Source organism: Perissodus microlepis, chromosome 14 (assembly GCF_051167445.1).
Source record: "Perissodus microlepis isolate ML-2025 ecotype Zambia chromosome 14, ASM5116744v1, whole genome shotgun sequence".
NCBI classification, from domain to species: Eukaryota; Metazoa; Chordata; class Actinopteri; order Cichliformes; family Cichlidae; genus Perissodus; species Perissodus microlepis.
In genome coordinates this window covers 734233-805255 of record NC_140474.1, presented here as the reverse complement: position 1 = coordinate 805255, position 71023 = coordinate 734233, and the positions used below count along the sequence as shown (strand labels likewise).

The 71023-nt window shown below is 44.1% G+C and overlaps 6 protein-coding genes across 6 annotated transcripts; all 6 read right to left on the bottom strand.

Annotated features, from left to right (window-relative positions):
• Positions 1-5289: 5289 nt before the first annotated feature.
• Positions 5290-6216, bottom strand: LOC146372772 (olfactory receptor 11A1-like). The gene has a single exon (XM_084951363.1). It carries the CDS (start codon positions 6214-6216, stop codon positions 5290-5292), a length of 927 nt encoding a protein of 308 aa, XP_084807489.1.
• A 9461-nt stretch (positions 6217-15677) lies between these two features.
• LOC146372771 (olfactory receptor 11A1-like) lies at positions 15678-16619 on the bottom strand. The gene has a single exon (XM_084951307.1). It carries the CDS (start codon positions 16617-16619, stop codon positions 15678-15680), a length of 942 nt encoding a protein of 313 aa, XP_084807433.1.
• An 8702-nt stretch (positions 16620-25321) lies between these two features.
• On the bottom strand, positions 25322-26233 carry LOC146372770 (olfactory receptor 11A1-like). Its single transcript, XM_084951550.1, has 2 exons — positions 25582-26233; positions 25322-25479 (listed from the first exon to the last, which is right to left on the bottom strand). The coding sequence occupies exons 1-2, from the start codon at positions 26231-26233 to the stop codon at positions 25322-25324; spliced, it is 810 nt and encodes a 269-aa protein (XP_084807676.1).
• Positions 26234-36433: 10200 nt separating this feature from the next.
• Positions 36434-37399, bottom strand: LOC146372769 (olfactory receptor 10A3-like). The gene is made up of 2 exons (XM_084951549.1): positions 36739-37399; positions 36434-36636 (listed from the first exon to the last, which is right to left on the bottom strand). Exons 1-2 carry the CDS (start codon positions 37397-37399, stop codon positions 36434-36436), a joined length of 864 nt encoding a protein of 287 aa, XP_084807675.1.
• An 8785-nt stretch (positions 37400-46184) lies between these two features.
• Positions 46185-62870, bottom strand: abcg1 (ATP-binding cassette, sub-family G (WHITE), member 1). Its single transcript, XM_084951206.1, has 15 exons — positions 62772-62870; positions 57402-57648; positions 54493-54610; positions 54110-54242; positions 53983-54033; positions 53763-53908; positions 53137-53260; positions 52524-52638; positions 52305-52450; positions 52073-52174; positions 49454-49622; positions 48678-48778; positions 47691-47849; positions 47484-47602; positions 46185-47394 (listed from the first exon to the last, which is right to left on the bottom strand). The coding sequence occupies exons 1-15, from the start codon at positions 62832-62834 to the stop codon at positions 47166-47168; spliced, it is 2022 nt and encodes a 673-aa protein (XP_084807332.1). The 5' UTR covers positions 62835-62870; the 3' UTR covers positions 46185-47165.
• Positions 62871-64290: 1420 nt separating this feature from the next.
• spcs2 (signal peptidase complex subunit 2) lies at positions 64291-68535 on the bottom strand. Its single transcript, XM_084951400.1, has 5 exons — positions 68413-68535; positions 67357-67440; positions 65828-65987; positions 65410-65545; positions 64291-65308 (listed from the first exon to the last, which is right to left on the bottom strand). Exons 1-5 carry the CDS (start codon positions 68458-68460, stop codon positions 65122-65124), a joined length of 615 nt encoding a protein of 204 aa, XP_084807526.1. The 5' UTR covers positions 68461-68535; the 3' UTR covers positions 64291-65121.
• Between the last annotated feature and the right edge of the window lie 2488 nt (positions 68536-71023).

Here is a 71023-nt window from a genome sequence, read left to right as displayed (position 1 = left end):
TTTGTCTCTGTTGGCTTCCTGTTAAATCCAGAATTGAATTCAAAATCCTGCTCCTCACAGGATTTAAATAATCATGCCCCATCTTATGTTAATGACCTTAAAGACACTTCCGGCGCCGCTCCGAGCTGGCAGCCAGTATCAGCAGCTCCGACCTGAACAAATCCTTTTTTTCTCTTTAATATATGTTTCTTTGTTGTTTTTGTGTTTACTGTATTTGTTTTTCTATTGTGGACTGCTGTCCCCCACAATGGAGCTCAGAATTCTATGGACAATGGTGTTCGTTATTACATTTTTTACGGCGTCTTTGTCCGGAGAGCGCTTGGAGGTCCGACCTCCCTTTGTTTACAGCAGGGATCATCTGTTAGCCCTCGGAGCCTCCGCTGCCCTGCCTACCGCCGAGCAAGCTAACATCCCAGGCGAGGTGAGGAGGAAGAGACGTGGTACTCGGGCCGGGATCGGGCGTCGCAGTAAAGTCAGGAGGTACCGGCCACCGATTCCATCTATTATTATGGGGAATGTGAGATCTCTCCCCAATAAAGTAGACGAATTGGCGGCTCTTACCCGACATCAGAGGAGCTACAGGGAGTGCAGCCTGATGTGCTTCACAGAGTCGTGGCTAACTGCGCTAACTCCGGACTCACACGTAAACATGGATGGTTTTCATCTGATCCGGGCCGACAGAACAACGGAGAGTGGTAAGAAGAGAGGAGGGGGTCTGGCTGTGTTTGTGAACGATAGATGGTGTAACTCTGGGCATTTATCTATCAAAGAGACGCTATGCTGTAAGGACATTGGGCTGCTAGCGGTTAGCATGAGACCGTACTATCTACCGCGAGAGTTTACACACTTATGATATTATGATAGCTGTGTATGTCCCGCCTTCTGCTAGCGCTGCAGCAGCCTGTGAGGTCCTGCACACTGTAACCAGCAGACTCCAAACACAGCACCCTCAGGCCCTTTTCCTGATCTCTGGGGACTTTAATCACATCTCCCTGTCCTCCACTCTCCCCACCTTCACCCAGTATGTCACCTGCTACACCAGAGACAATAAAACATTGGACTTATTGTATGCCAACACCAAGGAGGCATACAGCTCATCACCTCTCCCTCCCCTGGGGGGCTCTGATCACAATCTGGTTCATCTCCAGCCTGTGTATAAACCTCTAGTACACAGAGAACCAGTAGTGAAACGCACAGTAAGGAAATGGTCGGCAGAGACTGAAGAGGCCCTGAGGGACTGTTTCTGTTTTACTGTGTGGGACAACCTCTGCAGCCCCCTGGAGAAGAGAGTCTTTAGATCTTGAGACAAACAGGAGCTGAGAGCTGTCCAGAAGAAGCTGAAATGGAAGATAAGGCAAGGAAAGGAAAACTACAGGAGGAAGATGGAAGAGCAGCTGCAACAGGACAACATCAGAGGGGTTTGGAACAGCCTGAAGACAATCTCAGGACAAAAACCAACTCCCCAGGCTGCAGGAGACTTGGGGTGGGTGAATGACCTAAATAAATATTTTAAAAGGTTTGATCAAACACCCACCCCTCCCACAGCATCGTCCCCCCTGCTGCAATCTCCTTCATCTTCAGGGACTGCCTGTCCTTCATCTCAGGACTTCACACCTCTCAGCTTCACACCTCCCAGCTCCCAGCCATCACACCCACCCCCAGCTTCTGTGGACTCCAACATACACCCCCTTCCCCCAAAATCCACTCTTTCTATCTCAGCACTTCAAGTGAGGAACGAGCTTCGCAAGATCAAGGTGCGGAAGGCTGCAGGTCCAGATGGCGTCAGCTCCAGGCTCCTGAGATGCTGCGCAGATGAACTGTGTGGCATCCTAGGTTATCTGTTCAAGCTGAGCCTGTCACTGGGGAAAGTACCACAGCTGTGGAAGCCCTCCTGTGTGGTACCGGTACCAAAGACCTCCCATCCCAAGGACCTCAGCAGCTACAGGCCGGTAGCCCTGACATCGCATCTGACGAAGACCCTCGAGAGGTTGGTTCTAAACCATCTGCGCCCCCTGGTGAGGTCTTTATTGGATCCGCTACAGTTTGCTTACCAGCAGGAGGACGCCATCATCTACCTCCTGCACCGAGCTCTGACTCACCTGGAGAAGCCTGGAAGCACTGTGAGGATCATGTTCTTTGATTTCTCCAGTGCTTTCAACACCATCCAGCCACGACTTCTGAGAGACAAGCTGGAGCTATCGGGAGTGGACCACCACATGTCCCAGTGGATACTGGACTACCTCACAGGCCGCCCACAGTATGTGAGGTCACAGGGCTGTGTCGCTGGTCTGCAGTACGGGGGCCCCACAGGGAACTGTGCTGGCACCATTCCTCTTCACCCTCTACACTGCAGACTTCTCCATCAACTCCCCACGCTGCCACCTACAGAAGTTCTCTGGCGACTCTGCCATAGTCGGCCTCATCACAGGTGAGGACGACTCAGAGAACAGACAGTGGACTCTGGACTTTGCTGACTGGTGTCAGCAGAACCACCTGCTGATCAACGCCGGGAAAACCAAGGAGTTGGTGGTGGACTTCCGGAGACGCAGACCCACCACACTGACACCGGTGAACATCCAGGGAGTGGACATTGAGATAGTGGACTCTTATAGGTACCTGGGTGTTCACCTGAATAATAAACTGGACTGGAGCCACAACACTGAGGCTCTTTACAGGAAGGGTCAGAGCAGACTCTACCTGCTGAGGCGGCTGAGGTCATTTGGAGTCCAGGGAGCGCTTTTAAAGACCTTTTATGACTCTGTGGTGGCATCTGTCATTTTTTACAGTGTTGTATGTTGGAGCAGCAGTTTATCGGCAGCTGAGAGGAAGAGGCTGGATAAACTCATCAGGAAGGCCAGCTCTGTTCTGGGATGCACCCTGGACCCAGTGCAGGTGGTGGGAGACAGAAGGACTCTGGCCAAAATAACATCTCTGATGGACAGAGTCTCCCACCCCATGCATGTAGATGTTGCTGAACTGCAGAGCTGCTTCAGTGACAGACCGCTGCATCCTAGATGCATGAAGGAGCGTTTCCGCAGGTCCTTCCTCCCTGCAGCTGTCAGACTGTACAATCAGAACTGCTCCCAACAAACATAGATGTTCACATCTGCGCTGTAACTGTTAACTGTAAGTTAATTAACCGATTCGCACTACAACCTGGTTTGCCTCTTATCTGTAGTTATTTTTATTTAATTTAATAACTGTACAGTACTCTCTGTTTATAGTAACCATTGTCCTTAATGTAAATATGTAAGAAAAATTGCGTATGTGATGGTGGGCTCCACCATCACCTCCGTCATAAAGAAGGCCCAGCAGAGGATGTACTTCCTGAGGCAGCTGAAGAAATTCAACCTGCCAACACAGACAATGATGCAGTTCTACACTGCAATCACCATCCTCACCTCCTCCATCACCGTGTGGTACACTGGAGCCACTATCAGGGACACCTTCAGCACACTGGGGCGTGCAGCTCGGATCTCAGCTGACCCTTCTCACCCTGGACACAGTCTGTTTGACCTGCTCCCCTCAGGCAGGAGGCTCAGGTCCATTCTGACCAAAACCTCTCGCCATAAGAACAGTTTCTTCCCCCTCTGCTGTTGGACTCATTAACAATAATATAACAATATGACTGTTCCCACCACAAACACACGATTCTATACTCTGCATCTGTTCCATTTTTGCACTGATCATCACCAGCATTTATGTATATATCAATCTGCTCCGCACTTTTAATTAAATGTTTATGTTTATTTAAGTGTTTGTTTTACAGTATGCTTCGCACTAAATACTGAAGCAATTTCCTAATGTCGTAAATCTGGATCAGGTGACCCTGGATCCTCCCTTAGTTATGCTGCCGGTAAGAAACCAATATTCTATAAAAAAGGTGTACAAGGTGCTTTAACTTCTTTTTGTTATTTAGTCTCTTCAAACTGCATTTTATGATTAATTGAAAATGATCTGCATTTGGAATCATTTTCAATGTATATTTAGTGGAAAAACTGTATAATGTGAGCGTCACTCCTTTTAATCTACCACTTATCAAGCATGTTAGTAGCTGTCACGAAATCGATCAATGTAGAGCAGTGTCACAAACCACGGAGGCCCCAGAAAAGTGCAATCAAACGGTGAGTTTATTAACAGCCCGGAGAAAACATCAACATATGTCTTCTGACCAAAATACATGTTGTGGATACTTATAAAGCAGTGGGGTACACGCCCCCCCCATGGCGTCAATGACAGATTAAAATAGGTTCCAGAAATTAGTCACAGTTAATCGTACATCTTGTACATCTTTAATAGCTATAAGCAGACATAGAACTTCTCTTTTCTATAACACCTTCCATACAAGGTAATAAACTTCAAGCCCTCAGGGTCTCTGGGGCTAATTATTGGCTCTGGTCATCTGTTGCCAAGTAGAGTAAAATATAGTGAGACTCCAAATGAGTTAAGGCCTCAGGCCTGACACATTCCTAGATTATATGTGTTGTAAGCATGCATTGCAGTTATCCTTCTATGTTCTAGTTTCCCTCAGCATGTATCACCTGGACAGTCACGCCAGTGAAGCTTAAGACCCTTAATGAACCGAACATCAACTCGAAATAAGCACAAATATGCAATGTGTATAAAATACTTCCAACCGTACTTGTAATAAAAGTTAACATAATGGAAGGATCCTCAAATGGACATCTTCAATCAACAACTTTAATGCAATATCAATACTGTAAGAAATATTATTAAATGGAATAATGCTGTAAAGAATGTTATTAATGCAGTTATAATGATGCAGATTATATGGCAGCAATAAAAGAATTTCTGTATCTCCACAATACAAAGCCCTGTACTGCCCTATATTGCATCTTAATTTGTTTTTATATAATTGCGTGAAATGAGTCTTGAGTTGAATGTTTTTTAATAGGCAAAAAATACTTAAATAAGTAAATGGCGAATTACATTTTTGTCTTCTTTTTTTTTCTGCTGATCCGAAAATTGATCCGATCAGTGACGAAAAAAACGTGATCCAATCCAAACCATGAGACTTTTGATCCTTTGCACCACTAAACATCACTCACTGTAACAGTTCAAAATGAAACAGATTACCAGAGTTACTTTACCACATATAAAAACTCTTATTTGTAGCGCACCTGCAGAATTTTGCCTGTTTTTGTTTTGTTTCATTTTTTAACTATGAAGACATCAAAGGTTTTACTGTGTTCAGTTCATGAAATCTGTTCATACATCAAGATTTGCTGCAGTTAGTTTTACTATTAGCACGGATATAATAACAGGGTGTTACATGTCAGCACAGAGTAGTTTTTTGCAGGTGAGAGAGATTTTGGACAGGGTCAGTCCATACATTAAAGGGTTGAATACAGGTTGACATGTTAGAAAGTATAATGATAAAAATATTCTCAGCATGCTGGGTACACTGTTCATGTTAAACCTGCTCTGCAGAATTTCAAAAAAGCAGCCGAAGGAAAAGTTGAGCAGAGAAGCGAGGTGAGGCGTGCAGGTGCTGACGGCTTTCTGTCGGGTCTGTTTGGATCCAGAAAAACAGATTTTAAGGATCCTCATGTAGGTGTAGAGAATCAGAGATACAGGGCATAGGATCGTGAGAGGAGTGGAAATGAGTCCATAGATGTTATTGACTGTGGTGTCAGAACAGGCCAGTTTAACAATGGAGTAGTTGCCACAGTACACTTTGTTAATGATGTTCCCACACAGCTGCAGAGGAGCACTCAGAGAAATCAAAAGACTGATTACAAGAAATGAGGAAAACCACGTTAGAGCAATGAGCATGGATACCTTGCATGGACTCATACGTGTGTGATATTGAAGAGGAAAACATATTGCAAGATATCTGTCATAAGACATGACGGCTAAGTTAGCAAGCTCTGCAGTTCCATATGTGTGTACACAGAAGATCTGCAGGAAGCACAGAGGAGCAGAAACAGTGTGAACATCAGAGAGGATCTGAACCAGGAGGGACGGAAACAGCCCTGTACTACCATACAGCTCATTCACAAACAGGCTGCACAGAAACATGTACATAGGTTCATGTAAGCTTCTGTTCACACAGATAACCACAATCAGCAGGAGGTTAGATCCAAATATAAAGACATACAGAGACATGACAATAGTGAAATATAAGTATTTGAATGGCCCAGTGTCGAAGTAGGCACTGAAAGTGAAATATGAAACCTGTGAAAGGTTTGTCATGATCAACAGTTTGCTTCTCGGAACTATGAAAGTTAAACAAGGATCACAGTGTTATTTAATAGAACTGCCAAACAAAAGTAGTTTTCAGTCTACTTACAGCATGTTACAGAAGTGAACTAGCATAAAACTGACTGACATGCAGACGTTCCTTCATTTAAACTCTTCAACCGGGTGATGTAACAGTCTGAGCTCATTGCCAACGGACACTAATTGTGTCTCACAGCTACTCTCAGCGTGAAAACAACTTTTGCTGAAATACAAAAAACTGTAATTCTTAAAGGGTTTTATATGTGGAGCTGTTATATTTCTATAACTTTTGATTGCCTGATATGTTTCAGTGTGAATGCCAAAATTATATAGTTTAACATTCAGGACTGCCCATCCGCCATCTAGTCTGGATCTTTGTAATATATCCCACTTTATACGTGAATGCCTGTTGTTCCATATGAATGACTTGAGCAGAGCACTTTTTTTCCAGTAGTCGACTGGGGGGGCTAAAGGAAACATTGAACTTATAAAATTAATTCTTGGTAATACATTCATTTTAACTACAGCGATCCGAGCTGGCACTGACGCATGCGTCCATCTATTAACATCCTTTTCTATCTTTTTTAAAATATCACAGCAGTTGTTCTTAACAATAGAGGCTACAGACATCACTATCTAAATACCTCAATAATTAACCTGTCCTACAATGTTTATATCTGGTGGGGTATTGAGAGCGTTCCTGTCTAATTTGAGTAACATAAGAGCAGATTTCCCGAGGTTAATCTTAAAACCTGATAGCTTACCGAAAGTATCTATTAAGTTCAATAGTGTGGGTAAGGTCGACTGGATAGCCGACATGTCGTCCGACAGGCATCATCGGCATACAATGAAATATGGTGTTTTGTACACCCTATAGAAACAGGGATAAAGGTGTTGTTTTGCCGTACTGACTGTGCTAAGGGTTCTATAAAAAGGTTAAAGGAGTGGGGAGAGTTGACATCTGTTAGGTTTATATTGCTGGATTGTCATTTATGCTTAGAAATATTTACTCATATATGCTTAGAGTTATATAATCAATTGCATATTGATAGGATGTCTGATCCTTAGCAGTCTGCAAAGACTCTGTGTGCCTCCCAGAGCACTCACATACACACACATCTTAAGGTCACGAGAGAGGTCGTACCTTCTCTTACTGCAGGCATGTCCAAAGTCCGGCCCGCGGGCCAATCACGGCCCACAGCTTCAGTCTAATTATGTGTAATTTATGGCTCACTTTCTAAGTCTGAATAAATAAATCCTGGCTTTAAAGGTGTAATTCCTTTTTTCACCACATGGTGGCTGCACATTTTTTCTGCTACTTGCGCCTGTGCGGCGAGCCCGCCCTTCTCTGCTCATTTCTGCCATGGCGACTGTACAAAAAAAGAGAAAGGTTGATGGTGAGGGCCGCCGCTTTCAGGAGCGGTGGGAATTGCAGTATTTTTTTACTTTAATTCGAGGCAATTGTGTTTGCCTGATTTGTAAAGAGATTGTTGCCTTGTTTAAGGATTTTAACATTAGGAGACACTACGAGACTAAACATGCTGCAACATATAACAAGCTAACAGGGAGTGAGCGCGCTGAAAAAGTGAAGCAGCTCCAAGCTGCTCTGGCTTCACAACAGCGATTTTTCACGCGGGCCTGTGAGACACATGAAAATATCACGACAGCCAGCTACGAAGTGGCTATGTTAATAGCTAAACATGGCAAACCTTTCACTGAAGGTACGTTTGTCAAAGACTGTGTCATGAAAATGGTGGAGAACATTTGCCCCGAGAGGAAGCAAGAATTTCTGAATGCTTGCTTGGCACGCAACACTGTGGCACAAAGAGTTGAGGATATATCGTCAGACATTCACAGACAGCTGCGGGACAGAGGAGTGGATTTTGATGATTTCTCATTAGTCTGCGATGAAAGCACCGATGCATCTGACACCGCGCAACTGCTGATTTATTTACGAGGAGTCGACGACAAGATGAACGTGACAGAGGAGCTGCTGGATCTCAAAAGCCTTAAGGGTCAAACCAGAGGAATGGATTTATTCATTTCTGTTTGTGAAGCTGTTGATGATATGAAGCTACCATGGAGTTAAAGTTTCTGGGATCATTACTGATGGTGCACCTGCCGTGGCTGGTGAGCGAAGCAGATTGTCCACACTGATCTGCAATAAAGTCAGCGAAGAAGCAGGTAACTTCACTGTATCATTCATCAGCAGGCTCTCTGTGCCAAACATCTCAAATTTGATGATGTTATGAAACCAGTAGCAAAGACAGTCAACTGTATTCGCTCTAAAGCTCTGTACCACCGACAGTTTCAGCAGTTTCTGCACGACATCCAGGCTGAATATGGTAACTTAATTTATTACAATGATGTGAGGTGGCTCACATCAAGGCCTTTGGAACCAAACTGCAACTTTTCCAAAGACACTTGTCCCTAACAGAGCCCTGTACCGCACACTTCCCAGCTTTGAAAGAGGTTATTGACAGTTTCCCAGAGGACATTAATGTCCAAATGAAGAGGTACGCAACAGCTATCGCGTCTCTTTCTGGAGAATTTAACAAACGCTTTCAGGACTTTGCAGCTATTGAAAAAGACATGCTGCTTTTCTCCTCTCCCTTCTCCGTGGACCCTGATGATGCTCCTCCGCAGCTTCAGCTCATTGAGCTGCAGTGTGACGATGAGCGGAAAACACCGGCAGTGTTCTCTTGTTGACTTTTATCGGCAGCTAGACAAAGACAGGTTTCCTGAAGTGCGATCTCTTGCTGAGAAAATGCTGAGCTTATTTGGTTCCACATATTTGTGTGAGCAAACATTCTCTGTCATGAACTTAAACAAGAACCGATTGAGATGAAGGATGAGTGACTCCCACTTGCGTGATATTTTACGCATCTCAACCACTGCCCTCAATCCAGACCTAATTGCTTTACTAAAATCTAGATCTCAGTATCACCCCTGTCATTAGTCCAGGGATGCCCAAATTCTGTGCTGGAGAGCTGCTATGCATGTTTTAGTTCTTTCTGGTTTAGCACAGTTGAATCAAATGAAGAGCAGGCCTCCAGGAGTGACATCCCTGCATCACTCATGTGTTCCTGAACAGTAAAAAGCATAAAGCATGCTAATGCAATACACAAAAGGAAACGTACTTTGTTAAACTCTTAAGATTTGGTTTTAACTGTTGATGTTATGCTCTTAATTCATAGTTGAGTGTGTTGTGTACATATTGTGTAAATTTACAAATGTGGTTATTTCTTGCGGCAGGTGAACTTCCAGTTGTGCAATCTTCCAGTAGATGTGAAAAACTTTGGCTTCCTGAAAGGTCTTGCAAAAGTCAAAAAAAAGAAACTTTATTGATAGCAGAACACTTTGCATTACTTATAACTCCTGTTTAAATGTTCATTAGGCAAAGATATTGCAAACTCATGGAAATTTAGGGTATTCTATACAGTTTGTTCAATGTTGTCTGACTCTCCAGATATAAATGAAAGGCCGAATGGTGTCTTTAGAGTTGTAAATGCTTGCCTGAGTGTCTTTTATTTAGGTACATTTCTATTTTAAAAATAAAGGTAATTGTGACTTAAACTTCACTGTATCATTCATCAGTAGGCTCTCTGTGCCAAACATCTCAAATTTGATGAAACCAGTAGCAAAGACAATCAACTGTATTCGCTCTAAAGCTCTGTACCACCGACAGTTTCAGCAGTTTCTGCATGACATCCAGGCTGAATATGGTGACGTAATTTATTACAATGATGTGAGGTGGCTAAGTCGGGGGTCTGCACTACAGCGAACTCTGCAGGAACTGGAAACCCTTCTACCCTCATAGACTATTAAAATTGTTCTTCATTATATTTTCATGTAACTTTGTTATGAAAAAAAAGTCAAAAGGAACCATTGGCCCCCAGGCATCTTCACTTTATAAAATTTGGCCCTCTTTGCAAAAAGTTTGGACACCCCTGTCTTACTGATTTATGGTATTGGAGGACACCTACTCTGTGTCTGGTGAAGTATAAGAGCCCTTTGTTTAGGTGGATGGATGGACTCCTGGCACCAGCTTTGGGGAGTCCAGCGTCATATCTTGACACACACACACACAAACACACACGCATCCCTACACGACATACAGACAAGGTACTCTCTCTTCACAGGTATGCCTATGTAAGACGTCATATGTTAATGAACTTATGCATAGTCATGAAACTGCAACAAAGAGCAGTGCTACGAGGGAGCAGACGAGAGCAACTGGGGTCAAGCGAAGGAACGGCACTCGTCAGCCCTCCCTCGTGCACGAGTAACACAAAGAACTTTGGTGACTTGCGTCCTGCTTTTGCTGTTGTAGTAGAATTGTCTCGTTCCAGCGGTGGGACAGAACCATCAACATCCCTGTCTTGTCCCGTGAAATATACTAAATGTAGATGAGGGAATTCCACCAATACAGACATTGGCTGAAGGCTCGGTGTATAAAATTTTTATCATCTTAATAAATTTTGGGCCAAAGTTACATTTTCTAATACTTTCTACAAAAACCTCCACTCCACTTGGTCAAATGCATTCTGGACGTCCATAAAGAAAAGACCAATCAGAGATCGGGACCTACTAGATTCATCAGTAATATGGCCTTAGTCGGAAATAGGTCGATAGTTATTGCACTCCAGGGGATCCTTGCCTTACCAGGCTTTGGCAAGACTGTTATTAAGGCTGTACGAAAGGTTGTTTAGTCCCACACGTGGGAAATTTGTTTTGTTACAGCAGACAGTGGACAGTGCAAAGTTAGATCGCAAAAATAAGTAAAACACTGGAATAGGATAAGAATAAGATACTGTACACAATACATTAGAATAAAATAAAATACTATATACAACTGAGTATAATACAACATTGTCAGAAAAAGAATATTGCACTTAGTGTTATTGCTACTGCACATGTGGAGTCTGACAGTAGCTGGAAGGAGACCTGCGTCCCACATGCCAGGTGGGTGCCGCAGCCACTGAAGGAGCTGCTCAGTGCTGTCAGAGTCTCCTGCATGGGCTGGGAGATGTTGTCCAACAGGGATGACAGCTTAGCCACCATTCTCCTGTCACTCACCACCTCCACTGGGTCCAGAGGGCATCCTAGGACAGAGCTGGCCCTTCTGATCAGCCTGTTCAGTCTCTTCCTGTCCACAGCAGAGATGCTGCCACACCAGTAGACCACACCTTAAAAGATGGCTGAGGCCACCACAGAGTCATAGAAGCTCTTCAGGAGTGGGCCCTTCACTCCAAAAGACCTAAGCCTCCTCTCCAGGTACAGCCTGCTCTGCCCTTTGCCAGCAATATGGACTAAGCTATCACAACAGTTAAACACAGAGATTGATGGACACCACAGCTGAATGAGGTTGTATCTTTTCTCCAACTCAATAAAACATGTAGACTGGTTGGGCAAACTCCCACACACCCTGAAATATCCTTTACAGAACAAAGAGCTTGTCCATTGTTCCATGAACAGGATGAAAACTCCATTGCTTGTCTTTCTTCCCAGTACCCTGCCATCAAAATTCCCAGGAGACTGAGGAGACTGAGGAGTGTGATGCCACTGTAATTAGAGTGCAGAGTGTGAAGATGGTGCCGGTGCGGTCGGCTGCCGTCACGACTGCTCCGACCACCTTTTCTTTGTTTTTGTTTTTTAAGTTAGTTTTCAGCGTTTTTAAATCAGCAAAATCATCACCATGGGGTACATTAGGTATGACAGAGACACTCTTGTTTCTATTGGTATACAATGTACTCACAATTCAAAGTTTTTAACTCCGGATCCGAGCTGGCCGAGTGAGATCTTGAGGAAGAACAAAGGACGCGACGCGAAGCGGCAGCCTCGAGGGAAACGAGCCGGCGTCAGGAACAGGCTGAGAGCTCGTGCACACCGCACACCTCTGCCTAGCATCCTGCTCGCCAACGTCCAGTCACTGGAGAACAAGCTTGATGACCTCAGGGCCAGGAAAAAGTTCCAGAGAGACATTCGGGACTGCAATCTCCTCTGCTTCACCGAGACATGGCTGAACCCAGCGGTGCCGGACCACGCCATCCAGCCGGCCGAGTTCTTCTCGGTTCACCGCATGGGCAGGACACGGGACTCGGGGAAGTCAAGGGGAGGCGGCGTGTGTTTAATGGTGAACAACAATTGGTGCAACAGCGCGAGTGTTGTTCCTCTCACATGCTCCTGCACACCAAATCTGGAACTACTGTCCATTATGTGTCGTCCTTTTTATCTACCTCGAGAGTTTACATCGGTCATTATAAGTGCCGTTTATATTCCACCACAAGCGGACACGGTCACCGCCTTATGCGAGCTGCATGAGGCACTCACACAGCACCAGACACAGCACCAGACACAACACCGGGACGCCACGCTTATTGTTACGGGGGACTTTAATAATTTAGTCTATTTAGAGTTAATTTTACTCTAAAATTTTATCACTATAGAAAGAGTTGATTTAACACCAATTCCGAATGGGACCAAATAGACTCGGGACCAGTTTTAAATTTATCTCTTTAAGTTAAATTTTAACACTCTGAATTTTACTGTGTATGATTATTGTTTTTTTTTCTGTATGTATTATTGTAGGGTCTACCTTTCAATATAAAGCGCCTTGAGGTGACTGTTGTTGTGATACAAATTAAATCAAGTGAAGCCAATTACATGAAGACCCGCAGTTAAATAAAAGCATTCCTGCTGCTCTTTCTCAGGCCTGACGAAGGATCATGTAAACTGTTAAGTTGTCTTCCTCTTCTAGAACTCATCCACACAGAGTTCACCACAAAGGTTGAAACATGCAGTTTAATAATAATAATAATGATGATAATGGATTGCATTTATATAGCACTTTTCAAGGCACCCAAAGCGCTTTACAATGCCACTATTCATTCACTCTCACATTCACACACTGGTGGAGGCAGCTACAGTTGTAGCCACAGCTGCCCTGGGGCAGACTGACAGAAGCGAGGCTGCCATATCGTGCCATCGGCCCCTCTGGCCAACACCAGTTTAGACAGAGATACCTTTCTTTTTCTTTTTCTTTTTTTTGCTTCTCAGATGCACTTTAAGTGCAAACTCTCAGCTTTATTTCAGTGAGTTAAAAATGTTAGAAACTGAAGCATTTTTTTTTTTCATTTCAGGGGATCTAAAGTAACTGGACAAATTACATAAGTAAAAATAAAATGTTCACTTCTAATACTCATTTGAAAACCCTTTGATGGCAATGACACCCTGAAGTCTTGAACTTATGGACATCACCAGAAGCTGTTTTTTAGGCCTTTTAAATGCTTTGTTGGATAGGTACAAATAAGAAAACCCGGGCTGGCCACTCTCAGCCATATGGCATATGGTCGCCTGCTCATCCCACTGAGCCAAACCGGCCCCCAGGTTTCCTACTCTTTAATGCTCTGCCATTCCTTTGCTGTTTGTTTGTGGGCCTCTCTTTCCAAGGTTTAGTCTTCAACAAATGAAACGCTCAGTTGGGTTAAGATCAGTTGACTGACTTGGCCATTCCAGAATATTCCACTTCTTTGCTTTGATAAACTCCTGGGTTGCTTTGGCCATATGTTTTCGGTCATTGTTCATCTGTATTATGAAACACCGCCCAATGAGTCTAACTGCATTTAACTGGATTTGAGATTCTCCATACCTTATTCTTGCCATCATTTTGATAGAGGTTGATTTTGCCTTTCGATTCTTGAGGCTTATGAGTGGCTTGGATATTGATACAGCTATCTCCTGGAGAGCGTTGTTCACTTGGTTGGGTGCTGTGATGGGGTTTCTCTTCACCATGGTAATGTTTCTGCAAACATACACCACTGGTGTCTTCTGTGGATGTCCTGGTCTGGTTTTGCATTGCTGAGTTCACCAGTGCTTTCTTTCTTTTTCAGGATGTATCAAACTGTAGATTTTATCACTTCTACTATTGTAGAAGTGAAAAAAAAGATGTTTTCTTGTTTCACCTGCATGGAGAGCTCCTTTTGACCCCATGTTGTCTGTTCACAGCAAAATCTTTCAAATTCAAGCACCACAGCACAAATTAACTCCAGGTCTTTTATCTGCTTAATTGATAAGGACAAGAACTGCCTGTTCATGAAATTGTCCAATTGTCCAATAACATAAGGTGGCACATGTTAAGGAGCTGAAACTCTTAAACCTTTCATCCAGTTTTAATGTGGATACCCTCAAATGAAAGCTCAGAGTCTACAGATAATGTCCATGTTTATTATATTCAGTAATATGATGGACATGGATATTACTGAATTGGAATATGTTTCAATAAACAGGTAAATAAACAAAAGTTCTAATGTTCTCCGGATATATATGGACCTAACTGTATCTTTGGCAAAGGGAGGTGTGTTGTTCCAGTGACTTTTCCTGCCTTTCCAACCTGATCAACCTGAAACAAACCAGTAATGTAAAATCACTAGTGGTGCAATGGATGATCCGTAATCCGAACCGATCTCACTCCACGGTTCAGCACGCACGTGATCCGAAGATTCGAAAAAGAAGGAAAAAGTATGTGTATGGTGCACGTGGTCAGTCTGTCAAGCGATAGCTATGGCCAGCGCTAGCGGTCCAAGTGGAGGAGCAGAGGAGTTTGCGGTATTTAAGCAGCCCTTTGTTGCCAAATCCGACTGGGCTAAAGCTATTACAAAAGCTATTGGGGTGTTTAGCTGCAGACGGGAGGCCGTATTCTGTTTTGCAAAAGAAGGGGTTTAAACTAGTCAACGTGTTAGTTGACGCATTGACGCCGTGCAGCCCCACGCACGGGGCGATCCGCCCCACGCACGGGGCAATCCGCGGTAACTAGTTAACGGAGATTTGCCATGTTAATGCAGTTATGGCATTAATGTCATTTTAACAAGATTTACGCTGACAGCACTAGTTTAAACTATGATGAAAGTGCTTGAGCCACGCTATGGCATCCCGTCGCGCGTCCACTCATTATATTACAGCGGAGTGGTAGATACAAAGCCCTGTACTGCCCTATATTGCATCTTAATTTGTTTTTATATAATTGCGTGAAATGAGTCTTGAGTTGAATGTTTTTTAATAGGCAAAAAATACTTAAATAAGTAAATGGCGAATTACATTTTTGTCTTCTTTTTTTTCTGCTGATCCGAAAATTGATCCGATCAGTGACGAAAAAAACGTGATCCAATCCAAACCATGAGACTTTTGATCCTTTGCACCACTAAACATCACTCACTGTAACAGTTCAAAATGAAACAGATTACCAGAGTTACTTTTCCACATATAAAAACTCTTATTTGTAGCGCACCTGCAGAATTTTGCCTGTTTTTGTTTTGTTTCATTTTTTAACTATGAAGACATCAAAGGTTTTACTGTGTTCAGTTCATGAAATCTGTTCATACATCAAGATTTGCTGCAGTTAGTTTTACTATTAGCACAGATATAATAACAGGGTGTTACATGTCAGCACAGAGTAGTTTTTTGCAGGTGAGAGAGATTTTGGACAGGGTCAGTCCATACATTAAAGGGTTGAATACAGGTTGACATGTTAGAAAGTATATTGATAAAAATATTCTCAGCATGCTGGGTACACTGTTCATGTTAAACCTGCTCTGCAGAATTTCAAAAAAGCAGCCGAAGGAAAAGTTGAGCAGAGAAGCGAGGTGAGGCGTGCAGGTGCTGACGGCTTTCTGTCGGGTCTGTTTGGATCCAGAAAAACAGATTTTAAGGATCCTCGTGTAGGTGTAGAGAATCAGAGATACAGGGCATAGGATAATGAGAGGAGTGGAAATGAGTCCATAGATGTTATTAACTGTGGTGTCAGAACAGGCCAGTTTAACAATTGAGTAGTTGTCACAGTACACTTTGTTAATGATGTTCCCACACAGCTGCAGAGGAGCACTCAGAGAAATCAAAAGACTGATTACAAGAAATGAGGAAAACCACGTTAGAGCAATGAGCATGGATACCTTGCATGGACTCATACGTGTGTGATATTGAAGAGGAAAACATATTGCAAGATATCTGTCATAAGACATGACGGCTAAGTTAGCAAGCTCTGCAGTTCCATATGTGTGTACACAGAAGATCTGCAGGAAGCACAGAGGAGCAGAAACAGTGTGAACATCAGAGAGGATCTGAACCAGGAGGGACGGAAACAGCCCTGTACTACCATACAGCTCATTCACAAACAGGCTGCACAGAAACATGTACATAGGTTCATGTAAGCTTCTGTTCACACAGATAACCACAATCAGCAGGACATTGGCAGTAATGATTAAAAAATATAAAGACATAACGATCACAAAAAATAAATATTTCAAATGCCCGCTGTCAAAATAGGCACTGAACACGAAGAATGAACTCTGAGATGAGTTTACCGTCATCCTCCTCTCCATTCAAAAAACAAAGGTAATACTGTTTGCAGGATCCATATTATTTATCATCACATCACATAACCACAGGTTTTCAAAACAGTAAAACTCCAACAAAGCAACAGACATGAAACAGTTCGGGAAGAATTTCACTGATGATAATCAATAATGGTAAATGTCCAGCGCTTACCATTAAACAGAGTGCTTAGGCAACGTGGGTTATGACATTGTACTCAGACCCCTGAATCACTCCCCACTGAGCTAAAGTTCTGCTTCTGCTTCTTCACAAACTCTGTTCTGAAAACACGCCCACTGCGGCACACTGACCTCATCACTGAAAGAATGCCCCAAGGGTCAGAAAAAAAATCCTTCATGAAAACACAGGTGGAAAAATTATCAGGTCGCCCAATCAAGAAAAAGTATACACCTGATTTTCCAAATTTTGTTCACTGATTTAACAGTTTTAACATCACTTTTAAGCTATGAGTGCTCAATTCACCTCCTCAGAGACTGCATATGATCACAAGAACTACAATTCAATAAATAATTAAAAGTAGATCAAACACATGTGAGACTAGGAAAAGTCAAACAATCAGCTGTACTCAGTTATGAAGGAACAAAAATGAATTCACACAGGTCACTGAAGATGTTTACATCATGACATTTGAATATTTATTGTATAGACTTTTTTCGAAATGGCGCTGTGAAAGAAAACTTGCCTTTACATTTGGTCTCAACACGCCATTTAACTAGTCACCTGACCTCTCCGCTGATGCTGTTTCACTATAACTTCAGTGTTTTTAATGAAGTTGTGCAAAACACTCAGAAGACATTAGAGCATCTCAAAGGAATCATTTTTACCATTTGTGATATCAGGATCATCTTCTAGCATTGGATGGTGGTGGAAAAGCTGGTGCTTTGCAAAGGCAGGAAAGATGGCAGAAAAACTGTCATCCTGGTGCCGGAAGGGTTTGCTGCTCCATCTTGTGGAGGAGGGGACAAAAAGAAGAAACTGGTGTGAGGAATCATTACTGCTATGTTTGCAAATGACTGATATGGATACGAAGACTGGCAACATGGTGCCGGGAATGTTTTATCTTGTGAAAGATGGATAGATGCAGGGAAACTGGCATCTCAGTAGGGAAAGCTTGCTGCTACATTTGTGAAAGAGGGATAGAAGGAAGAGAAACTGGCATCCCGGTGCCAGAAAATTTTGCTTCTACAAATTGCAAAGGAGAGATAGTAGAAAAATAAAGTGGCAACCCGGTGACAATAAGTTTTTGTATTTTTTGGGAAAATGGTTGATGGCAGAAGCTGCCAATCCAGTGCTAAAAGAGTAAACTGCTGTACTTTGCAAAGGAAGATCAGGGAAGAAAGAACCTGGTATCGCAGTGAAAAAAGTTTTGTTTTGCATTTGCAAATGAGGAATAGAGAAAGAGAGCCTGACATTCCTTTTGACATTCTTTATGACATCCTAGTGCCAAAAGGTGCTTAGCATATGTGGGCTAGATGTGGAGAAACTGGCAACCCAGTGGTAGAAAAACTTGCTTCTGCATTTTGGAAATGAGAAACTGGCATTCTGGTGTCAGGAAGTCTGCATATTGCAAACATGACATCCTAAAGGCAGAAGAGTTCCCTGCTGCTTTTTGTAATGATAGATGCAGAAAAGCTTGTTGCTGCATTTTCAAATAAGGGATAGAGAAAGAATCTGGCATCCCTGCGCCAGAAGGGTTCACTATGAAGGACCAATGTGGAAAAACATGCATACCAGTGGCACGAAATTTGCTGCTGCATATGCAAAGGAGGGATAGAGAAAGAACCGGGCATCACAGTGCCAGAAGGGTTCACATCTGCTTTTTCCAACGATAGGTGTAGAGAGACTGGTAACTCGGTGCCAAAAGCATGCTGCTGCATTTGTAGAAGATGAGCTTGTTTTTTCTCCAATCTATGCAGAGAAACTGGCATGACGGATAGAGAAGGAGGGATAGAAAACATCGAAACTGGCATCCCGTGGCTAGCAGAGATAAACTGGAATGGAGGAGCAGCAGAGGATGGAACTAGCGACTGATGTCCAAGCTGCACATTAAATGGTGTTAGGAGGCAGGTGCACAGAACTGAGTTTGTCCCTGCTACCTGGCACTGACGAGTGGGTGGAGCTAAAAAGTACGCAGTAGCTTTTGCAATTGGAGCTGTAATTTGCTTCTGCATGAAGAAGACTTTGGATTAACATTTGGTTAAGTAGGTTAAGAAGCAGTTGAAACCGGGCTACTCTGGAGACCTTACGTAAGCATGGGTACAGCGTCCTGTGTTGACATCTGTTGGCTTTTTTGGCTAACTGGCCCGGCCAGTGGGCCTTTTTCCGAGCAATGTGAGTGGTGCTGTGAGCTTTGCTGGTGGTTGATCTTGCTGAATTTCGTGGAGGTTGTGAGCAGCTGGAGTTACTTCATAAATGGATTTAGCAGAGAGGAGATGACTAGATGGATCAACGAAGCAGACTGGATTGTTGTGTGGCGAGAAAACTGCTCGAAAGTTTCCCTCGATGGTCTGCAGCATTCAGCACTCCCTGAAGTACCGCCATGACATTCATTGTGTTTGAGCTTTTTGGACTGCCTGGAGGGGATGCGATGAAGCAGAGCTGAGCAAAGCAAATGGAAGGGTGAGTAAAGTAATGTTACTCTTGTGAGATAAGCTGTGTTAAAAACCTTCTCAAAAGGTGTACGGAGGAGAACGAACAGCTTCCTAGGGGGATCATATAGATAAGAACCGGAAGGCACTTGTTTGGAGGCATGGTCTCACTCCTGAAATTCAGATACTTTATCTCCAATTCTGGTTCTTTGGATTCTGATTTATATTCATTATATTATTCCTGCCTCTCTTGTGTTCCCGATTTGTAATTAACTTGATTGTGACCTTCATTATTCCTGGAATTCTTAGTCTTCTCTGTTTCTTTTGGATTGTGGGCTTTGTTTGCCTCTGTTTTTAGATTTATTTTTAGGACCTAAACAACCTTAACAAAGGCTCACCTTTAATCATGAACTTGATTAATGAAAACATTCTTGGCAAATGCTTTCGCTTTCGTCCGTCTTGCGCCGGTCCAAGAATTTCACCTTTTTTTGTTCTCATAAGTTTGCCTGAGAAGCCTTTATTTGAGCCATCACTCCTCCTGTTAAACCCCCCAAAATACGACTATCCAGAGTTGGGACCAGGAAGCAGAGTTGCAGTCTTACACGCCTCTCTGCAGCTTCTCTCCTCCTGCTACCCCCCAAAAACCCATCTCCATAGAGACTGTGTCAGCTCCCAAAAAGACAAAAAAACAAACTAAAAACCAGCAGCAAACAACTTAAACATAAACAATCAAAAAGAAAAAACAATACAGTATCCACATCTGAACCAAAGAGTAAAACAATGAAATGTGGATTATTAAATATTAGGTCTCTCTCCTCCAAGTCTCTGTTAGTACATGACTTAATAATTGATCAACAAATTGATTTACTCTGCCTTACAGAAACCTGGTTGCAGCAGGATGATTATGTTAGTTTAAATGAATCAACACCCCCGAGTCATTCTAACTACCAGAAACCTCGAAGCACAGGCCGAGGGGGCGGTGTGGCAGCAATTTTTCACACCAGCCTATTAATCAACCAAAGACCCAGACAGACTTTTAATTCATTTGAAAGCCTGATGCTTCGCCTCGTCCACCCCAGCTGTAAAACTCAGAAACCAGTCTTACTTGTTATCATCTATCGTCCACCTGGGCCTTACACAGAGTTTCTGTCTGATTTCTCAGACTTTTTATCTGATTTAGTTCTCAGCTCAGATAAAATAATTATTGTGGGTGATTTTAACATCCATGTAAATGCTAAAAATGACAGCCTCAACATGGCATTTAATCTGTTATTAGACTCAATTGGCTTCTCTCAAAATGTAAAAGAACCCACCCACCACTTTAATCACACTCTAGATCTTGTGTTAACATATGGCATAGAAACTGAACATTTAACAGTGTTTCCTGAAAACCCTCTCCTGTCTGATCATTTCCTGATAACATTTACATTTACAATAATTGATTACACAGCAGTGGAGAGTAGACTTTATCAAAGTAGATGTCTTTCTGAAAGCGCTGTAACTAAGTTTAAGAATAAAATCCACCCACTGTTATCATCTTCAATGCCCTGTACCAACATAGAGCAGAGCAGCTATCTGAACGCTACTCCAACAGAGGTCGATTATCTTGTTAATAATTTTACCTCTTCACTACGTACGACTCTAGATACTGTAGCTCCGGTGACAACTAAGGCCTGAAATCAGAAGTACCTGACTCCGTGGTATAATTCTCAAACACGTAGCCTAAAGCAGATGACTCGTAATCTGGAGAGGAAATGGCGTGTCACAAATTTAGAGGATCATCATTTAGCCTGGAGAAATAGTTTGTTGCTTTATAAGAAAGCCCTCCGCAAAGCCAGAACATCTTACTATTCATCGCTGATTGAAGACAATAAGAACAACCCCAGGTTTCTCTTCAGCACTGTAGCCAGGCTGACAAACAGTCAGAGCTCTGTTGAGCCAACCATCCCTTTAACGTTAACTAGTAATGACTTCATGAACTTCTTCACAAATAAAATTTTAATCATTAGAGAAAAAATTACCAATAATCATCCCACAGATGTAATATTATCTACAGCTACTCTTAGTACCATTGATGTTAAGTTAGACTCTTTTTCTCCAATTGATCTTTCTGAGTTAACTTCAATAATTACTTCCTCCAAACCATCAACATGTCTTTTAGACCCCATTCCTATAAAACTGCTCAAAGAAGTCCTGCCATTAATTAATGCTTCGATCTTAAATATGATCAACCTATCTCTAATAATCAGCTATGTACCACAGGCCTTCAAGCTGGCTGTAGTTAAACCTTTACTCAAAAAGCATCTCTAGAGCCAGCAGTCTTAGCTAATTATAGGCCAATCTCCAACCTTCCTTTCATATCAAACATCCTTGAAAGAGTAGTTGTCAAACAGCTAACAGATCATCTGCAGAGGAATGGCTTATTTGAAGAGTTTCAGTCAGGTTTCAGAGCTCATCACAGCACAGAAACAGCTTTAGTGAAGGTTACAAATGATCTTCTTATGGCCTCTGACAGTGGACTCATCCCTGTGCTTGTCCTGCTAGACCTCAGTGCAGCGTTCGATACTGTCGACCATAATATCCTATTAGAGCGATTAGAACATGCTGTAGGTATTACAGGTACTGTGCTGCAGTGGTTTGTATCATATCTATCTAATAGACTCCAGTTTGTACATGTAAATGGAGAGTCCTCTTCACACACTGAGGTTAATTATGGAGTTCCACAGGGTTCAGTGCTAGGACCAATTCTGTTTACATTATACATGCTTTCCTTAGAGGACGCTGGACAGACCTGGCACAACCAAACGTACAGTGAGGGTGTGCTGGGAACATCTAGCAGAGGCCCCCGTCCGCGAAATCTTCAACGCACACCTTCAGCAGAGCTTCAACAGCATTCCCAGGGAGACTGGGGACATTGAGTCCGAATGGACCATGTTCAGCACCTCCATTGCCCAAGCCGCTGCACAGAGCTGCAGCCACAAGGTAGTTGGTGCCTGTCGTGGTGATAATCCCCAAACCAAATGGTGGACACCTGAGGTGAGGAGAGCCACCAAGCTGAAGAAGGAGTCCTACCGGACTTGGTTAGCCTGTTGGACTCTGGAGGCAGCTGATAGGTACCGACAGGCCAAGCGGAATGCGGTGTGGGCTGTGGCGAAAGCAAAAACTCAGTTGTGGGAGGACTTCAGAGAGGCCATGGAAAAAGACTTTCAGACTGTCTTAAAGAGATTCTGGCAGACCGTCAGGCGACTCAGGAGGGAAAAGAGGTATTCTACCTGCACTGTGTATAGTGCGGGTGGAGTGCTGCTGACTTGGACTGAGAAAATTGTCGGGCGGTGGAAGGAATACTTCGAGGACCTCCTCAATCCCACTGGCACGTTTTCCATGGTAGAAGCAGAGTCTGGGGATGAGGGGATGACCAGCCAATCTCTGGGGGCGAGGCCACTGAGGCAGTTAAACAACTCTTTGGTGGTAGAGCCCCTGGGGTGGATGAGGTCTGACCCGAGTTCCTAAAGGCTCTGGACATTGTAGGGGTGTCTTGGTTGACATGTCTCTGCAATGTTGCGTGGAGATCAGGGGCATTACCCCTGGACTGGTCCCCATCTTTAAGAAAGGGGACCGGAGGGTGTGTTCCAACTACAGGGGAATCACACTCCTCAGTCTATGCCAGGGTGCTGAAGAGGAGAGTTCCTTTAGTCCAACCTCGGATACAGGAGGAACAATGCCGTTTTCGTCCTGGTCATGGAACACTGGACCAGCTCTTTATCCTCTCAAGGATACTCGAGGGTGCATGGGAGTTTGCCCAAACAGAACAACATGTGTTTTGTGGACTTGGAGAAGGCATTCGACCGTGTCCCTCGGGGGGTCCTGTGGGTGGTGCTCTGGGAGTATGGGGTGTCTGCCCATTGCTACAGGCCATTCAGTCCTTATACAACCGTTGCAAGAGCTTGGTCCGCATAGCCGGCAATTATTCAGACTCGTTCCTGGTGGTGATGGGCTCCGCCAGGGCTGCCCTTTGTCACCGATTCTGTTCATAATTTTTATGGACAGAATTTCTAGGCGCAGCCAAGAGGTGGAGGGCTTTCTCAGGATCTCATCTCTGCTTTTCACAGATGATGAGGTTCTGTTGGCTTCATCAGGTGATGGCCTGCAGCTTGCCTTGGGACGGTTCACAGCCGCGTGTGAAGCGGTGGGAATGAGAATCAGCATCTCCAAATCTGAGGCCATGGTCCTCAGCCGGAAAAGGGTGGAGTGCCCACTCCGGGTCCGGGACGAGACCCTGCCCCAAGTGGAGGAGTTTAAGTATCTCGGGGTCTTGTTCACGAGTGATGGGAGAAGGGAGCGGGAGATCGACAGACAGATTGGTGCAGCAGCTGCAGTGATGCAGATGCTGTACTGGTCTGTTGTGGTGAAGAGACAGCTGAGTGTGTCTGAGTGGAGATCTGGGCTTCTCTGCTTGGGCTGCTGCCCCCACGACCCGGCCCCGGATAAGCGGAAGAAAATGGATGGATGGATGGATGGATGCTTCCCTTAGGCAGTATCATCAGAAGCCATAGTATACATTTTCACTGCTATGCAGATGAACCCAGCCAAAGTGCTTGCTCATAGGGGGTCATATGATTTTTGGGTTTTTCTCTGTATGTATTATTGTACAATCTACCTTACAATATTGGCGATCATGGCTTAAGAGTTGGCAGTTTGTCTTGTAATCGGAAGGTTGCTGGTTTGAACCCTGGTTCTGCAAGTCGCGGTCATTGTGTCCTTGGGCAAGACACTTCACCCGTTGCCTACTGGTGGTGGTCAGAGTGCCCGGTGGCGCCAGTGTCCGGCAGCCTCGCCTCTGTCAGTGCGCCCCAGGGCAGCTGTGGCTACATTATAGCTTGCCATCACCAGTGTGTGAATGTGTGGATGACTGAATGTAGTGTAAAGCGCTATACAAATACAGGCCATTTACCTTTTACCAATATAAACCACCTTGAGGCAGCGGTGTTTGTGATTTGGCGATGTATTAATAAAATTGAATTGAATTGAATGAACTAACCTCAGCTAACGCCAGCTAACATTGTTAGCTCGGTGCTGAATATCCTTCATTAATAGTAATAAACATCACACAGCAATAGTACATAATGAAGTTTCCCATTTTTATTATGAAGTGTTGTCGGATTTTCCAAGTAAGAAATGCGTTCCTGCCCGTGCACTGCTGGCTCTGGGTCCATTGTGTAACTGACGCCACCAACATTAACAGGACGCTGACATTAGAGCCTCTTATTGCATGTTTTGTTTGGGTGTCCAGCAATCAGAATCAGAGAAACTTTATTAATCCCAGATGGAAATTGAGTTCAAAAATCTTTTTCTAAAAACGAGCCATGGGTCGTACTCCAACCCCGAACAGCCGCTGCCAGTCATGTGATTTATGACTACAAGCTCATCCAACTGAGCTACACCTGCACCTGACAGTGTTTAATCACCAAAATTGGAGAAGGCATAGAGAGGGGATAGCCTAACAAATGAAACCAGAAATGACCACTTCAACAAAGTCCCAGCTCGTGGGAAGGACAAAAAAGGAAGCCACATGTGATATTTTAGCAAAGTGTTTAATTAAGATAACCACAGCAAAGTAATCTTTTTCAAACAGTGTTTATTTCTGTTGTTCTGATTTATCCATTTTTGTTTTACCATAATTCAGTGACAGTAACTACAACAGAAAGGATTTCTCTCTGGCTTACGTTTTTACCTAATGCTTGTCTTTTTGTGAGGTTTATATCAGTTCACTTCATAAAAACAACTCTTTAACATCAAGATAAAAAAAACTTTATTAACATGAAACTGATATGACAGTGGCGTGGTTATGTATTATACTGAACATCTTAGACATATGAAAAATCACAGCTACACGGATGGCTTAAATTTTAGAGGAAGGAGACTTGATCATATTGTTTTTAGATGCTGGGCATTTGTATACATGATCAGAAGTACAGAGTGATTCAAAACACACTGGATGTACTTGTCGTGTGAAGTCTGCTCAGAAGTTTTTCAAACATCCAAAAGAAAAGTTTAGGACTTCAAACTTGAATTTAAACATCCTGCATGTGTAAGAATCACAGCTACATTTTATAGCACAGCACATGTCTTATTTTAGACATTTGTGTCCCATACATGATCGGATTCAAAAGCGGTTGAATGATGAGGAAATACAGAGACAGAAAGATTCGCAGAGCACTGGGTACACTGGTCGTATCAAACCTGCTCTGGAGTATTTCAAATAAACACCCAAAAGAAAAGTTTAGGAGGGAGGCCAGGTGAGGCGCACAGGTACTGACGGCTTTACGTCTCATCTGTCTGGACCCAGAAAAACATACTTTGAGTATTTTCATGTAGGAGTAGAAGATTGGAAGCAGAGGAACTAAAACAGTGATGACAATACCAAAAAGCCCAAAAAGATTATTCAGGTTGGTGTCTGAACATGCCAACTTTACAACTAGGTAGTTATGGCAATACAGCCCATTTATGATTTTCCCACACCACGTCAGACGGAGGTTTAAACACAACGTGATCGTGAATTTCACAAAAGAGTACAACCATATGACAACAATGAAGATAACTACTTTGTTATCCGTCATATGTGATTTGTAGTGCAGGGGATAACAGACAGCGAGATATCTGTCATAAGACATGACGGCTAAATTACAAAACTCTACGTGTCCATATGTGTAGAGACAGAAGATCTGCAGGAAGCACAGAGGAGCAGAAACAGTGTGAACATCAGAGAGGATCTGAACCAGGAGGGACGGAAACAGCCCTGTACTACCATACAGCTCATTCACAAACAGGCTGCACAGAAACATGTACATAGGTTCATGTAAGCTTCTGTTCACACAGATAACCACAATCAGAGACATGTTCACAAAAACTATACTCAAGTATAACAGCGCAATTAACACAAATAACAAGTATTTCAAACTTCCTACATATATATATGTGCTGAGGATAAAGTAAGGCACAGTTGAGTTCACCATTGTTCTTGCTTTAAGTGAAAAAGCAAATGTTTGAAAACTAGAAACAGGTTTGCTTCTCATGTCTCATCACACACTCATTCTTCTGACAAATGCTGCTTTGCTGGGTTTAAAATGTTCAGGTTAAAGTGAAACACGAGCAGAAATAATCCAACATTTACTCTCATGCCTGCCTCCAGTACTCTGAACTTGTTTCCGCAGCCAATTTCTGCACTGAGGCTTCAGCAACATCTGCTGCTTTATATTTCCCATAATAGTTCCCATAAGAGCATCATTAACGCATGTCAGGCCAAGCCATCAGTACAGCACAGACTTTACTGTAATAGATGTCTGTTACTATTCTGATATTAAAATATGATGTGAAGGTAAACTAGAAAACTGCAATAATCCTGTGTGGAGTTTTAAAAATACAGTGTTTGAACCAAAAGATGAATTTTGATATTTAAATGATAAAATAAAAGGACAGTGTGTGCCCATTTGTTTCTACATTAAATTTTTCTGTCAGAAAAAAAACAGACATACAAGTATATGATTTCTTCAAGGATTAAAAAAATGCATCGTTATTAAAAGTATTACCGTACAGTGTAAGAAGTGCAAACCATTAGAGAAAAAAGCTACTCTTAGTACCATTGATGTTAAGTTAGACTCTTTTTCTCCAATTGATCTTTCTGAGTTAACTTCAATAATTACTTCCTCCAAACCATCAACGTGTCTTTTAGACCCCATCCCTACAAAACTGCTCAAAGAAGTCCTGCCATTAATTAATGCTTCAATCTTAAATATGATCAACTATCTCTAATAATCAGCTATGTACCACAGGCCTTCAAGCTGGCTGCAGTTAAACCTTTACTCAAAAAGCATCTCTAGACCCAGCAGTCTTAGCTAATTACAGGCCAATCTCCAACCTTCCTTTCATATCAAACATCCTTGAAAGAGTAGTTGTCAAACAGCTAACAGATCATCTGCAGAGGAATGGTTTATTTGAAGAGTTTCAGTCAGGTTTCAGAGCTCATCACAGCACAGAAACAGCTTTAGTGAAGGTTACAAATGATCTTCTTATGGCCTCTGACAGTGGACTCATCTCTGTGCTTGTCCTGCTAGACCTCAGTGCAGCGTTCAATACTGTCGACCATAATATCCTATTAGAGCGATTAGAACATGCTGTAGGTATTACAGGTACTGTGCTGCAGTGGTTTGTATCATATCTATCTAATAGACTCCAGTTTGTGCATGTAAATGGAGAGTCCTCTTCACACACTGAGGTTAATTATGGAGTTCCACAGGGTTCAGTGCTAGGACCAATTCTGTTTACATTATACATGCTTCCCTTAGGCAGCATCATTAGAAGACATAGCATACATTTACACTGCTATGCAGATGACACCCAGCTCTATCTGTCCATGAAGCCAGATAACACACACCAATGAGTTAAACTGCAGGAATGTCTTAAAGACATAAAGACACAAAATCATACGATGTGTACATGTATGTAGGTAGGTAGGTAGATAGCTAGATAGATAACTTCAGTGCCAGAACAAGCTAACTGTACAGTAGGGTAGTTGTCACAGTACAAACGGTTTATGATGCTCCCACAGAGTCAGATGGAGGCTTAAACATATAGTAATGACACATCTGACAGATGAGTACAACCATATCATAACAATAAATAATGTTATATGTGATATAAATGTTTATTGCAGGAATATTATTTTTCAGTACCCAGATTTTTGTTTTTGTCTATATTTTGTTGGTGTTTGAGCAGATTTGAGCATAATCTGTTTTATAAGTTAAACTACAAGGTTGATACTTCTGTTGTCGCTACCACAATACATAATCTAAGTAAACTGATCCTGCAATGAGTGATCTAAAGTATGTTTCCCTGAATGTTAAAGGGATAAACAATGTTATTAAACATAAGAAAATTTTGACCTGGTTTAAGAAGGAGAAAACTAACATTGCTCTCCTGCAAGAAACTCACCTCTCAGATGTGGAACACCTAAAACTAAAGAGAGAATGGGTGGGGCAGGTGTACTTTTCTTCTTTTTCATCAAGTAAGAGAGGGGTTGCAATTTTAATTCATAAAAATACCCCATTTGTTCTTACAAAGTGTATTAAAGATGATCAGGGTAGATTTGTTATTAGGACGTTTATATGGGGAATCTGTTCTGATAGGCTGTATTTATGCTCTGAATGTATATCTGGAAAATTTTTACTCAGAACTTATAAAAGAAATATCTGTCAATTTGACAACACTTACTGTTCTGGCAGGAGATTTTAATTGTAGCATAGACCCAGAAATGGATCAAAATCCACCACCCAACAATTCAGTATCCAAAAAGCAAGAAGCTATCAAGGGACTGTGTTCTGACTTGCAGCTGATAGACGTTTGGAGAACTCTTCATCCAGATGAAAAAGATTATTCTTTTTATTCTAATCCACACAAGAGTTTTTCCTGTATTGATTATTTCCTTGTCTCGAGGGAGGTCCTCAACAGAGTTAGTATTTGTGATATTGGCACGCGTATACTCTCTGATCATGCAGATGTTCATTTAAAGATTTCACCTCCTGAAGCTCACCCAACTCTACGTAGTTGGCAATCAAATCCATCACTTTTAAATAATTCTATGTTTCGGAGTTATATAAAAGAACAAGTGGATCTTTTTTTATGGACAAATGATAATGAAAACACAAATCCTTCTGTCCTTTGGGAGACAATGAAGGCATACTTACGTGGTGCTATAATTTCATACAGTATAGCGAAAAAGAAAGAATCTTTAAAACATCAAATGGACCTGGAAAAAAAATGAGCAGATCTAGAACACTCCCTCAAAATACATTTTTCACCTGACGTACTGAAAAAAATAGAAGCCACTAGATCAGCTCTGAATCAATTTGTGACTGAAAAAGCAGAGGCCAGTATATTCTATGCTAAGCATAGGCTGTTTGAGCTGGCAGATAAACCTGGACGGTTATTGGCACGTTTGGCTGCTGGGAAACTAGAATCTCATGCTGTAACATCACTAAAAGATGAAAGAGGTCAGAATCAATATGAAAATAATAAACTGGTTAAATTAATGGAAAATTTCTATAAACAATTATATATATATCTGAAAATACACAAACAGGCTGCACACAAACATGTACATAGGTTCATGTAAGCTTCTGTTCACACAGATAACCACAATCAGAGACGTGTTGGTAGCAATGACTGTGATGTAGAACGTCACTGTTATCATAAAATACAAATATTTCAGAGCTCCTACCTTCATATAGGCTTCAAGAATGAAATACGTGAAAACTGATAAACTAGAATTCAACATCATTTCATAAAAGAGACAATAATTATTAAAAATATTATTTTTAAAGTGTCATTATTTCCTAAACTTCACGCTGGTTTTGGACTCTCAGGTAAAAGTAGAGACAAGCAGCAGGAAGGAACATTAAACGTCCAGCTGCGTACTTGTTACCCGCTGTGGTGTAAGTCTTCAGCAAACGATTTTATAAATGTGACCTGCTGAGGGGACTGATAAGGAATGGGAAGGAGAGCTACAGGCAGAAGATGGAGAACCAGCTTCAACAAAAAACGTTGGCGAAGTCTGGAGAGGCCTCAGAACCATCTCGGGCCACAAACATCAGAACTCTCTGCCTGGGAGGGATGTGAGGTGGGCAAATGAACTGAATCATTTCAGTTCATCCACCTCCTACATCGTTCCCTCGCTCACTTGGAGACCGCTGGGAGCACTGTGAGAATCATGTTCTTTGATTTCTCCAGTGCCTTTAACACCATTCTGCCCACGGTCCTGAAGGACAAGCTGGAGAACTCTGGAGTGGACCATCACCTCACTACCTGGATCCTGGACTAATTCACCGACCGACCACAGTATGTGAGGACTCAGGGCTGTGTGTTGGACAGGGTCGTCTGCAGTACGGGGGCCCCACAGGGAATGGTCCTGGCTCCGTTCCTCTTCATCATCTACACTGCAGACTTCTCCCACAACTCCACCCAGTGCTTCCTGCAGAAGTTCTCTGATGACTCTGCAATAGTCGGCCTCATCACTGATGGAGATGACAGGGAGTACAGAGGACTGACCCAAGACTTTGTGGACTGGTGCCAGCAGAACTTCCTCCAGATCAACACCAGTAAAACCAAGGAGCTGGTGGTAGACTTCCGGAGGCACAAGCATCCTCCACTGCAACCACTGAACATCCAAGGTATGGACATTGAGGCTGTGGACAGCTACAGGAAGCTTGGTGTTTATCTGAACAATAAACTGGACTGGACTCATAATTCAGACGCCCTCTACAGGAAAGGGCAGAGCAGGCTGTACCTGCTGCAGAGACTCAGGTCTTTCGGAGTGAAGGGCCCACTCCTGAAGAGCTTCTATGACTCTGTGGTGGCCTCAGCCATCTTTTACGGTGTGGTCTGCTGGGGCGGCAGCATCTCTGCCGGGGACAGGAAGAGACTGAACAGGCTGATCCACAGGCCCAGCTCTGTTCTAGGATGCCCTCTGGACCCAGTGGAGGTGGTGAGTGACAGGAGAACGGTGGCTAAGCTGTCGTCCCTGTTGGACAACATCTCCCAGCCCATGCAGGAGACTCTGACAGCACTGAGCAGCTCCTTCAGTGGCTGCAGCACCCACAGTGTGGGACGGAGAGATTTCACAGGTCTTTCCTCCCCACTTCTGTCAGACTCCACAACAAAGACTTCAACTGATCAAACACATCCACACATGTGCAATAACACTAAGTGCAATACTCTTTCTGGCATCGTTGTATTATACACAAGTGTATATAGCATTTGTCTTCGATTTCATTCTATTGTGTACAGTATCTTATGGATATATTATTCCAGTGTTTTTTCTCTAATTTTTCTATGCAACTTTGCACTGTCCACTGCTGTAACAAAAGAAATTTCCCACTCATGAGACTAATAAAGGTTATCTTATCTTATCTAGCTACACCCACCTGTCCTCAAGGAAAATGCAAGTTATGAGTAATTTACTGCAACAGAAGTTTTCCGACATGTATACAAAAAAAAAAAAAAGAAATATACGCAAAGGTGCACACAAACAACACTTTATGATTAATAAGTCATGTATTTGGTTTTTGCAGCTTTGATACCTTGTTGTATCTGATAATTTAACAAAAAGATGTTAAATTTTTTTCTGCGTCCATGAAATAAGGCCAAACTGGAGCCATCATATTTAGCACTTTTTAAAAATAAAGACTGAACTGCTTATTTGCTCATGAACCTTTTTTGTTCTCCGCTCTGTTAAAAATCAGCTAAATCGAGAAGCAATCATACGGCTGCCATCAGACAAAGTTGATTAATTTCCCCTGATTTGATGACATAATCATCATCGCATAACTAAGTGATGCTTTTCTTCACACTTCACTGTCACACCTGATTTTAAGGTTCCCACTCGCCAAATTCTAGTTTAATCCTGATAAAAACCAAGATGATCCAAGATGGCAGCGGCTCACAGCTCCTCACATTTGGTGCTTTGTTTTGGGGTTTGTTTGTTTTTTTGTTATCTTGATAATGTCAGTAATTGCGTGTTGCGAAGAGACTACTAAGTACCTTTTTTTCAGCAACACAGCACTGGAACCAGTCACATTTCCATATATTGTCTCTTTGCTGCTGAAAAGCCATCTTCATTTCTGGACACAGTGATGCAAGCAGCCACAAAAAACAGGACCCGATGTGCCATTCAGCAGTGAACATCAGCGCCCATCCAAAGGTTTCTTGCTGTTTTTCCTTCCAACTGTTGCCAAGTGTTTGCTCACAACCTGTTCTTAAAAAAAGTAGCCCTGACCAAAATGACCCTGCAAACTATAGGCCGATTTCCAAACTTCCTTTCTTGGGTAAAACAAGAAAACAGTCCTTTTGCAACTACGGGCCCATCTAGATGCGAATAGCATCACTGATAAATTCCAGTCTGGGTTCAAACATATCATAGTACAGAAACAGCATTGTTGAGAGTTTTCAATGATCTCCTTTTAATCACTGATTCAGGGCGCTCAGTGGTTTTAGTTTTATTGGATTTGTCCTCAGCGTTTGATTTAGTGGACTCCAATATCCTTTTAACGAGGCTAGAACACATGGTAGGCATTAAGGGTAGTGCTCTTAGTTGGTCTAAATCGTATCTTTCTGAAAGGTCCTTTGCTGTTACGATGGGAAATTACTCTTCCTCTGTTGCCCCCTTTTCCTGTGGTGTGCCCCAAGGGTCTGTGTTGGACCCTATGTTGTTTTCTTTTATTTGTTACCTCTAGGTCGCATCTTTGAAAAATATAAAATTTCCTTCCATTGTTACGCAGATGATATTCAAATTTACTTTCATCTGACAGAGGATGTCTTACTGTCGCTACGCTGCCTTTTTGATTGTATGAGAGAAGTTAAGGATTGGTTATTGAGTAACTCACTCATTTTAAATGAAAAGAAAACGGAAATTCTTGTTTTCGACAGCCATATTCCTAGGGACCAACTAACAGGTTCCCTTGGGCAGTTTGCACCTTTCTTTCTGACACTGTAAGCGACCTGGATGTTCTCTTGGACAGTTCTTTTAAACTTGACAAACAAGTCTCCACTGTAGTTAAATCTAGCTTTTACCAATTACGCCAAATTGCCAAGGCCAAGCCTTACATACCCTGTAAGGACTTTGAGAAACTTATCCATGCCTTTATTGCCTTTAGATTAGACTACTGTAACTCCCTCTATATTGGCCTCCAATCTACCCTTCTCTGCAGACTGCAGCTTGTTGCCGTGTGGTGCTGTTACTCGCCACACCAGGCGGGGGCATTGTTTGTACTCTGTGATGTTTGTGTTATGTAAGTTTCCAGGTGGAGGCTGACCATTGGTGGAAGATGGAATGAGGCCGGCTACAAATTGGGACCTAACTGGGCCGGCAGCCCCCTCCTACTTCCTGTTTCCAGTGAGCTGTGCATTTGGGCCCCTTCGTACCATGTGACTGAGTTTTCCGAGATGAGATTGAAAAACGGTTCATTACTCGAAGCTTTTCAACACAGTCCTCTCTGGTGACATCTGGTGGCCAAAAATATGAAGAGCAGCTTGAATCCACAAAATAAAACCAACTGCTTCATTATGATTGCCCACTCTACAGAGTGGAGTTCTGTCTGATATTGGGCCGCCGCTGTGTTGCTTTGAACGTGTATTTTGGGGGGTTAAAAAAATATGGTTTATTTCTTTAATACATAATTTTGACCAGTAAACTCTCCTTGTTTAAACATGCACCATGGCGTGGTCTTTCTTGCTTGCGACGTCTTGATGTTGGTAAATACAGTAACTGAAAAATACCACGTTACATATAATATACATATAATAATGTACAACACATTATGGAGTATGCTTCTGCTGTGAGGTCCCGCCTCCATGCACTTATGAAATTAATCGCAAGATGGGTGTATTTATCAATAATATTATATTAGGGAAATTTTCCCAGACATATTTTTGACCTGGGGCTAGAATTGATTGTGAACTGGAAAGGGAAAATGCTTATGAACTTGCAAATTAAAAACATGATGCATTTAAGGTAACCCTTTTCCATTTGTATTGTGCGATGGCCGAACCTGTTCCTTTTATATTTAGATAATTTCTCCTGCCTTAAGGAAAATCCCCTCACATGGCACAGAAGAGGCTGGAGTGCAGAGAAACTGGTAGAGATGCAGTTATACAGTCTACCTGGGCCCCACAAACTATCAGCTAAAGAGAATAAATACATTAAATTTCTGCACATTTTGCAGACTAACAGTTTAAGATTATTTAAAACATAAAATGTATCTTTTTATAACATTAAATGTTACAAGTCAAATGGAAGTTTTTCGAAAGTTATTTAATGATATTTATATTATGAAAAGCAGATTTTTGACATTTTAAGTTTTTCCCGTTGTCAGATAAAATAAACTCGCACAAATTAAAAGCAAACAGCAAGAACACAAAGCTGGAAAACCCACCCAATTGACCTCTCCCTGCCACGTTTCCAGGGGAATCTGAGATGGTCTGAAGTCACGTAGAGTAACCAAACTTTAACTTGCTGATCCCTATTATACTATATAATCTCTGTGTGTGTGTGTGTGTGTGTGTGTGTGTGTGTGGCGGATCTAGAGAAGAAAGAAATCAAATGGGGTGGCAAAATCAAAGCTCCCCCCCCCAAACACATATGCAGGTGGTTACATATGGTTAAAATGATTCAAATGCAGTAAGTATACACGTCTTTCATATAAATATAGTCTATAACTTAATTATTGTCTGTAGCCCACATAATTAAACACTTTAGTTACATAAAACATGTGAGCTTTGTATGTACTGTATAGCTTGTATAATAAATAAATATGTAGCCCAATAAGTATCAAATCCAGAAAGCTACACAACATGGGGCGCTTCATTTACAAACACAAGTGTAACTTAAGTTTCACTGTTTTTTGTTATAAAACAGTCACATTGTTACAGCTTAAATTGCACAAAATGTCAGAAATCTGCACTGTCATGAACAAAAATGTAAACCTAATTTTTCATGATATGTTGGATTAACCCTCTGAGGTCTGAAATACAACCGGCCATTTTTGACTCCTTTTGAGTTCACGTTTGTATTTCCCCCTCAAATTGTTTCATTTAATTTTTCCCCCTGTTGCCTTGTTTGGTATCTTTTCAGCTCAACTGAATTTAGTTGTTTTTTCACTGACATACTGCATTAGTGTTACTGATCTGAAATCACACAAAGAACTTAAAATCCTAGTAGTATTTTTTTACTGTAAAAAAAAACACAGACATGTTGAGTACATTTTTTTTTAACTTAAAATGCAAATATAAATTGTACATTTTGTAAACATAAACAACTATTTATCTAAAAATGCAGACAATACACCTGCCGTTTTTTGTTTTTTCTCATTTTGTGTAAGAATTTAAAAATATTACTAAAATTAAAATGAGAGAACAATCAGGTTTCGCATTAAGATGCCCTACAAATGATGTGTGCCAGTAAAAAAAAAAAGTTTGTCCACCAAAAGACAGAAGAGCGCAGGGATAAACCTGCAGGCCTGACAACAGCAGGTGTATCACTCCGCTGGTTTTCTACTTAGTGACAGTGTTTACGTTGCAAATGTGCCTCTGTGACAGTCATTAGTGCCCTCACTGACACACAAAACAAAACGACTACACAACAGAACAGCTACACAACACAACACACTAAGTAAACACTCCACACTAAACGTCACAAATCTCCCACATCTAAACTCTCTCTCTCTCTCTCTCTCTGTCTCGCTGCCGTTACTGTCACTCCCAAAACTTTTCCCTCTTCCTAAACAACCAAATCTCAATGTTGACTTTTTTTTCAATTGGTTGATATGGTGCATTTTTCCACCAATAGGAAAGAGGTGGCTTTTTTCCTTCCTTTACTGTTTTTGCGCTGTCCTTAGAAAACGCTTAAAACACACACAAAAACGTGACGACAGTATTTAGAAAAAGCGTGGCTGATATATATGATCATAACTCTGGATTTACTGGCCTGTAATTAAAATGTAAAAACTTTGAAGTCCGAACTTTCAATGTGGCTGAAACAGAGACTCAGCGTGGCTGCAGCTTGTTGCTGTGTCAGCTTACATCAGTCATGTGATGTGGAGGTGCAGCGTGTCCGTGGACCACAGAGGGTTAATAACACTCACCTTCCATTTCCACAGTGTAACATCCACCCACCTGTGTAAAATCCGAAATTCCCATGGTGTTGTTCAAAATGTGCTCTGGCACGATCATAAGCATCGCTTGCTGCTGAAAACAAGAAAAAAGCCGGTCCTGCTATGGGCTGAACCATTTGTTAATGTTGCAGGGGGGGGACACTATGCAATATATTCAGTTTTAGCATTTATACTCACTGTTGACTGTAACTATGCTCAAACTGTTAATCTTATTTTAATAAACAACACTGTCATATGCAAAACTGGGGTGGCAAGGGATCATTTTACGGTGGCACTTGCCACCCCATGCCACCCTTCTAGATCCGCCCCTGTGTGTGTGTGTGTTTATTGCCTGAAAGCTATATTATATTACAGCGTATATATTTCTGTGGCACACAGGTTCTCTCTGGTGCTTCTCTTCTGTTTTGTTAAATACAAATCAGCTAAACATTAATTCATCTCCACAGGAGGACACTTTCTCATAATTTAACAAACACATTTCAAGGTCAGCTGTTGTCAATCACTCTGTGAAACTTTACTACACCCACATGACATTATAGAGGACAGCACATGTTCATAAACGCCTCTGATCTTTGACATCTGTGTTCCATACAAGATCGGATTCATGAGCGGCTGCATCATGAGAAAATACAGAGACAGGAAGATTCTCAGAGCGGCAGGTAAACCCGTCGTATCGAACCTACTCTGAAATATTTCAAAGCAACAACCAAAAGAAAAATTCAAGAGAGACACCAGCTGAGGCGTGCAGGTGGTGAGGCTTTTTTGTCTCATCTGTTTGGATCCATAAAAACACACTTTGAGGATTTTCATGTAAGAAAACAAGATGATAAGTGTGGGGACTATGATGGTCAAAATAATGTCAAAAATCCCATAAACATTATTCACCTTTGTGCTAGAACAAGCCAGCCTAACCACCAGGTAATTCTGACAATACAAACTGTTTAAGAAGTTTCCACACAGCCTGAGACGCAGGTTTAAGGACAAAGCAATAAGAAATTTCGCTAAAGAGTACGCCCACATCACCATAATCAGAACAGCTGTATTGTTAGATGTCATTTGGGTGTTATATTGTAGAGGACAACAAATAGCGAGGTATCTGTCATAAGACATGACGGCTAAGTTTGAAACTTCAACACTTCCATAAGTGTGAATGCAGAAGAGCTGCAGGAAGCACAGAGGAGCAGAAACCATGTGAACATCAGAGAGGATCTGAAGCAGGAGGAACGGAAACAGCCCTGTACTACCATACAGCTCATTCACAAACAGGCTGCACAGAAACATGTACATAGGTTCATGTAAGCTTCTGTTCACACAGATAACCACAATCAGAGACGTGTTGGCAGCAATGATCAGGATGTATAATATTACAGTTAATGAGAAATAGAAGAATTTTAAACTTCCAACATTCATAAAAGCTCCAAGAATGAAATAAGACAGAGGAGGCGTTGTTACATTTAACATAGCTCACAAAGTACAAATGTCCCAAATATGTCATGTGCACAGTTGTTGTGTCTGATCTAACAAACACTGCAGCTCACCTGTTCACCTGTGACAACACAGTCACCTCTGCAGCCTTTTTATACCTTCTCAGCACAAATCCGCCTTCGTCGTTCCATGTGACGGACTAACGAGTTTAGCGATTGACGGGAAGGTTCGGATTTGTTTTGTTTTGCGTCTGTTGATAATCAGCACGTCTGTGTGGTTCAGTGTAACAGCCTCTGTCTCCTGAGCACTTACCGTCTGGAATTGTTTCAGTTTTCAGAGTGAGCTATCTCGTTGCTTTAATAGCACAGGGTGACCAGCAGGTGACCAGAAGCCCCGAGTGCCTGGGTTTGACTCTACCTGAGGCCCTTTGTGTATCTGTTCAGCTTCAGAGGACAACCTCACAGACGCAGCAGTCCTCATGTGAAACCTGGTTAGTTGTTGCCTCGCTGCATCACGGCTGGGCAGCTTGGAGTTGACGTGACGTCAACAAAGAGCTGTCAGCAAGCAGTCATGTGTCTCACGCTAAACCTGCTCAGACCTATAGATTCTGGCCTTGGCTCAGACTGCACCACTAATTTTGCAAACATGCAGCTGTGGCAACACGTCACTGATGTGCTGATGAAGATGGGCCCACTAAAACAACAGGCCAGGCTCAGCATGAGTCGAAATTTCTGCACTTTTCAGTTATCAACATGAACGTTTTCTTGTTTTAAATAAGCTATCACAGGCAAATTCAGCCTGTTTCACACCAACCACTTCCTGCGCAATTTGAGCAGAACATCACAGTTCAGAGGTTCAGAAGAAGAAAACCACTTTTATTCTGCTGTGGGTGTCCTACTGTGGACAAAGGACGACTCATCCTGATCTAGTCTGATAGATCTAAATCTGAGTGTTTCAAGCAGGTGAATAATGAGTGGTAGGTTAGCTGAGCCCAAACCCTAACCTCAGATGGGTCACCTATGACCTGGTCAATAGATTTCATCCTGATACCCAGTGACAGTCAGTGTGTCGCTGCCTGTAGAGGTCTGTGCAGCCCTCTGTGGATATGCCTCCCAGACCATCAGTGACCCCCCACAAACAATGTTACAACGTTCTCCACAACTTCTCCAGACCCCTTCACATCTGTCACATGTGCTCAGAGTGAACCTGCTCTCGTCTGTGGAAAGTTTTGGGCACCATTGGTGGACCTGCCAATTATGGTATTCTATGGCAAATTACCGGTCCTGCTGATGGGTTAAGGGCCTTCTATGGCCCTGTCCACCGATAACTGCCCATCTCTCTGCATGGTCCTGAGACCGTGCTGGGAGACACATCAAACTTTCTAGCAATGATACGTAGATGCCATCCCTGTCATCCACAGGTAGTTGGGCTACCTAGCTCTGCAGGGTCCAGGTATGGCCTGAAACTGACTAATATCTCCTTCTAATACTTACCTGAATAGTTCAACAGACTCAATGCTGTAGTCTGATTAAAGTGTTCTTGTACTTTTTTAGCAGTGTGTTTGGTACCACAGTTTGGCCTGACTTTGATCAAAGTGGGTCGTTTGATTTTATTATTGCGGTAGGGTCTCTACCTCACAATATGAAGCACTTGTGAAAAGGTCGGTCATCCCAAGCCTGCTGACAGTCACGCTCACAGTCTTCATGGTGGCGCTTCTGAAAACATGTCAGGTGGTTACCTGACTGATGAACGCCCCAGTCTGGTGCACGTGAACGCTCCCTGTTTTTAACCAAGATTGTTCCGCTGAGCTAAAATTAAACTGAAACTAATCATTAAAAATAGTTTTAGATTTATGAGTCACCGGTACAGCACACCTTTATCTACCTGAGGTGTCTGACTGTGTGTCACATATTGTATTTTTTGTATTTCCTAATGTATTATAATCTTAAAATGTGACAGAGACCACCTGCTACATGTCAGCTCACGATAGAAAGTGATACGAGTATAGATTACATTTTTTAAAAACGGAACAAAAGTAGAAAGCAGTTTTTATAGTTTTATATATTTATATGTTGTAGAATGCAGTGGATGGTAACGGTACAGCGGGGAAGAGGGTAAGGACCAAACTATTCTTGTGTAACGTTTTTCCTGGACTGTTCATGCGCTCCACTTTGATTTTCAGAAGTTTTACAAAAGATTGAACCTCAGAGTTAAAGTTCATATTAGTTTATTGACCAAAGCAACTAAAATCATCCTGGGGGGGTCATTACAGAGCGGTCTGAGGGGATGTCGTTATCATCCCGAGTCCTCAGCGGACCACTGAGGCCAGAGCTCAGGTCCGCTCACTCTGATTGGTCGGCTCGGGACCTCTCTGGTCTCTTTGGTCTCTCAGGTTTCCAGCTCTGATTTGCTCCAGAGGGAATTAGAGGAAACTGTAGCTAATGTGAAAATGCCTCAGGGACAAACATGATGACACACTGAAATGACCTTTGACCTCAGGGACTTCATTAACGAGCCACAATGATAGAGAAACAGTTTAGTCTCTGAAGGGTTTACATTAATCACAAATTTCTCAGGTTCCTGATTTTCCAGTGAAACCAACAGTACAGTTTGAATTAGAACGTTTTAACACCATCAGTAATAAATGTATTAAACTAAGACTTCACATTCGTCTAACGCCGGCTGAAGTCACGCACCCTCACATCTAAAGACAATTATACAGGTTCAGAGTTTTCCAGTTAGTCTCGGTGCCGGAGGGAAATCGGACTGAAGTTAAACTAGCTTTTCCGGATCAGTCCCTCTGATAGAAAATGGATTCGGATTTTCACTCCTCCAGGAACCCAAATACTTTAATACACAACTGTAGGATTTAAGCCACACACACGATGGTTCTCACCTGATTAAATGAAGTTAAAGGTTCAACCAAAGATAGTTTAAAGGCCTCCTGCATCTTTGACTAACCCTGAGTTTTCAGTTCCATTAAAGCTGATCAGAGCATGAATGGACCACGTTTCATCGTGTGAACAATCTGAGTGTGAAGACCACTTTCAGGCTGTCTGGGGGTTCGAAAACTCACTTTTTAAACCACTGTAGTCCACTTTAAAATGTTCACATTGACGGCGTCATTGGACGAATTTGTGACATTTATGTTTTCAAAACTAGCTCAATATTTCTGCATTTTTACATGCGAATAAAAAGATCTGACCAATCAGAACGCTGCATTTGGTACAAGTCTGTTTAAAGGTCAAAACATGCACATGTACTGAATATTTAGTGAGATGGAAACATTGAAATACTCCTGTTTCCCTCAGACTCACAGCTGGCTACTGCTCCGGGTCAGTTGATGTCTGAAATCATCCTTCTGCCTCCTCAGATGTGGTCCCAACTCTGCACACAGAACTCGAGCCTACTGACATCCTGAAACATGGACCAAAGCTTCGGCTCTGCCATCAAACCAGGAAACCCTCCCTGCTGCTGCCTGCTCCTGAGAATCAGATGAACCAGAATCTCAGTTTCTGCCTGTTCAGAAACGTCAGGAATGATGAACACCTTATGTCCATTGATGAACACAACAATGGCCATAAGGAGCTTCTTTCACAGAAAAAACTCAGATGTTATTTTATATATTATGCTTTGTATGTTGTTCAGTATATTTCTATGCAAAACAAGAGGAAGTTCTATACACAGCAGTATATTCACAGTTTAAACCAGATATTTACATACAATTTAGGGAGAAAACAAAAACATTTTTTTTACTGTTAAACATCAATTTAGAGTAAACTTGATAAATAAATATTGAAATATCTTTTGAATTAGTTAAATGTCAGAATAAAGAGAGACAGAGCTTCTATTTTTTATCACTTTCATCAATGTAGGAGTACCTGTACACTAAGTTTATTGTTAATTAATAAGAAAACTGCAGACGATTCCATTCTGAGCTGAAGAAGCTTCTGATTGGTTAGTAGAGTCCATGTGAGTAAATTGGTGGCACAGCTGTGGATGCATATAAGGCAAAACACAGAGCCTGTTTCTGTGACATGGGAACATCAAGAGATGTCAACAAAACACCAGGAACAGAACTGTGGAGCTCCATAAGTGTGGCTCAGTTTGAATACAGTTTGGTGCCATTTACAATTAAGAAATACAGATAGTTTCTCTCTTTACTCTTAAAGTTAACAAATATGTTTTTATATTTATCAATCTAAAAAAATAAACATTTAGTCTGATTTGATGTTACAATTAAAAAAGTGTTTTTATCTGAAGAGTTTGTAAATATTTGGTTTCAACTGTATATTTGATGATGTTTGGGGGGGGAGAGAGCGAGAGAGAGAGAGAGAGAGAGAGAGCGAGAGAGAGAGCGAGAGAGAGAGAGAGAGTGTTACGCCCCCCACCATGGTGGAGGGAAAGGTAGGAAGGAGACAGCAACACTGGACAACCACAATCAATGAAGGAGGAAGACAGCAGAACAGTTAAGAATCAGGCAGGATTTATTGGTTGCTTGCCTTGATAGTCAAACTTAACAAAAGAAAGGAGGTGGGGGAGGAGGACTGGGCGGATGATCCAAATCAAAGAAATTAATAAAACAAAAAGAGGTCGATAGCTTCCGGGGCCTAACTGAAACAAAAAATGCAAAACAAAAGGCCTACCTAGCTACTCGACAAAAGGTCAGTGAAAACATACAAGAGTGGCATCAACCGCATAACCTAGTGTGACTAACAGTTTAAAACCTGCAACCAGTGTATAGGGTACCCCAGCTTACCTGTCCAGCCTCCCACCACACACAATACAAAGAAGCCTGTTCATGTGTTTGTCATAAAGCAGAAGCCAGCAGCCACCAGCTGGCCAGGGAGCTGCTCATTTGTAGTGATCCTCGGAGAGTGATTGGCCACCTGTGCCCAGACCAGCCAATAGACACATGCCAATCAACTTTGAACTGGCCAATAGGTGGAGGCTTGACACCTGAAAGATAAAAAGTACACCAAAAGCAAAGCCTCATCCTTTCCAGGGATCCCAGAACACTGTGAATCCAGAGCGAGACTTTATCCTGCAGTCAGAGCAAAACCAAAGATGTTTGCAGTAGCTATCGTCTCTTACATCGTATTTTACAGTTACACAATGAAACTGTGTGATCGTTATGAGCTTTCAACATGGACACACAATACATAAATATACACAACAGGCAGGTTTAAGTGATGTAAGGGGGGCATTATAGGGGAGGAGCTGGTGTTTGTGGTGCTGTACCGGCTTTCAGCTGGAGGGACAAACTGTTTATCACTGGTGGAGCACACAACGCTGCAGCTGGCCTTTTCCTGGCCACATCCAGCATTTACTGAGCCCAGACCTGAGAGACAAGTTCCCACAATCCCTCTGTGCTACAAAACACTTCCTGTCAGAAGTGGGATTTAAACCCACACCTCCAGGGGAGACTGGAACCTGAACAGAGCAACTTAGACTAAGACTGATCGCAGAGGCCCAGACTTGGTTTTGCTGGTGGCCCACCTGTGGGCTCCTACAGGGAAGAATTCAGCACAACACAAAAGTCGAGAAGATGTTGGTCCCACTACTGTGTTTGTTCTGAGAGCTGGGTCAGAACCTCATCCCTCTATCCAGTGAGAGCAGTACTCCACAAATACAATGAGGTAAACAACGCTACCACCCAGGCATCACTATGACCAGTGTAGGTCAAGTTACTTGAAAAACGTAATTAGTAACTAATTACTGATTACTTCTCCAAAAAAGTAATCCTGTTACATTACTGATTACTTATTTTCAAAAGTAATTAGTTACTTAGTTACCTTTTAAAAACATGATACACAACCTGAATACGCAATAAAGCAACAGACCTTTCAGCACAATTCTATTTTTTCTGCATTTTTTCCACCATATAAAATATATAAAATGAAAAAGTCTCTTCTTAAAACTTGTTTTATTAGTTTTAATCTTTTAACTTTATGCATCAAGCAAAAATTTTATTATATACAACAGTCTTTGACTGGAAGAAATGTGTTTAACATTTAAACCTATATTCTCCATATTCCAGCATTTAAAATAAAATAGTGTTTTGTGTTTACACTCTTTTCAAATAGATGCAAGTAAAAGTTTAGCAGGAGTGGGGCAGGTGGAGGTTTGCCCACAGCGGTCATGTCAGTGGGGGGATCCGGGGGTTTCTCTGTGAATGTCGCATTTCCGTGGCAGTGTGCTCACTGCATGCTCAGATTAGAAGTTTAATCTTTCGCTGTGGAAAGAAGTTTTCTTCCCATGCAGAGTGTAGAGCAGACGCTTATGTTTGTGTCACTTTTTACAGAATCAAACTCAAAGTAATGTGAGTACTTCCAAGCTTTAAACGCTGCACAGTTGTACTCTCTCCATATTATCCATTGTTGATGTACACCCATCTGTTACCACTAAAGTCGCACGCACTCATGTCATTGTCATGAGACACACTCACAAATAAAATCATGGTTTAATAACGCAGCGTGCTTACTGGAAAGTAACTTTAATTTGATTAATTTTTGTAATAGTAATCCCTTATTTTACTCATTACTTGTAATGCATTACTGCCCATCTCTGACTATGACAAAGTGAGTGCGTGTTAACATAACAGCTGGAGTCGTTCTTTCTTTACAACATCTTCACTTCATATTTCCACAAAAGTCCTGACAGTCACACATTTGATTGAATTTTCCACTCAGCCTTATGGCCCTCCCTCATCCTGCTCATGGTGGACAGATGCCCCTCCCTCATCCTGGTCATGGTGGACAGATGCCCCTCCCTCATCCTGCTCATGGTGGACGGATGCCCCTCCCTCATCCTGGTCATGGTGGACGGATGCCCCTCCCTCATCCTGGTCATGGTGGACGGATGCCCCTCCCTCATCACAGTCATGGTGGACGGATGCCCCTCCCTCATCACAGTCATGGTGGACAGATGCCCCTCCCCCATCCTGGTCATGGTGGACGGATGCCCCTTCCCCATCCTGGTCATGGTGGACGGATGCCCCTCCCTCATCACGGTCATGGTGGACGGATGCCCCTCCCTCATCCTGGTCATGGTGGACGGATGCCCCTCCCTCATCCTGGTCATGGTGGATGGATGCCCCTCCCTCATCCTGGTCATGGTGGACGGATGCCCCTCCCTCATCCTGGTCATGGTGGACAGATGCCCCTCCCCCATCCTGGTCATGGTGGACAGATGCCCCTCCCTCATCACAGTCATGGTGGACGGATGCCCCTCCCTCATCACAGTCATGGTGGACAGATGCCCCTCCCTCATCCTGGTCATGGTGGACGGATGCCCCTCCCTCATCCTGGTCATGGTGGACGAATGCCCCTCCCTCATCCTGGTCATGGTGGACAGATGCCCCTCCCTCATCCTGGTCATGGTGGACGGATGCCCCTCCCTCATCACAGTCATGGTGGACAGATGCCCCTCCCTCATCCTGGTCATGGTGGACAGATGCCCCTCCCTCATCACAGTCATGGTGGATGGATGCCCCTCCCTCATCCTGGTCATGGTGGACAGATGCCCCTCCCTCATCACAGTCATGGCTGATGGATGCCCCTCCCTCATCACAGTCATGGTGGACAGATGCCCCTCCCTCATCCTGGTCATGATGGACAGATGCCCCTCCCTCATCCTGGTCATGGTGGACAGATGCCCCTCCCTCCTCCTGGTCATGATGGACAGATGCCCCTCCCTGACTGTGATTATGGCTGATGGATGCGTCTACCTGATTGTGGACATGGTTAGGATGTGTCTGAGTACAGAATGACCGCTTAGGTCTTATAAACTCTGCTTTAAATGTTTTTGCCCGTCTTAAATTAAGATGGGCAAAAACTTCCTCAGCTGTGGTAATGATGATAAAACTGAACTTGACACTGTGAAGGTGATGTATGGAACAGACCAGCAGCCTGACACCTGAATTCTGCTCGTTCTTATTGAACTTACACAGAAGGTTCATTTCAGGGCACGGATGCTTTCAATTTTACATGTGTGTCTTCACTTAAAATGCAGCTGCTGTTGTGGACAAACGAGCTGAGCCTAGGTTTGCCAGCACTTATTACATTAAGAACATCTCATTACAACTTTTGTGGTGTTGTCCTCTTGTGGGTGGTGGGGAGGACACAGGAGGCACTGTAGAGGTTCAGTGCTTGGTGGATTGGGTGGCAGTCAGGGACAGAGGTCTTGGCATTCTGATCCCCGGATTCCAAAAATGGCTTGTGATACATGGGTATCGCCTCGCTCGTATGGAAGGAGGCGGAGCTGATGTGTGAGGTTGGGAGATCAGGGTGATCATGTGGATGGAGGGCTTCCTGCTGCCGCTGACCTGTTCATCTACGGCCTCGAACTGGACGACGTCAGCAACAGCTTGAGCATGTGTGCGACGTGCACTCTGACCGGCCCGACCCTCAGGGCCCTTGTTTAATCGTGTCTGAGTCCCTCTGTGTGCTCTCTGTCTCTGCATCACATCTAAACTCTGATTTTATTTTCCTTTTTTCACTCTCTGAGTTTAAATCAGATTTTTATTTAACCAGGTTTCAAAGATGAACATTTCCACTTTTGTGTTTTAAATTTCTGCTGTTAAATCAGAGTTGTGACACAGTGATTAGAGCAGACGTCCAGTAGGATGAACGTCATTTCCCAGTAAACAGCTCCACCTGCTGGTCACAGAGACACAGTGCAGCTAAGCGAGCTGCTGTGAAGCGTGTGCGCTCAGTTGCTTTATGTGAGGAAAAACATCTGCTGAGTTTTTCAGACAAAGCTGTTTACCTGCTGTCGCAGGTACATACACAGTTAACCTGAATATTAAAAACAGACAGTGTAATGTTCCCATAATTCAGTTTAATTAGTTCTGCCACAGCCAGTAAAATGATCAGGAATAAACAGCATCTCAACATGACAAATACTTTTGATATTTTCATTGTTTTGTTCATCCTACCTTTCAGAACACGGTAATTATTGTTTTATTGTTTTATTGAAATATCAGTTTTTCTGTTTTTTCACAGGAAAGTTTTCTAAAATTTATTTAATGTGAATTTTATCAAAGTAAACAGATGGAATATTTGTGCTTAAACAGGTTCCAGACAAAAAAATTTATTCATATTTATTGTAAAACTTTTATATCTGAATCATGTGGATTTACTCCCAAACACTTTCTGCTCAAAAGTTTGATTTTTCATCATTTTTATCCCTGTTAGTTTTCACCAGCAGCCCATTGAGTTTTGTTTCAGCCTCAAAAGAAAAGCTTCCAGGATCTAGAAGATTTTTTGTTTGAAATCATGTGTCTTTGTGTGTGAATGTCGGTCGGGTGGATGGAAGATTAAAAAAACTTTTAAATGCACTGCCAAAAACTTCATCCAACAGTTTTCCAGGATTTGCAAAATCTGAAACATTCCTGCATCACTGCCTTCAGTGGATCTGCAGAGGCTCGCAGGATGCTTAAACGTGAAGGACAGAACTCAGGAAATCAGGGCCTCTGTGCTGCTCTCACCTTTGACCTCAGCAATAAACTAAAGAGGCAGAGATGTCATCATCCTGCAACTGCAGAGGCTTTTATTCTAAAAAGTAGAAATCAGTCAGGATGTGGCATGGTGAAACCTCAGGATCCAGAAGACCAGCTCCTGGTCCCACAGGACCTCCATGAGACCATGAGATCTAACCCTGTAGGTCTGCGGTGTCCTCACACGCCATCTCTTCTTCATGTGTTGTTTAAAAGCGAGTCAAAGTGGAGACAAACTGGACAGCTGCTCTTCGGCCTCCGGGCTCTTGCTCTGCGACTCCTCCTCTTCCTCCCGGCCCCGCTCTACCTCTCAGAGCTGATTTTGTACCGGAGGACAAAATAAGCAATGAGTCTCAGAGAGAAAAAGAAGATGCTGAGGACAATGAAGTCCAGGTAGAGTTTGGCGTCCAGCATGTCCAGCTCCTTGAGGATTGCCTCAGACTTCTGGAAGTGACACGCCTCACCTTCATCGCAGTGAAGATCATCACGACCCAGGCTGTAGATGGACAGGATGACGCCCTCGAACCCGTACCTGAAACACACAAACACGTTCAGAGAGTGCAGCAGCGCCCCCTGCTGTGTGGATACAGCCGCAGGCCCGCCAGCTAACAGCGCCCCCACCTGACGTAAGAGATGTAGGACATCCACTGCAGGTACCAGGGGATGGTATCGAAGCTGACGAAGAACCCGGAGAACAGCAGAACCGGGATCGCCGTGACCGGACCCACAAACGTGGCCACCTACAGGAAACAAACACACATGACTGATGTCAGCACAGGAACACACCTGTGAGCGGACAGGAGGTGATGGAGGAAACAGCGAGCGGACCTGCAGAGAGGTGGAGGCGGCTCCGATAAGCAGACCCAGACTCTGAGCCACCAGAGATGTCAGAATCCCCAGAGACAGGAAGAGGAAGAACCGGCCAGCGTCCGGAGGCTGAGCCGTCATCCAGTACACGATACTGCAGTACACCACCGGGAACACTACCTGTACAACAGCGACACTGCAGGTCAGAGGGGTGATACTGCCAGGTCTCAGTGTGCAACTTTAAGCTGAAGCTCTTAAATCTAGGGCTGCGTATTGCCACTGATTTCTACAACGATTCAATTCTGATTCACAAGGTTGGATTTTGACTCAGAAATATTATAATTCTGATCAATTATCTTGGATATGTACAGCATGTCCGTGTGCGTGCTGTCGGGCTTACATCCTTTTGCAGAATCTGTTCAAGCTGTTTTCAATGTTTGGTTATTGTTGAAATGGTTTTGTGAGACTGTAGCTGAGATTCTGACATTTCTGGCAAAATACATCAAATTCAGGATTTCATGAGTCGATGTGGGATTATTAAAATTAAAAACTATTTTTTAAACCCACCCCTACTTAAAACTATTAAGGTTTAAGGCTTTCATTATTAGGGGTGTGGCCTCTTAGACTGACAAGTGGATAGTGATACAGACAGCTGTAGGTGTTAGCTGTCTGCTAGCCTGAGGTGAGGCATCCCTGAACTGGACCTCTGGACCGTTGCTGTTGGAGCTTTTTTTAAGAACATTTCTAATGACATTATCAATATCATAGCAGTTACCAGAAATATGGCCGGGGTGAAGTTACTGTATTAACTGACTATCCATGAAGGGTGAGCTCCCAAAGTTTCTAACAAAATGATAAACTGTGCCGTCAGAAAAATGACAATAAAACAAGATCTTTCATCATCTTTCATCTTCAAATGTGTCATTAAAGAAAGAGATTCAGGAGCTGGAACCAGGAGCTGCCACTCTAAGTGCAGCTTAGAGATAGATAAAGCTGTGTCTTTGTTACCTGGAAGGGGACATCAGCCATGGTTTTGGCCAGGTAGTACGCTTTCAGGCTGTACCAGTAGTTGAGGTGTTCTCTCAGAAAGACGCCCATCTCCAGAGGAACTGAAGCACAAAAACATGGCAGCAGGTTTTCAAAGGTTGCGACGAATAAAACTCGTCCTTATTACAGAGACTTAGTCTGATGTTCTCTGACAGCAGCTCCCAGAGCGACTGCTAGCTCATAAAATCCCAGAAAAGCTCAAATTTAAAGACACAATTTTACCGTCATTAATCCTGGCAATTGTGGGTGTCAGTTTAAGGATTTTCCCACTGCAGCCTGGGTGGGTCTGGCCCTGAGAACATCAATAAAGGTTTTATTGTGTATGAGACAGAGAGTTCCTCAGTCAGAGCCGGCACCTTTGGTGCTGTTCAGGTAAAAGTGACGCACCTGTTGCTGAGCTCACCTCTGAACACTCAGCTCTATGCTTGAACCTCTGTAATGTCAGAGAGGCTAACACTTCAGAACCTCTGTTTACAAGAGGAAGCCAATCAGAACAAAGTTGTCTTTAAGGGGGAGGGGCTAAAACAGGTTGTATTGCAGGTAGGATAAATGGAGGTCTGTTGTTCTGTCCACCTTTGTAACAGCAGACCTCGTGTTACACAAGCCAATGAAGGACAGAGAACAGCTGCTCTCCAGCTCGACTCTGTGATGTATTTGTTACGCCGATGACACCCTGATCTTACTCAAACGTCACCTGTGTGCAGGTAAAGTGACACAGCAGCTTGAGGCGGACTCACAGGTGAGCACCGTGGGCATCAGAGCGGCGAACATGAGGAACAGCATGGAGAAGAAGAGGAACCCCGAGTTACTCAGAACCTTCTTGGCTTCGTTCCCGATACCCAGATACAACAGACCAATAAGAACGCCGATCCCAATGTGAGACGAGATCCTCAGGTGAGTCAGCACCTGCCAATGACAATGCCTTACTTCAAACTGCAATACTGCACAGTAATATTACCACACTGACAGTGTTTTATTTCACAAATCTGTGCTGGAAACCGTCACCACGTGTTTAAGTTACAGTGAAAAAATGTTTTTGTGATTGAAAAGTAATCAGTAAAATGATGTCATTATATATGACCAGACTCAGACCAGAGTTTTAGGAAATTAGGAAGAAAATTGGCAAGAAATTATCTGTAAACCAGTCTAAGGAGCTTAGAAAGAAAAGCATCTGGACTTCTTTAAGTTTCTTGAAGACATTTCATCTGAGAAGCTTCTTAAATTCTATGAGCAACTGGTGAAGAGTCACAGATTTTTACGCCCAGCGCCCTGTATCAGGATTATCAGAAAAACTCTGGAGATTCTTCTCCACCACAACATCCCAGTGTCCTTCAGACCCAGACAGAAACTAAGCAATATAGTGTAGCTGTGAAGTGCAGGAGGAGTGCTCAGACTTCTAATAATAATAATAATGGATTGCATTTATATAGCGCTTTTCTAGGCACCCAAAGCACTTGACAATTCCACTAATCATTCACTCTCACATTTACACACTGGTGGAGGCTACAGTTGTAGCCACAGCTGCTCTGGGGCAGACTGACAGAAGCGAGGCTGCCATATTGCGCCATCGGCCCCTCTGGCCAGTAGGCGGTAGGTGAAGTGTCTTGCCCAAGGACACAACGACAGAGACTGTCCGAGCCGGGGCTCGAACCGGCAACCTTCCGGTTACAAGACGAACTGCCAACTCTTGAGCCACGATCGCCCCACTGGAGACACCAAACAGCCACCTCGACAGGACAACACTCAGTTGTTCATCTGCATCTAAAGGTCAAAGGTCACTCTTCGAGAGTAATCCAATGATGTTCAGGAACAAATGAGGAAACAAAGTAGTTGAGATCTCTCAGTCTGGGAAAAGCCATTTCTAAAGCTGTAGGAATCCAGTGAACCAAAGTAGAAGCCTTTATCCACAAATGAAGGTCAGTGCTCATGACTCAGGAACTTCTAAGAGTTCCAAGACAAAAACCCCAGCTGAGCAAAAGGAACATAAAGGCTTGTCTCAGTTTTGCAAGAAAACATTTGATGATCCTCAAGACTTTTGAAAAATATTCTGTGGAATGATGAGACAAGTTGGAAGGTGTGTGTCCCGTTACATCAAAGTAACACAGCATTTCAAAAAAAGCATTGTATCAACAGCAAAATATGGTTGTGGTAGTGTGATGGTCTGGGGCTGTTTTGCTCCTTCAGGACTGGAGTGCACTGGGTTCTGCAGCAGGACAAGGATCACAAACTCACCAGCAGGCCACATCTGAACTGCTTAAAAAATGAAGACTTTTAGTGGCCTAGTCAAAGTCCTGACCTGAATCTGATTGAGATGCTGTAGAATGACACTGAGTGAGTGGTCCAAAATTCCTCCACAGCTGTAAAAGACTCATTGCCAGTTATCGCAAATAGTTGTTTGCAGTTGTTACCTGCAATCAGTGAAGTTATATTTTATCCTCAGGTTTCAGAGCTCATCACAGCACAGAAACAGCTTTAGTGAAGGTTACAAATCATCTTCTTATGGCCTCTGACAGTGGACTCATCTCTAACACACCAATGAGTTAAACTGCAGGAATGTCTTAAAGACATAAAGACCTGGATGGCCGCTAACTTTCTGCTTCTTCATTCAGATCAAACTGAGGTTATTGTACTCGGCCCTCGGTCTAGGCTGCTTGACCTATAGGAGATTCCCATGATGCACTGAGTGTTTCTTGTTTATACACTTTATTTTTATACACATCTCTGCATTGTGTTATCATTAGTTATTATTAATCTCTGTCTGTCTTCCACAGCATGTCTTTATCCTGTCTTCCTTCTCTCACCCCAAGCAATCACAGCAGATGGCCCCGCCCCTCCCTGAGCCTGGTTCTGCCAGAGGTTTCTTCCTGTTAAAAGGGAGTTTTTCCTTCCCACTGTCGCCAAAGTGCTTGCTGATAGGGGGTCATACGATTGTTGGGTTTTTCTCTGCATGTATTATTGTAGGGTCGACCTTACAGTATAAAGCGGATTTAGGCAACTGTTGTTGTGATTTGGAGCTGTATAAATAAAACTGAATTGAACTGAAGTTGTTGCTGCTGAGGGTGGCCCAAACCAGTTTTTAAGTTTAGGGGGCCATCACTTGGTTTGGATATTTTTCCCCTAAAAATAAACACCTTCATTTAGTAACTGCATTTTGTGTTTACTTGTGTTATCTTTGTCTAATATTTAAATTTGTTTGATCTAAAACATAACAAAAATACAAAAAATAGAAAATTGGGAAGGAGGCAAACACTTTATCACACAACTATAAATGGTAATGATAATTTTTATGTCAGAGTGATGGAAAAATGGTGTCATCTGTATGAATCTGAGGTGACGTGTACGGAGGTGTTTGTCACCGAGTCTCTGAGGATGCTGAGAAAGGTCCTCCTGAACAGGATGGAGAACTGCGTCATGCAGCTAGCAGAGAAGCTGTGACAGCCTTCAGACGATGAGCTCTCCTGACGGGAGATCATCACAGGTACATGTTGATTTTCAAAGGACTCATTCGTCATGAAACATTCACAGGAGGTAAAGCGAAAACCTGCCTCTCATCAACCAATCACAGCAGAGGGCGTGCTGTTTTTTTACCTCCTCGGTGCGCTGCCACAGGAAGGGGTGGAGGGTGCTGTCTCCGTTGAGCTCGGGCTGGTGGTCTTTCTCACACTTCCTCTCCTGAGCTGCCATCACCAGCCTGATCATCTGGTCCCCGTACTCTCCGGACGCCACCTCCATCACTGCGCACAGAACCCATCAGTGAGTCTGACGCCGCGACGGCCGAGTGGGAACAGCTCGCCGGGCGAGTCTTACCGAAGTCAGCGGGGTTGTGGTACGTGGGGCAGTTCAGCCCGAGGTCTCTCAGGTACGGGACCAGACTGGACACCTGTCCCCTGTAGATACACTGACCCTGACTCAGCACGTACAGCTGAAACACGCACAGAGAGACAGACACAAGTGAAACCCGCACTGAATCCTGTTTCCTATCATTCTATGGACCCACACCAAGGTTTTCAGCTCCAAACACCTTTGTAGAGCACTTCCTGTTCTTCTCTCCATCCTTAAAACCTGAGCAGGAGGAAACGGATTTCACCCCATCATACAAACTGTTACAAGTGCTCACTCGAACCTTCTTTACACCACATTTACTCCTCTACACAAACTTGATTTTATCCCCTTTAAAAGCTCTTTGCCCCCCTCACACACTGATTAGAAGATGACCCTCTAACCCACTGAAGGAAATGTAATCATTTATTTATTGCTTCTGACATTAGAGCTGCTTCTATAAATGTTTCAAACTGTTTCAGATCTTCAGAAAAAGAACCGCTGCTAACACTTCTGTGCATTGTCCAGCCACACGTTCATGTGATACCAGTTTACACCACTAGATGGTGCAGTGAGTCAGTGTAACGTGGAGGAGGGTCACCTTGTCGAAGAGCTCGAACAGTTTTGCGCTCGGCTGGTGGATGGTGCAGATAACCGTCCGTCCTCCTCGAGCCAGAGCTTTGAGCAGAGACACCACTTGGAAACATGACGAGCTGTCCAGGCCACTGACACACACACACACACACACACCTTCATAGAAGCTCAGCATGAAGCAGAAACATGACCAAACATCACTCACATGTAGAATTTGAAGTACAGCTTGTTCTGATCAAACGTCTGAAATAAGTCGAGTAAAATAAAACAGCTGTGCTTTGGCACGACTGATCTCTGAGGCAGCGAAACCATTTCACACAGGTGAGTGGCGGGACCAGGAGTCAAACCACAGATCTCCCTGCATGATCCTACATGTCAGGCATAACGTTTAAAATGAGTCTGCGCAGCCTGAAAGGCTCTAAAAGCGTTCAGCCTGTGCGATTCAAAAATTGCTTTAGTGCAAAGATTTAAAGTTGGTTAGGAAGACTGAGCTGACTGAGTGGAATGGTTCAGCTGCTTTTCATTGGCTGAGGACAGAGCACCGTGGTCAGGACTGATATCCAACCTTCTGTGACCTTCTGCCAGCTTGGGATGAACCACGGAGAGGACCTGGAGGTCAACCTGATTTCTTACCTCGTGGGTTCATCGAAGAACATGACCGGCGGATTGTTGACAAGCTCCAGAGCGATGGCCAGCCGCTTCCTCTGCCCCCCCGACAGGTGAGACGTCCTGGTTTGAGCACATTCCAGCAGACCCAGAGCCATCAGGATGTCCCGGACCTGAAGGAGCAGAGATCCGAGTTCAGCCTGAGGGTAGAGTCTGAGATCAGGGAGGCCAGGAGCGATCGGCTCACCATGTCTCTGCGCGCCTCCTCCTTCTCCTGCAGCTTCAGGCTGGCCGACACCTGCAGAAACAGAGAGCAGGGTCTGCGATTACTGCGGTCTGAAGTAGGCTGAACGCTGAGGCTCAGAAGCACCTACCATCATGGCCTCCTGGACACTGAGGTGAGGCAGCAGCATGTCGTCCTGCATGATGTAACAGGAAACCTTCCGGAAAGAGCGCAGGTCTCTGGGCTGCCCGTTGATCAGGATCTCGCCCTTCATCCCCGTCTCCCTGTACGCAAAGACAGACGTGCACTGAGCGCGCTCTGGACAGATCCACTGACCTGCAATCAGTAATCAGATTCTTCACTAGCATTTACTGACACACACAGAGGTACAGCAGGCCGATGTGAGGATGCGGTAAAGCTCTCAGACTGAGATGTAACATGATCTGAAAACATTTTTAAAACATCTGCAGCTGAGAGCGCTATGACCTCAACCTCACACTCAGTCATCATCTCCGCCCTGATGGATGCACCCACCTGTACCCGGCCAGGATATTCATGAGCGTGGACTTTCCGGCTCCTGAGGGCCCCATGATAGCCACCAGGTCCCCACTGGTGAATTTCCCAGAGATGGCTTTGAGCAGAGTTTTGTAACCTGAGGCGAACAGAAACAATCAATGTGCAGGTTTCCCAGCCGCTCACAGAGCCGCTCTTTGTGCTCGAACTCTCGGCTCAGGTTTCCCATCAGTTTGGAGTTTTTCTCTCATTCATGCAGACCAGCAGCTGCTCTCACACTTTAGCCGCTCTGCTCGGCTTCTGTGCGAAAAACAAACATTCCCGCTCCTCCTAAAGGCTCACTGCTGATGTTTCAGTGCTGACGGTCTGGACTGTACTCAGGTCAGTTACGGAACTCGGTGAGGCTCGTGCATCGTCCCGAAACAGACCACGTTTCTCCTGGACCTGCAGATGTGCTTCAGACATCTGCAGGTCCATCAGAGACCCTCGAAACCCTTCAGCTGTCCCTCACTTACTCCGAGCAGCTTCACTGACCATAGTGTGACCAAGCAGAACATTTACATCAGTAAGTCCAAAAACCCTGCAGCAATCATGAAAACATCTTCAGTAATCTGCTGTTAATGTTTTGTCCTCACAGTGAGCTCAGCATCAGACTTATCCACAAGTTTCACAGTCTCAAAGCAAACAGTCGCTCATGACTGAAACACAGTGAAGCACACACATGTAAGAACGTGTGTGTCGGGCTGAGAAACCATGAAGAATGTGCTGACACCTGAAATCCTGTCTCAGAGACCAGGTTTCTGAGGTTGTCGTTGTTAAATATACATAAAACTGAGGAGTGTGTTACACGTTACACACAGAGGCTGAACGCGCTTTAATGAGATTATTAGATTTAATCTGACCAACAGTACCCTCCACACACTGTACACCCAGATGAACGTCCTCACCTCAGTACACCCATGACTGTACACCAACCCACCAGCCAACATCATCGTCATGTATGCCGATGACACTGCTGTGGTTGGGCTCATCTCTGATGGAGATGAGACGGCGTACAGGGTGGAGGTAGAGAACTTGTCCTGCTGGTGCTCAGAAAATAACCTGAAGCTGAACATCCTTCAAACCAGAGAACTCATGGACTTCTCCCTGAAGTCCATGATGAAGAACGGGTGGTACTCGGGGGCCACGACCGAGAGCAGAAAGACAGCTATTACAACTATTCTAGCCTGTTAGCACCTCGTACATGCCCATTACATCAACCCTCACGTCTTCATCTGCTACTCTGCTTCATGGATCCATCTTTCGGCCTTTTAATAACATGTGATCGCATGTTAACAGATTCTGTTGGCCTGAAAAGCATCAAAGAACCAATCAAAGGTTTTGTGTGAAAATTACAATAGAAAACCTGTAAATGTTTTCAAACTCACACCTGCACGCTGTTTTCGTGCACCTGAGCAGGTGTGAAATGTTCTCAGTGAAACTCAGCTTTTCTAATATGAACAAAGAGTTTGGCTGAGCTCCATAATAATGGTCTGTAACCTGAGGCTATCAGAGTCTCTAACAGATCTAGTTTCAGCTAGAGGTTCCCGGCACAGCTTTACACAAGCACTATGTTCATTTTCTTGCTCAGGACCAATCAGAGGTAAGAAGGAAAACAGAAAAACCCAACAATGAAATGACCCTCTATGAGCAAGTACTATGTGACAGTGGGAAGGAAAAACTCCCTTTTAACAGGAAGAAACCTCCGGCATCCTGTCTTCCTTCTCTCACCCCAAACAATCACAGCAGATGGCCCCGCCCCTCCCTGAGCCTGGTTCTGTCGAAGGTTTCTTCCTGTTAAAAGGGAGTTTTTCCTTCCCACTGTCGCCAAAGTGCTTGCTCACATGGGTCATATGATTATTGGGTTTTTCTCTGTATGTATTATTGTAGGGTCTACGTTACAGTATAAAGTGGATTTAGGCAACGGTTGTTGTGATTTGGCGCTGTGTAAATAGAATTGAATTGAATTGAAAATTGAATATTAACACATAGTGAGTGAAGAAGAAACACCCTGTGCATTATGGGAAGGGATTCCCTAAAATAACAATCCGACCCATTCTCAGGCCTGAGCAGAGCTCAGATGTGGGCGGGTTCACGAGTGGTGACATCATCGCTTGTTTTCTTGTTTTTGCATCTTTATTTTCAGGCAGCGAGCGACAGCGCGTCCTCCAATCTGACCTGCAGCTATTTACAGCAGAAGACCCAGCTGAGATTAACAGATTACAGCCGCTAATCCAGCGAGCGCACAAACACACAGCAGCCAAACCGAGAGCACTCAACGGCTGCCTGCTGACGCACAGCCCATCATTAACAATAAAAACTCAAAAGAATGACATGAACCCTGTGAGGTCGGCCATCACCTTTGACCTCTCCAACTGGACAAATAAAGCCCTCAGATGGATAGATCTATACACACACACACATACATATATATGTGAATATATTTTTTCTGTCCAGGGCTATAAAATGGGAAGCCGTCTGAGATTAAATTTGTGGGTTTATGAGTCGGTCAGAAGCGTTTATGTCAGATCTTCTCTTGCGCTCTGCAGACTCAGCATCTCTGTGAGGTTCAGGGCGGCTCTGATGTTGGTGTTCAAAGGTCAATGGTCACTGTGACTGTCTTTAGTCAGTCTTAGGTTGGCCTGATCCACATCTCTGTGGAAGCCTTTTAAAATAGAAGCATTCAGACCAGCTCCTCCTGCTGTCCTGATACTTTTTGCTGTTATAGGAGCGTGACTCAGGATCTGTAATGAATAAACCAGCTACAACACAAGGCTGAATCGTGCTCTGGATTATTTTCCACCCTTCAGGCATTAGCTGGCATTGAATTTACAGTGACAGTGTGTTTATTTTCTGAATCTCTGCCATCTTTGTTTTGTGTATGACTCTACCTTTCTTCCTCCACCAGGGTCCCTCTCTGACCACGAAGGAGACGTCTTTGAACTCAATGTTGACCGCGGGTCTGCGAGGTAATGAGGAGAACCTCTGGGCCTCCATCAGGTTGTTGTCCACCTTCTTCAGGTGTCCCTGCAGCAGTGGCGTCTGCTGGCTGCCCACCAGCCGCTTGTTGACCACCTCATCCATACAAACACAAACTGTCCGGGGATCCAACATAAGGTCGGGGGGCCCGTTGGTATTCTGAAGGGGAATAAAAGGAATCCGGCTTAAGACAACCATAGCTGACCCTCTGAGAATGTAAGAAAAAAGGTCCATCTATCCATCCATTAATCATCCATCCACCATCCATCCATCCACCATCCACCCATCCATCATCATCATCCATCCACCGATATCATTATCCATCCACCCATCATCTGTCCAGATCATCATCCATCCATCATCATCATCATCATCATCATCATCCATCCATCCACATCATCATCCATCCATCATCCATCCATCCATCCATCATCATCATCCATCCATCCATCCATCCATCCATCATCATCATCATCATCATCATCATCATCATCATCATCATAATCATCATCATCATCATCATCCATCCATCCAACCATAATCATCCACCCACATCATCACCCATCCATCCACATCATCATCCATCCAACCATCATCATCCACCCACATCATCATCCATCCAACCATCATCATCCACCCACATCATCATCCATCCAACCATCGTCCATTTATCAATCCATCCATCCATCCATCCATCCATCCATCCATCATCATCCATCATCCATCCATCCATCCATCCATCCATCCATCCATCGTCCATTCATATCATCCATCCATCCATCCATCCATCCATCATCATCCATCATCCATCCATCCATCCATCCATCCATCCATCCATCCATCCATCCATCCATCATCATCCATCATCCATCCATCCATCCATCGTCCATTCATATCATCCATCCATCATCCATCCATCAATCAATCAATCCATCCATCCATCCATCCATCCATCCATCATCATCCATCCATCCATCATCCGTGTACATGTTTTTTTCAGTGTGTTGCTAAAATAAAAGCTGAACCTCAGCTGTACCACAGAGACTTGGTAAAAGCTTACAGATTTTGGTAACGCTGGTCCTGTACACACAGTATCACAGACTCTCGCCTGGATGATGCACTCACATATTTCTGTAGTCCTTGCTCTAATCTCAGCCTCAGTCACACTAGAACTAAACAATGTTCACTCCGCTGAATCTTTGTTTTTTCAAGTCTCATGGTAAAGCAACTGATAACAGCACAGGACAGAGAAGACCACTGACAGCTGGAGAGCCACAAAGGTGAATGAAAAAAATATGACTGTGTACAGCGTTTACAGTTTAAACCATTGAAGCGTGTGTTGGTGTGAAGAGAAGCTGAATGAATTCACTCATCAGGGCAGGTGGGTTTCCTGCATGAATGGTTAGCTCGCGACTGTAACCTGATTGTAGGTGCAGCGGTGAGATCAATGAACCTTTGAGGGGTCAGTGGTCAAAAAAGTGCTCTAGGAGCCATTGTTTGTTGTTGTTACCTTATGTGGTCACTTTTTGTGTTTTAACAGTATGGTATGTTTTTATGGTAGACACATGTAATTAGAGTCAGGTGTTGTTGGTCAGAAGGAGCAAACGGTTTGTGGCCGCTGATAAGAGTCTGGGTTAGTCTTATTTTTCTTAGAAAAATGAGAGCCACATGACAGCTGGGATAGGCTCCAGCGCCCACCGCGACCCTGAAAAGGATAAGCGGAAGCGAATGGATGGATAAAAATCAGGTAAAAAAAATCTGGTAATTCTTTGTTTTTACATTCATTAGGTCCCAATCAGCCCAGATATCAAAGAGAAATTAAAAATGCTGCCGTGGAAGAGTTCAGGTCTTAGGAGGTTAAACATGTTTTTGTAGTTAACTAAATATTTGAGTTTAATGTTTTTGATTTTCTTCTTTGCTGTTTAGTTTATTAACAAACTGAACTGCATCGTTTTTGTGGTATGTGATTGTGTTGTGTTTAGTTACCGCTGTTGTGTCATAGTGGTCTGATCAGCCATTATATATACCTTTGTGTGTCATTTCCTGTTTGGGTCAGTTATGTTTGTTTGGGCAGTCGTTTCACATTTCTTTGGCTGAGTTTAGTTTTTTTCATGAGCTCAACATTTTTGTTTTGTAAATATAACTTTTTGGGTTAAATAAATGAAACTGTTTTTCTAACTCCTTGTGCAGTACAGTGAGAGCGCGCCGATAATAGAGTTTCGAACCTCTATCCCTCCTTAAAAAGCTGACTGAGGAGCCTGCTGGTTATGATTGTCAGCTCTCATCCTGCAGAGCCGAATGTTTGTTGATTCTCTACATGTTTTCCAGCAGGCCTGGACGCAGACGTGGATGTTGTCAGATTAGCCATCAGCTAGTCCGGTGTTGTTCCTGTAGGACGGCCATGTGTCACTGACCTGACCCAAACGAGGCCCTAATCTGCCTTCGAGCAGGAGGTAACTGTCGGGCAGAGCTTAGTCACCGAGCTAAAGAACAGGCTGAGTGCAGGATTTAAACTGAGCACCCTGCTGCTGTGATTCAGCAAAACTATTGCTATGGTCACCATGGTAACCCTTATCATTGATTTCTTCACTCTCAGTACTGAGATCTAAATTACAATTGAGGATTATCTGCGGGTCTTCACAAACTGAATATAAAGGTCAGTATCAGAGGTTTCTCCACTCCGCGTGATGAAGCATCAGTGCCTGAGATGTGTCTTGCGCCATGTTGGTTCTTGTTTTCAGGAAGTGACCATATTTGGATGAGAGGAAGGAGCACTAAGTTAAGAGCTAGTTATCAGTCTACAGACACAGATACCTGCTAATCAATAACAAAATCCCACAGTTTCCCTCATTAACCCTGGAGCTCAGTTTGTTACTATGGCAACCTCACAGCAGACATATGGTAAATGGTAAATGGCCTGTATTTATATAGCGCTTTACTAGTCCCTAAGGACCCCAAAGCGCTTTGCATATCCAGTCATCCACCCAGTCACACACACATTCACACACTGGTGATGGCAGCTACATTGTAGCCATAGCCACCCTGGGGCGCACTGGCAGAGGCGAGGCTGCCGGACACTGGCGCCACCGGGCCCTCTGACCACCACCAGTAGGCAACGGGTGAAGTGTCTTGCCCAAGGACACAACGACCGAGACTGTCCAAGCCGGGGCTCGAACCGGCAACCTTCCGATTACAAGGCGAATATTATTGGTCACAGGTGTTTGATGTCACCTGTCAGCCAAAATTTGAGAAAACAATTTAAAAACAAAAATGATTTCTTGCCTTGGAGTTTTTCCATCTTCTTTTTTTTGGCTCATGTAACATTTTTCAGACGTCTCCATTTGTCTGCTTAAAAAAACTACCAAATAACTTTTCTGTCATTACTCATCATTGCAGCATGAACAGCTTTACATCACTGACTCATGTTGAGAATATTTTTCTATGTGGAAGTGATGCTTTTTGTAAAACTCGAGCAGAATATGAATACATACACATAACAAATAATTTGTGACCACACAGACAGGTGCAGAGATAATCCTGAGCTCAGAAACATATAAACATGTGACTAAACAAAGAGCTTTTCAGGAAATCAGAAGATTTCAGGATGTTTACGAGTAAACTTTGTGTGTGCAGCAGTAAAGGAAGTACAAGTACCTGTGGATCACCTCATAAATTGACTGCAACATAAGTATAATCTGAAAACTGTACTTAAATTACTGTATTTTATTCCTCCGGACAATTGTACTGCTGGAGCATCGAGACACCTGCAGCAACAGATGAATGTGTTCCTCCATTTGATTTGTAAAAGTTCTTAAAGTAGTGAGAAACCTTTGTTGTGACTCTTCGTTTCAGCCCATAAACTGTACGATTTTAACATCATCCCATTTTTACAAGTTTTACATGGTTTGTGTAAAAGTCTTAGTAAAAGACTCAATGGAGGAACAAGTACCACAAATTTATACTCAAGTATTAAGTAAATATACTTACACGTGTTAAGAAAGGAGAAAGGCTTCTATCCTCCCAGCATGAGTCCGCTCTGTGAGAGCTACTAAACTTTCAAAACTTCCAGTCATGGGCGTGGCTACTGGAGCCCCGCCCCTGCGTGGAATTTGATTGTCACACCCCGAAACAGTGCTGTGACATCATCACAGCCCGGGAGGACATTAGGAGGGGCCACAAGGAGGTCTCGATTATAACTGCACTTCCTCCAGCAGAGGCAGCAGTGAGTCATGTTCGCAGCCTGATGTTTGGTCTCTGTGGATAATCTCAGCCATCATAACAACGGTACGCTGCAAGGATGTTTAAATTCTAGGAAGTCTTAAAGTTTGCATTGTCAGAGGCGTGGCCTTTTGACTGACAGGTGGATGGTGACACAGGCGGCTGTAGCAGCGAGTTTCACGTGAACCTTTTGGAGCATTTTTAATGATATTATCTGACCAATAATATCGCTGCTGTGAGGGTACTGTACTCACAGACAGTCTACGAAAGCTGCGCTCCAGTGTCGGTGATGTTACTGAATTAGCATCATCTGTATCTGCGTGATGCTCCATACAGTCTCACCAAGCTGGCTAGCATTAGCACGCCACCCTCTTGTTTACGTCTGGGTAAAAAACAACACTGTGGTGGCTAAACGCTAAAAATGTGAATCCTGAAACGAATGAGTGATTTCAGTGTGCTTACTGCCATCTATTATATACAGTCTTTGTCCCTGCAGATTTACGATTTAAGCCGGAGGTCTGAGGATTATTTAGCAATGTTCGAAGTTTTGGTTTAGTATATATTTTGAATTCCCCTCATTTAAAAAATCCTGTAATCACCCCGTCTGTCCACCCTGACTCCATTTTCACTATAGCCCAACATTTCATGCAGTAGGTTTCCAGTCTTAGCAGTCACTGTCTTAGAGAAACAATCCCAACAGAGGCACTAACACCCCAGCACTACAGAACTGCCCCTTCAGTGCGTGGAGACAGAAACGATGAGGATAACCCCGCAGTATCATTCAAGTTAAAATCATATTATCATTATGAGAAGAACTCAGTTCATATCATCAGGACTCTCCTCTTCCTCCCTGTGGAGCTGACCTTGGTGCAGTGGAGCTGCAGGACTGTTAACTTCTTTAAAACCCAAACATGTGAGATTTGCTGAGCCTCACACAGCTGACCGTCACATTCAGGCTGATTCCCACACAGATCTCGTTGCTTAGAAAGCTGTTTCCTTTCCTTAAACCAGCAGGAGACACAGAGGGTCACCCCTCATCATACCTCTGGAGTCCTCATACTCACCATGATGATGGAGTTGGTGACAGTGGGGTTGTGGACGGACCAGGCAGCCATCAGACAGGCCATGGCCGAGAGACAGCAGCACTCTGACACACACACACATCTGATCAGTGCCTCACTGACAGGCAGCAGCCTGCACTCATGGCCCTGCCCCCTCACCACTAACCCCACCCCTGTCTGGTGGCCACACCCCTCTCTGTGAGCAGTGAATAACATCAGTGGTGCTGCCTTAAAGAGAACAATTTAAAAATGTACAATAATCTGCCAGCGTTTTTTTTTTTATTATTTGTGTTTGTCACCTAAAAACAAACAAAAAAATTTCCACAGGTGCTCTACCCACAGCCTGTAAATAACAGATGGACACTGCCACCTGGATAATGTCAGATTAACGGGAAAACAGACCAAATTTAAACACGCTCATTTATGATGAAGGTCTTTAGACCGATGATCCCAAACACTCACCGCAGAGCTCCCTCTGAGTCTGCTGGAGGCTTCTTCCTGTCGCCAAAGGGCTTGCTTATAGGGGGTTGTCTGATTGTTGTTGTTTCTCTGTGTTATTTAGCTTAATGCTAACCCAGCAGCCGTGTGCCGGGCTGACTCCAGTCAGCGGTCTGAGCATTTAGCTGCCACCATCTTGGTTTTGGGGTGGAGTCTCAGAGGCCATTTGAAGACGTGTGAGCATCAGACGGTCTCTACATCATCAGCACGAATGTTGCATACGATTTTATTTGACGTAACTTTATTGTTCAGTTTGGTTTCTGCAGACTGAAGCCAAATACGAGGTTTGGAGTTTGACAGGTTTTTATCAGGAAATCTTTAAAAGCTTTGATTTCATTGTTTCACGTCGTGAGCTCTGAAATGTTTTACAGTTCAAAGAGCGACTTTAGTTTAAATCTCTGTGCTGCAGACTGACAGATTTGGTTTATCCACCAAATCGCAGGTTTAGATTTGTTCACACTAGTTCAGGTGAGTCAGGTTTAAATGTAACTGCATCCATCCATCCTCTTATCCTTGACAGGGTCATGGTGGGGGTGGAGCCTATCCCAGCTACCACAGCGCAGGAGGCGGGGCACACCCTAGACAGGTCGCTAACACAGAGAGACAGACAACCATTCATACCTGTGAATGGACCGGCCAGGCGGGCGAATCGAACTCAGGACCTTCTTTAAATTGAAATCAGCATCATTTTGCGGTCAGTTCAGCTGCTGGAAAACTGAACCTCATCAACACCTGACGGTGCTCAGAGGACGCAGACAGGAAGTGCTCAGACCCTCCACACATGTCCAATCACTGACTCTTTAAGAGAAACCGTGTGAACAGTGTTGGAGCTGCACGCCGGCTGCTGCCTGTGGACGCGAACGTCAGCCTGAGTTCTCCACCTGCTGGTCGGACCGCGGTGCTGCACCACAAACACCTCCACACAAACCAAAGCCACACCCAGAGGTTGCTGACCAGGTTCACCTGTGCAGGTGACCCTGTGGGGGCTGAGAGCTGAACTCAAAGTAAGACACACATCCAGATGTTTCTCTAACAAGATCCAAGTTTAATGTTTTTTTTAACACAGAGAAAGCATCTGAGAATAAAAAACTTTCAAAATAAAGGTCTGATCAACGTCCACTTCCTGTTGTACGGCACCAACACGTCAGCCAGTGAGCCGACGCGCCGGTTAGTTCACCTGCTGCTGCAGTTCAAACTGATTCTCACATCACAGAGAAAAAAATGACGAAAACTTTACTTTTTTTAAACACTGAAAATATCACATTTTACTTTTAAACCGTTGGCCATCATTAGCTGCTTATTCCCCACCTCCGTGACCCTTACGTAAGGCTCCGCCCACCACAGCCATGTCACACAGCGGTCCTTAAACCTTTAATACTCGGAGACCCGGTGAAGACACATTGAGTCTCAGGTTGTTTTTAAATAGCTGAAATGTTCCTAACCTGCTGACAGAACACCTGACCTTTGACCTCTGAGTGACAGTCAGCTGTGACAGGAAAATAAACCCTTCAGAGTGGAGCTGAGCCTCTGACTCTGGTCTCTGTCCCTCCTGAAGTTCACTGGTTTCTGATCATTCCCACTCTCGGAGCATGAGTGGGCAACACGGACCTGTGACTCCGCCTGCTGCCGAGTCTGACTAATAAAGGAGCGGCCGCCGGTTTGCGGCTGAGCGTGCTGACCTCTGGGGTTGTTCAGAGTGTGGTGGTAAAAACAGACAGACTGCAGATTTCAGATTTTTAATATGAATGCATGAATAAGTTTCCTCTGGCAGCTCCTGATGGAGCCGGCGCTGAAACCAGTGAACTCTGAGGAGGAACAGAGGAGGCAGACTCACACCACGTTTGCTTCCCGTCTTTTATTTGGTCTTCTTGTCGGCGGCGAGCGTGTCGTGCAGTTTAGAAACGCTCTTCTCAAACTGGTCCATCACCAGCGTCCCGTGTTCGTCGAAGAACGCCGACACCGACTTGGTGAAGTCCGCCTCTCTCGACTTCTTGGACTTCCCGTCGGAGAAGGACACTCGGAGCGTGTACTGGTCGTCAAACCTGGAAAACACAGACGCAAACTGATCCACTCTGAGTCCATCGCAGATAAGGAAATGTGCAGACTGCTGGGGGTTGCTGGTTTGATTCCCATACTCACTGACCGTTTGAGGGAGGAGGAGAGCTGCCAGATGTGGTCTGGATCCATCCCAGCTGGATCCTTCTGCATGGCCACCAGGAAGATGTTCTTCTCTTTGTAGGAGGTGTACAGCGTGAGGATGCCCATCATGATGAAGTACGTGAGGAAGAGGAGTTAGGGAAAGCCAACACGCTCATCATCATCATCATATTAGACGCAATCATTTCTAAAAACGTTTGTTTTTGTGTTTTAGTGACATTCATGAGACTTTCAGTGTTTTTAATATGTAAAAACATTTTACTGATTCTCTTTCATCTGTCGTTTCTGAATTTTGAACCTTATCTTAACATTTTTTCCCTCACATGTTTAACATATGACACGCTGTGAGTTCACCATCTTATTTTTTAAAAGCAGAGGTGAGATGTGTCCGGCTGAAGGATATGAGATGACGCAGCAGGCGAGGACGGGTCTGGACTCGGGGAAGGGGTGCAGATAGTCCCAGACCAGAGCCAGCATGGCAAACAGACAGGACACAGTGCAGATCAGCAGGCGCCCGTCGACCAGCTGGAAGTTCTCCAGGTAACCGTACTTCTCCAGCAGCACCTGCAGAGGGCCCAGAGGTCATAGATAGGTCATATCGATATGAAGTTTCGCCAAACAAGGTGAACAGCAGCTTTCCTTCACATGCGTTCATGACTCATCGCGATGAGTGAAAAATCCCAGCCGACAGTGAAGCTCTCACACGCGTGCAAGCTTTATGCTGCAAACACCATTCAAAGCTTAAACAAGTGACGAAGTTTCGACTGTAGCTGTGTCCAAATTCATAGGCTGCGTCCTCCGAAGACCGAGAAGACCAAAGAGCGAGGCTGTGAAATGTGACGGTCTGGCCTTCAGTTGTGCGTCACCACGGTCTCGGTGGAGTTTAATGAACTCGGCCGTCTGCTCCTTGCTATCTAAATATAACAGGACACTGGAGTAAACTCTCGACCGTCTCACACTTCTGTTTAATCAGTTTTCTGTTTGACGTTTATTCAGCTGTGTGAAAACTAGAACTTTAATCTCAGCCAAACAGATTTACTCAGGAACAAATCAAACAGTGAAAAAAGCCAAACAATAAGATTTTTAGGTTGTCTAAGTGACTTATATATTACGTTTAACCTGAGTAGCCAAAGACTGCGGTGATCTGAAAATGATCCCCCGGGAGTTTCAGCTTCAGTGACCCTCGAGCTCCCGGCGAGCTATCGAGCTGGTGGGTAACAGACGTCTATGAAAACATCGAAGCACTTTTACAAATATGTGATGTCTTGATAAACCGAGCAGATATTTGATGTTTACACAGCTGCTTTCTCGCCTGAAAATATGTTAAAAGTTTATTTTGTGACTCAGAAAGATTAGTAAGAGTAATTTTAAAACTTAGTAGCGGCCGCCATTGTTGGAAACTGGAGTTTGGCTGGGCCGCGCTATGAATTCTGGGATATGGTGGGCCACGAAGGACACACCCGACCCATCCTTCAAATTCGGGGAAAAGGAGGACGCATTTGTCGGCTGCATTCGGAGGAGTCTACGAATTTGGACAGCCTTCGGCGCGTCGCTGTGACGTAATCGGCCTACAAATGCGTCCTCAGGAGGAAGCAGCCCATGAATTTGGACACGCCCCCTGTGTGAATCTGACGTCATCAGCTAAAATCTGACCAATGAAATTAGCTCCTTGAAGAAACACTGCTCAGGTCACTTCAAACGTAGGAATTCCCTCCTCCCACCTTTACCTTCACACAGCTGCAGTTCTCCACCCTCCTCTCATCTGAGTGAACCTTTTCTGTTTTACTTAAAACATCTTGCTCTAAACCAGAGTCATTCATGTCTCCGAAACATGGACGTAAACTGCTGGAACGTTTCAATAAGAACAAGTAACACATGCGGTTCATGTTTGAATATTTGCTGTTAAAATGTGGATAAAAATAATCAATTAAACCTTCTTCGCAGCGTCATCCAAGGAGTTCTTCACCGCCGCTCCATCCCATTTATCAATCTTCACCGGCTTCTCGTCGATCCTCCACTGAAACACAAACACAGCAGTTTAATCGACAGTTTCCATCTGAAGATCAGGCTAACATAAACACGGAGGCGGCGACTGCAACTCTTCTCAGGGAGAGTTCATGTTGAGGGCGGAGACATCATCTTCCTGTCATCGTATGATGGAAGCTAAAGAAATCTGAGCCTTAAAATGAGTTTCTAAAAAATGGGCTTAAAGAATAGTTGCATGTTAAAAATCTGGAGGGCACAAGAACAACAGAGAGGTTTTGGAGGCTCGTCGCAGTCCAAAAACTGAAAGAAGACAAAGACCAGGGCGCCATCAAACACAGACCATCAGACCGGAAACAAGATACATGCTCTTACAGTGAAGGGCGCCTGATCGCAGGTCAGCTGGTGACTTCCTGCTCTACGCCCCCCAGTGTGTCTGATACCAGCAGGTTAAAAGCCATGTTTGCTTTAATGCAGGAAGTGCCCCAGAAACGTGCTCCAGGAATTAACCCCCCCCCCCTCCGCAAAAGAACAAGAGTTATTGTGCCCACGTGCAGCGCCACCTGCTGCAGATGTTTTACCTGTTTCATGTGTGGAAACTTAAAGCTTCATTCTGAAGCACGCCTCCTGCACTCCTACATCACCTGTTTAACAGACGGGTGAGTTTAGTTAAACTGTTTCCGGTTTGGTGCAGCTGTTTAACAGCTGGAAGCAGGAAATAGAACAAACCGCTGAACTTTGACCTCTAATAACGGTTTATTTCCCACGCCGAGGTTAAACTCGGCTCTCAGCTTCATGCTCAACTTTGTTTTTATTTTGTTTTCATTCTGAATGTATCCACTTTAGCTCGTTAGCATTAGCTTAGCCCCTTAGCGGCGGCTCACACAGACACACACCGAGCCGCACAGCAGCTGCAGCGGGGACATAGACCTCCCAGCTCCGGGACACAGACCCTCCCCGCAGGGGTTCATCCTGCTCAGGAGAATCCGTTCACGCTTTTACTCACTTTCTCCAGCAGCCCGCTCTTTCTGTTCCCCGCAGCTGCAGCCGCCATCTTCTCTTCCGCTACAAACACGGCTCTGTGACTTGGATGCAGCCGATTGGCTGTCCACCGAAATCATAGCGCTCGACGCGCATGTCGTCACCACGTCTGCGAGCGTGGCCGAGGCAGCTGCGGCGTGCGCGCTCATGTGGAAAATACAAACGACTCAAAAATGAAATGAATAAAAACGTGGTTCAGTTTTTAGCGAGCAGCCAGGACGCCTTTATTTAGAAAATCTGACACCTTAAAGCGCGTATGCTACCGCTGCATATAGTGTAGTATCTTACTTAGTTTATATTTGTTTGTGTTTTATTTGTATCTTTATCCTTCTGATATCTGTACCTGAGCTGAGGAAACGCAAAAAAAAAAAAAACCCGCCGTGGAATCAATAAAGTCTTATCGTATCTCTTATGACTTACTGAAGGCCTCCATTTTGAAAATCTCAAAGTCATTTTTTGTCAAAAACCACATGTGCAGATCATACTCGGGAATTTTAAATTGCAGTGCTCCCACAGCCCTCAGTGTTACACTAAAACAGATAAAAGTGTTATACACACACACAACAGAGTCCAACACAATCCAAGAGTTTGTGTGCAGTGTGTGGGGGGTCAGAGGTGGATGCAGGTCTGGAGTTGGTGTGTGTGAGAGTTCAGCATCCTGACAGCCTGATGGATGAAGCTGTCTCTCAGTCTGCTGGTTCTGGCCTCGAGGCTCTTCAGTCTCCTTCCCGATGGCAGCAAACTGAAGAAGCTGTTGGACGGATGGGTGGAGTCTCTGTGATGCCGAGAGCTTTCCGGATGAGGCGGATGCAGCAGATGTCCTGGAGGGAGGGAAGAGAAGTACCCACGATCCTCTCCGCTGCTCTCACTACCCGTTGTAGCTGTTTCCAGCAGGAACCAGTGCAGGATACCACACAGTGATGCAGCTGCTGAGGATGCTCTCCACGGTGCCTCTGTAGAAGGTGCTCATAATGGGGTTGAGGCTCTCGCTCCCCTCAGTTTGTGGAGGAAGTAGAGTCACTGTTGGGCTTTGCTGACCAGTGATGCTGTGTTTTCTCACCAGGAGGGATCTTCTGAGATCTACACAACCAGGAACTTGGTGCTGCTTACCCTCTCCACAGCAGCACCATTAATGGTTAGTGGGGTGTGCAGGGTGTGAGTTCTCCTGAAGTCTATGCTGATCTCCTTAGTCTTCTCCACATTCAGGGACCAGTTGTTGTTGCTGCACCACTCAGCCAGATGGTTAACTTCACTCCTGTCGTGGAGTGAAGTTAAGAGAAGCAGTCAACGGAAAAATAATAGCACTGTTTTAACGGCACCGTCTTCCAGTTCATTTACTCAAACTCATAACAGAAAGAAAAAACGGCACACACATATATATAGGGCCTTGAGGGTGGGCACGTTAACGGCGTCCAGTGGACAGTCTGTGTATTCAAACCTACCTCTGGCGCCGGTGCCCACCTCTCAATTTTAAATCCATGTAGACATTGAGGGTTCTCGGGAGGGGCCGTGCTAACGCCTGCTGCTCTCTGGCAGCAGCACCATGCTCTCCCTTGTTTTAAATGCACTTTGGAGCAACATGCAGCAACACTACACATGAGCGGGAGGAGTGAAGTATGGGGTCTTCACACACCCCCGTCCTCTACTAGCCATCGGGGCGGGGGGGCTGGGAGGAGATGTTGGCTGTCCGATTGGCCTCCCTGCTGCTGCGGAGCCTGGGACGGTCTGCTTGCCTCCACCCCGGAAGGAAGGGTAACATCTCTTGGGTCTGGGTGCCGTTTCCCCCTCTGGGGGCGAGGGTACCTGGACCCGGGGTATAGAGTATGTTTGGGGAGTGTGATTGTGTGTACATGTCCATTTATGTCAATCTTTACGTTGGGTGAGTGCTGAGTGTTTGTATATGTGTGCATGAGGGTGGGAATGCATGTTTGTGTCTGTGTGTGCCTGTTTGTCTGTGTCTATATGTCAGGTCGGGTCTTAGACTCCACCTCTCTGGGAACTCCCAGGCCCTCCAAAGTATGGAGGCCTATCTCCCCTCACCACACTCCCTGCCGGTAACTGATGCCCTCAGGGGTCGGTGCATTGGTGGTTCTTGGTGTCCGGGGCTGGGCGCTCAGGTATGTACCAGCTCACTCCCGGTGGCTACTTGGCGGGGCCTGGTGCCTGTTGCGCGGTCAGGCCTCTTCCGGGGCGCGGGGGGCCCTCGGGCCTCCGGCCTCTGGGCCTGCGGCTCGGTTCACTCTGGCACAGCTGGCTGCCGGCGGAGCCGGCGGGCACGCCGGTGCAGCCCCCTTTAGCTTCTGCTCGGTGGCTACTGGGTGACCCCTCGTCTGGGGATTCTCTGCCCTTCCCAGGAGGGTGGCACGGATGCCCCTCCGGTGGCCCTCCTTGGGCTCTCGCACTCTGGGGCCTCTGGATGTCTGGGGCCTGGATCTCGTCCATGCCTGCTTCATGCCCTGGGGGACGGGGCTATGGCTCTCTACATTCTCTTGCAGACCATTACATGGGGAAACCATTTGAATACAAGCGCGCTGATCCACACAGGTGTGCACACGGGTGTTCACTGTTCATAGACT

Coding starts and splice junctions, on each gene's coding strand:
- LOC146372770 (XM_084951550.1), bottom strand. CDS start 26,233: ATGGTGAACTCAACTGTGCCTTACTTTATCCTCAGCACATATATATAT. Junction 25,480..25,581: donor CTACTCCTACATGAAAATAC/TCAAAGTATGTT, acceptor TTGGGTGTTTAT/TTGAAATACTCCAGAGCAGG.
- abcg1 (XM_084951206.1), bottom strand. CDS start 62,834: ATGGCCTGTCTGATGGCTGCCTGGTCCGTCCACAACCCCACTGTCACC. Junction 49,623..52,072: donor TCAGCATCCTCAGAGACTCG/GTGACAAACACC, acceptor TGTCATTGGCAG/GTGCTGACTCACCTGAGGAT. Junction 47,603..47,690: donor CCGCCTCCACCTCTCTGCAG/GTCCGCTCGCTG, acceptor TGTTTCCTGTAG/GTGGCCACGTTTGTGGGTCC.
- LOC146372772 (XM_084951363.1), bottom strand. CDS start 6,216: ATGACAAACCTTTCACAGGTTTCATATTTCACTTTCAGTGCCTACTTC.
- LOC146372771 (XM_084951307.1), bottom strand. CDS start 16,619: ATGGAGAGGAGGATGACGGTAAACTCATCTCAGAGTTCATTCTTCGTG.
- spcs2 (XM_084951400.1), bottom strand. CDS start 68,460: ATGGCGGCTGCAGCTGCGGGGAACAGAAAGAGCGGGCTGCTGGAGAAA. Junction 67,441..68,412: donor AGAGCGGGCTGCTGGAGAAA/GTGAGTAAAAGC, acceptor TTTGTGTTTCAG/TGGAGGATCGACGAGAAGCC. Junction 65,988..67,356: donor TGGATGACGCTGCGAAGAAG/GTTTAATTGATT, acceptor GGCCCTCTGCAG/GTGCTGCTGGAGAAGTACGG.
- LOC146372769 (XM_084951549.1), bottom strand. CDS start 37,399: ATGTTAAATGTAACAACGCCTCCTCTGTCTTATTTCATTCTTGGAGCT. Junction 36,637..36,738: donor GTTTTCTTACATGAAAATCC/TCAAAGTGTGTT, acceptor TTGGTTGTTGCT/TTGAAATATTTCAGAGTAGG.